The sequence below is a fragment of the Schistocerca piceifrons genome, unplaced genomic scaffold, assembly GCF_021461385.2.
Source record: "Schistocerca piceifrons isolate TAMUIC-IGC-003096 unplaced genomic scaffold, iqSchPice1.1 HiC_scaffold_2340, whole genome shotgun sequence".
Lineage (NCBI taxonomy): Eukaryota > Metazoa > Arthropoda > Insecta > Orthoptera > Acrididae > Schistocerca > Schistocerca piceifrons.
Window position 1 is genome coordinate 1,164,233 of NW_025728274.1, and position 72,089 is coordinate 1,236,321.

The following is a 72,089-nucleotide window of genomic DNA, read 5'->3' on the forward strand; positions in this document are numbered from 1 at the left end:
ACTGCCGAATTATCACGGAAGTGGTGTCGCTATGATATACTATTGGTTCTATGACATTTCCTTCTAAATCGAATAACGTTTCTATGGAAACGACAAGAGTTTCTTTTGGGAGGAGAGTATCTCCGTTCCGATTCACTATTCCTTCTTTACTGCATCCCTTGCTCCCTCACATTGACGAATTAACACTGAAATTGAGTCGCTATGGAATACTATGTGTTCTATAACTTCTCCTTCTAAATCGAGGAACGTTTCTACGGAAACGACAATATTTTCTTTTGGGAGGCGAGTATCCCCTTCCGATGCACTATTCCATCTTTACTGCATCCCTCGCCCCTCACACTGACGAATTAACACGAAAGTGGTGTCGCTATGAAATACTATTGGTTCTATGACATTTCCTTCTAAATCGAGTAACGTTTCTATGGAAACGACAAGAGTTTCTTTTGGGAGGAGAGTATCTCCGTTCCGATTCACTATTCCTTCGTTACTGCATCCCTCGCTCCCTCCCATTGACGAATTAATACTGAAATTTAGTCGCTATGGAATACTATGTGTTCTATAACTTCTCCTTCTAAATCGAGGAACGTTTCTAAGGAAACGACAATATTTTCTTTATGGAGGCGAGTATACCCTTTCCGATGCACTATTCCATCTTTACTGCATCCCTCGCCCCTCACACTGACGAATTAACACGAAAGTGGTGTCGCTATGAAACACTATTGGTTCTATGACATCTCCTTCTAAATCGAGTAACGTTTCTATGGAAACGACAAGAGTTTCTTTTGGGAGGAGAGTATCTCCATTCCGATTCACTATTCCTTCTTTACTGCATCCCTCGGTCCCTCCTATTGACGAATTAACCCTGATATTGAGTCGCTATGGAATACTATGTGTTCTATAACTTCTCCTTCTAAATCGAGGAACGTTTCTACGGAAACGACAATATTTTCTTTTGGGAGGCGAGTATCCCCTTTCCGATGCACTATTCCATCTTTACTGCATCCCTCGCCCCTCACACTGCCGAATTACCACGGAAGTGGTGTCGCTATGAAATACTATTGGTTCTATGACATTTCCTTCTAAATCGAATAACGTTTCTATGGAAACGACAAGAGTTTCTTTTGGGAGGAGAGTATCTCCGTTCCGATTCACTATTCCTTCTTTACTGCATCCCTCGCTCCCTCACATTGACGAATTAACACTGAAATTGAGTCGCTATGGAATACTATGTGTTCTATAACTTCTCCTTCTAAATCGAGGAACGTTTCTACGGAAACGACAATATTTTCTTTTGGGAGGTGAGTATCCCCTTTCCGATGCACTATTCCATCTTTACTGCATCCCTCGCCCCTCACACTGACTAATTAACACGGAAGTGGTGTCGCTATGAAATACTATTGGTTCTATGACATCTCCTTCTAAATCGAGTAACGTTTCTATGGAAACGACAAGAGTTTCTTTTGGGAGGAGAGTATCTCCGTTCCGATTCACTATTCCTTCTTTACTGCATCCCTCGCTCCCTCACATTGACGAATTAACACTGAAATTGAGTCGCTATGGAATACTATGTGTTCTATAACTTCTCCTTCTAAATCGAGGAACGTTTCTACGGAAAAGACAATATTTTCTTTTGGGAGGCGAGTATCCCCTTTCCGATGCACTATTCCATCTTTACTGCATCCCTCGCCCCTCACACTGACGAATTAACGCGGAAGTGGTGTCGCTATGAAATACTGTTGGTTCTATGACATCTCCTTCTAAATCGAGTAACGTTTCTATGGAAACGACAAGAGTTTCTTTTGGGAGGAGAGTATCTCCGTTCCGATTCACTATTCCTTCTTTACTGCATCCCTCGCTCCCTCACATTGACGAATTAACACTGAAATTGAGTCGCTATGGAATACTATGTGTTCTATAACTTCTCCTTCTAAATCGAGGAACGTTTCTACGGAAACGACAATATTTTCTTTTGGGAGGCGAGTATCCCCTTTCCGATGCACTATTCCATCTTTACTGCATCCCTCGCCCCTCACACTGACGAATTGACGCGGAAGTGGTGTCGCTATGAAATACTGTTGGTTCTATGACATGTCTTTCTAAATCGAGTAACCTTTCTATGGAAACAACAAGAGTTTTTTTTGGGAGGAGAGTATCTCCGTTCCGATTCACAATTCCTTCTTTACTGCATCCCTCGCTCCCTCACATTTACGAATTAACACTGAAATTGAGTCGCTATGGAATACTATGTGTTCTATAACTTCTCCTTCTAAATCGAGGAACGTTTCTACGGAAACGACAATATTTTCTTTTGGGAGGCGAGTATCCCCTTTCCGATGCACTATTCCATCTTTACTGCATCCCTCGCCCCTCACACTGACGAATTAACACGGAAGTGGTGTCGCTATGAAATACTATTGGTTCTATGACATGTCCTTCTAAATCGAGTAACGTTTCTATGGAAACGACAAGAGTTTCTTTTGGGAGGAGAGTATCTCCGTTCCGATTCAATATTCCTTCTTTACTGCATCCCTCGCTCCCTCACATTGACGAATTAACAGTGAAATTGAGTCGCTATGGAATATTATGTGTTCTATAACTTCTCCTTCTAAATCGAGGAACGTTTCTACGGAAACGACAATATTTTCTTTTGGGCGGCGAGTATCCCCTTTCCGATGCACTATTCCATCTTTACTGCATCCCTCGCCCCTCACACTGACGAATTAACACGGAAGTGGTGTCGCTATGAAATACTATTGGTTCTGTGACATCTCCTTCTAAATCGAGTAACGGTTCTATGGAAACGACAAGAGTTTCTTTTGGGAGGAGAGTATCTCCGTTCCGATTCACTATTCCTTCTTTACTGCATCCCTCGCTCCCTCACATTGACGAATTAACACTGAAATTGAGTCGCTATGGAATACTATGTGTTCTATAACTTCTCCTTCTAAATCAAAGAACGTTTCTACGGAAACGACAATATTTTCTTTTGGGAGGCGGGTATCCCCTTTCCGATGCACTATTCCATCTTTACTGCATCCCTCGCCCCTCACACTGACGAATTAACACGGAAGTTTTGTCGCTATGAAATACTATTGGTTCTATGACATCTCCTTCTAAATCGAGTAACGTTTCTATGGAAACCACTAGAGTTTCTTTTGGGAGGAGAGTATCTCCGTTCCGATTCTTTATTCCTTCTTTACTGCATCCCTCGCTCCCTCCCATTGACGAATTAACACTGAAACTGAGTCGCTATAGAATACTATGTGTTCTATAACTTCTCCTTCTAAATCGAGGAACGTTTCTACGGAAACGACAATATTTTCTTTTGGGAGGCGAGTATCCCCTTTCCGATGCACTATTCCATCTTTACTGCATCCCTCGCCCCTCACACTGACGAATTAACACGGAAGTGGTGTCGCTATGAAATACTATTGGTTCTATGACATCTCCTTCTAAATCGAGTAACGTTTCTATGGAAACGACAAGAGTTTCTTTTGGGGGGCGAGTATCTCCGTTCCGATTCACTATTCCTTATTTACTGCTTCCCTCGCTCCCTCCCATTGACGAATTAACACTGAAATTGAGTCGCTATGGAATACTATGTGTTCTATAACTTCTCCTTCTAAATCGAGGAACGTTTCTAGGGAAACGACAATATTTTCTTTTGGGAGGCGAGTTCCCCTTTCCGATGCACTATTCCATCTTTTCTGCATCCCTCGCCCCTCACACTGACGAATTAACACGGAAGTGGTGTCGCTATGAAATAGTATTGGTTCTATGACATCACCTTCTAAATCGAGTAACGTTTCTATGGAAAGGACAAGAGTTTCTTTTGGGAGAAGAGTATCTCCGTTCCGATTCACTATTCCTTCTTTACTGCATCCCTCGCTCCCTCTCATTGACGAATTAACACTGAAATTGAGTCGCTATGGAATACTATGTGTTCTATAACTTCTCCTTCTAAATCGAGGAACGTTTCTACGGAAACGACAATATTTTCTTTTGGGAGGCGAGTATCCCCTTTCCGATGCACTATTCCATCTTTACTGCATCCCTCGCCCCTCACACTGACGAATTAACACGGAAGTGGTGTCGCTATGAAATACTATTGGTTCTATGACATCTCCTTCTAAATCGAGTAACGTTTCTATGGAAACGACAAGAGTTTCTTTTGGGAGGAGAGTATCTCCGTTCCGATTCACTATTCCTTCTTTACTGCATCCCTCGCTCCCTCCCATTGACGAATTAACACTGAAATTTAGTCGCTATGGAATACTATGTGTTCTATAACTTCTCCTTCTAAATCGAGGAACGTTTCTGCGGAAACGACAATATTTTCTTTTGGGAGGCGAGTATCCCCTTTCCGATGCACTATTCCATCTTTACTGCATCCCTCGCCCCTCACACTGACGAATTAACACGGAAGTGGTGTCGCTATGAAATACTATTGGTTCTATGACATGTCCTTCTAAATCGAGTAACGTTTCTATGGAAACGACAAGAGTTTCTTTTGGGAGGAGAGTATCTCCGTTCCGATTCACTATTCCTTCTTTACTGCATCCCTCGCTCCCTCCCATTGACGAATTAACACTGAAATTGAGTCGCTATGGAATACTATGTGTTCCATAATTTCTCCTTCTAAATCGAGGAACGTTTCTACGGAAACGACAATAATTTCTTTTGGGAGGCGAGTATCCCCTTTCCGATGCACTATTCCATCTTTACTGCATCCCTCACCCCTCACACTGACGAATTAACACGGAAGTGGTGTCAATATGAAATACTATTGGTTCTATGACATCTCCTTCTAAATCGAGTAACGTTTCTATGGAAACGACAGTATTTTCTTTTGGGAGGCGAGTATCTCTTTTCAGATGCCCTATTCCTTCTTTACTGCATCCCTCGCTCCCTCCCATTGACGAATTAACACTGAAATTGAGTCGCTATGGAATACTATGTGTTCTATAACTTCTCCTTCTAAATCGAGGAACGTTTCTACGGAAACGACAATATTTTCTTTTGGGATGCGATTATCCCCTTTCCGATGCACCATTCCATCTTTACTGCATCCCTCGCCCCTCACACTGACGAATTAACACGGAAGTGGTGTCAATATGAAATACTATTGGTTCTATGACATCTCCTTCTAAATCGAGTAACATTTCTATGGAAACGACAAGAGTTTCTTTTGGGAGGAGAGTATCTCCGTTCCGATTCACTATTCCTTCTTTACTGCATCCCTCGCTCCCTTGACATTGACGAATTAACACTGAAATTGAGTCGCTATGGAATACTATGTGTTCTATAACTTCTCCTTCTAAATCGAGGAACGTTTCTACGGAAACGACAATATTTTCTTTTGGGAGGCGAGTTCCCCTTTCCGATGCACTATTCCATCTTTACTGCATCCCTCGCCCCTCACACTTACGAATTAACATGGAGGTGGTGTCGCTATGAAATGCTATTGGTTGTATGACATCTCCTTCTAAATCGAGTAACGTTTCTATGGAAACGACAAGAGTTTCTTTTGGGAGGAGAGTATCTCCGTTCCGATTCACTATTCCTTCTTTACTGCATCCCTCGCTCCCTCACATTGACGAATTAACACTGAAATTGAGTCGCTATGGAATACTATGTGTTCTATAACTTCTCCTCCTAAATCGAGGAACGTTTCTACGGAAACGACAATAATTTCTTTTGGGAGGCGGGTATCCCACTTCCGATGCACTATTCCATCTTTTCTGCATCCCTCGCCCCTCACACTGACGAATTAACACGGAAGTGGTGTCGCTATGAAATACTATTGGTTCTATGACATCACCTTCTAAATCGAGTAACGTTTCTATGGAAAGGACAAGAGTTTCTTTTGGGAGGAGAGTATCTCCGTTCCGATTCACTATTCCTTCTTTACTGCATCCCTCGCTCCCTCTCATTGACGAATTAACACTGAAATTGAGTCGCTATGGAATACTATGTGTTCTATAACTTCTCCTTCTAAATCGAGGAACGTTTCTACGGAAACGACAATATTTTCTTTTGGGAGGCGAGTATCCCCTTTCCGATGCACTGTTCCATCTTTACTGCATCCCTCGCCCCTCACACTGACGAATTAACACGGAAGTGGTGTCGCTATGAAATGCTATTGGTTCTATGACATCTCCTTCTAAATCGAGTAACGTTTCTATGGAAACGACAAGAGTTTCTTTTGGGAGGAGAGTATCTCCGTTCCGATTCACTATTCCTTCTTTACTGCATCCCTCGCTCCCTCCCATTGACGAATTAACACTGAAATTTAGTCGCTATGGAATACTATGTGTTCTATAACTTCTCCTTCTAAATCGAGGAACGTTTCTAGGGAAACGACAATATTTTCTTTTGGGAGGCGAGTATCCCCTTTCCGATGCACTATTCCATCTTTACTGCATCCCTCGCCCCTCACACTGACGAATTAACACGGAAGTGGTGTCGCTATGAAATACTATTGGTTCTATGACATCTCCTTCTAAATCGAGTAACGTTTCTATGGAAACGACAAGAGTTTCTTTTGGGGGGAGAGTATCTCCGTTCCGATTCACTATTCCTTATTTACTGCTTCCCTCGCTCCCTCCCATTGACGAATTAACACTGAAATTGAGTCGCTATGGAATACTATGTGTTCTATAACTTCTCCTTCTAAATCGAGGAACGTTTCTAGGGAAACGACAATATTTTCTTTTGGGAGGCGAGTTCCCCTTTCCGATGCACTATTCCATCTTTTCTGCATCCCTCGCCCCTCACACTGACGAATTAACACGGAAGTGGTGTCGCTATGAAATACTATTGGTTCTATGACATCACCTTCTAAATCGAGTAACGTTTCTATGGAAAGGACAAGAGTTTCTTTTGGGAGAATAGTATCTCCGTTCCGATTCACTATTCCTTCTTTACTGCATCCCTCGCTCCCTCTCATTGACGAATTAACACTGAAATTGAGTCGCTATGGAATACTATGTGTTCTATAACTTCTCCTTCTAAATCGAGGAACGTTTCTACGGAAACGACAATATTTTCTTTTGGGAGGCGAGTATCCCCTTTCCGATGCACTATTCCATCTTTACTGCATCCCTCGCCCCTCACACTGACGAATTAACACGGAAGTGGTGTCGCTATGAAATACTATTGGTTCTATGACATCTCCTTCTAAATCGAGTAACGTTTCTATGGAAACGACAAGAGTTTCTTTTGGGAGGAGAGTATCTCCGTTCCGATTCACTATTCCTTCTTTACTGCATCCCTCGCTCCCTCCCATTGACGAATTAACACTGAAATTTAGTCGCTATGGAATACTATGTGTTCTATAACTTCTCCTTCTAAATCGAGGAACGTTTCTACGGAAACGACAATATTTTCTTTTGGGAGGCGAGTATCCCCTTTCCGATGCACTATTCGATCTTTACTGCATCCCTCGCCCCTCACACTGACGAATTAACACGGAAGTGGTGTCGCTATGAAATACTATTGGTTCTATGACATGTCCTTCTAAATCGAGTAACGTTTCTATGGAAACGACAAGAGTTTCTTTTGGGAGGAGAGTATCTCCGTTCCGATTCACTATTCCTTCTTTACTGCATCCCTCGCTCCCTCCCATTGACGAATTAACACTGAAATTGAGTCGCTATGGAATACTATGTGTTCCATAATTTCTCCTTCTAAATCGAGGAACGTTTCTACGGAAACGACAATAATTTCTTTTGGGAGGCGAGTATCCCCTTTCCGATGCACTATTCCATCTTTACTGCATCCCTCACCCCTCACACTGACGAATTAACACGGAAGTGGTGCCAATATGAAATACTATTGGTTCTATGACATCTCCTTCTAAATCGAGTAACGTTTCTATGGAAAGGACAAGAGTTTCTTTTGGGAGAATAGTATCTCCGTTCCGATTCACTATTCCTTCTTTACTGCATCCCTCGCTCCCTCCCATTGACGAATTAACACTGAAATTGAGTCGCTATGGAATACTATGTGTTCTATAACTTCTCCTTCTAAATCGAGGAACGTTTCTACGGAAACGACAATATTTTCTTTTGGGAGGCGATTATCCCCTTTCCGATGCACTATTCCATCTTTACTGCATCCCTCGCCCCTCACACTGACGAATTAACACGGAAGTGGTGTCAATATGAAATACTATTGGTTCTATGACATCTCCTTCTAAATCGAGTAACGTTTCTATGGAAACGACAAGAGTTTCTTTTGGGAGGAGAGTAACACCGTTCCGATTCACTATTCCTTCTTTACTGCATCCCTCGCTCCCTCACATTGACGAATTAACACTGAAATTGAGTCGCTATGGAATACTATGTGTTCTATAACTTCTCCTTCTAAATCGAGGAACGTTTCTACGGAAACGACAATATTTTCTTTTGGGAGGCGATTATCCCCTTTCCGATGCACTATTCCATCTTTACTGCATCCCTCGCCCCTCACACTGACGAATTAACACGGAAGTGGTGTCAATATGAAATACTATTGGTTCTATGACATCTCCTTCTAAATCGAGTAACGTTTCTATGGAAACGACAAGAGTTTCTTTTGGGAGGAGAGTAACACCGTTCCGATTCACTATTCCTTCTTTACTGCATCCCTCGCTCCCTCACATTGACGAATTAACACTGAAATTGAGTCGCTATGGAATACTATGTGTTCTATAACTTCTCCTTCTAAATCGAGGAACGTTTCTACGGAAACGACAATATTTTCTTTTGGGAGGCGAGTATTCCCTTTCCGATGCACTATTCCATCTTTACTGCATCCCTCGCCCCTCACACTGACGAATTAACACGGAAGTGGTGTCGCTATGAAGTACTATTGGTTCTATGACATCTCCTTCTAAATCGAGTAACGTTTCTATGGAAACGACAAGAGTTTCTTTTGGGAGGAGAGTATCTCCGTTCCGATTCACTATTCCTTCTTTACTGCATCCCTCGCTCCCTCACATTGACGAATTAACACTGAAATTGAGTCGCTATGGAATACTATGTGTTCCATAACTTCTCCTTCTAAATCAAGGAACGTTTCTACGGAAACGACAATATTTTCTTTTGGGAGGCGGGTATCCCCTTTCCGAGGCACTAATCCATCTTTACTGCATCCCTCGCCCCTCACACTGACGAATTAACACGGAAGTGGTGTCGCTATGAAATACTATTGGTTCTATGACATCTCCTTCTAAATCGAGTAACGTTTCTATGGAAACGACAAGAGTTTCTTTTGGGAGGAGAGTATCTCCGTTCCGATTCTTTATTCCTTCTTTACTGCATACCTCGCTCTCTCCCATTGACCAATTAACACTGAAATTGAGTCGCTATGGAATACGATGTGTTCTATAACTTCTCCTTCTAAATCGAGGAACGTTTCTACGGAACAGACAATATTTTCTTTTGGGAGGCGAGTATCCCGTTTCCGATGCACTATTCCATCTTTACTGCATCCCTCGCCCCTCACACTGACGAATTAACACTGAAGTGGTGTCAATATGAAATACTATTGGTTCTATGACATCTCCTTCTAAATCGAGTAACGTTTCTATGGAAACGACAGTATTTTCTTTTGGGAGGCGAGTATTTCTTTTCAGATGCCCTATTCCTTCTTTACTGCATCCCTCGCTCCCTCCCATTGACGAATTAACACTGAAATTGAGTCGCTATGGAATACTATGTGTTCTATAACTTCTCCTTCTAAATCGAGGAACGTTTCTACGGAAACGACAATATTTTCTTTTGGGATGCGATTATCCCCTTTCCGATGCACCATTCCATCTTTACTGCATCCCTCGCCCCTCACACTGACGAATTAACACGGAAGTGGTGTCAATATGAAATACTATTGGTTCTATGACATCTCCTTCTAAATCGAGTAACGTTTCTATGGAAACGACAAGAGTTTCTTTTGGGAGGAGAGTATCTCCGTTCCGATTCACTATTCCTTCTTTACTGCATCCCTCGCTCCCTTGACATTGACGAATTAACACTGAAATTGAGTCGCTATGGAATACTATGTGTTCTATAACTTCTCCTTCTAAATCGAGGAACGTTTCTACGGAAACGACAATATTTTCTTTTGGGAGGCGAGTATCCCCTTTCCGACGCACTATTCCATCTTTACTGCATCCCTCGCCCCTCACACTGACGAATTAACACGGAAGTGGTGTCGCTATGAAATACTATTGGTTCTATGACATCTCCTTCTAAATCGAGTAACGTTTCTATGGAAACGACAAGAGTTTCTTTTGGGGGGAGAGTATCTCCGTTCCGATTCACTATTCCTTATTTACTGCTTCCCTCGCTCCCTCCCATTGACGAATTAACACTGAAATTGAGTCGCTATGGAATACTATGTGTTCTATAACTTCTCCTTCTAAATCGAGGAACGTTTCTAGGGAAACGACAATATTTTCTTTTGGGAGGCGAGTTCCCCTTTCCGATGCACTATTCCGTCTTTACTGCATCCCTCGCCCCTCACACTTACGAATTAACATGGAGGTGGTGTCGCTATGAAATGCTATTGGTTGTATGACATCTCCTTCTAAATCGAGTAACGTTTCTATGGAAACGACAAGAGTTTCTTTTGGGAGGAGAGTATCTCCGTTCCGATTCACTATTCCTTCTTTACTGCATCCCTCGCTCCCTCACATTGACGAATTAACACTGAAATTGAGTCGCTATGGAATACTATGTGTTCTATAACTTCTTCTCCTAAATCGAGGAACGTTTCTACGGAAACGACAATAATTTCTTTTGGGAGGCGGGTATCCCACTTCCGATGCACTATTCCATCTTTTCTGCATCCCTCGCCCCTCACACTGACGAATTAACACGGAAGTGGTGTCGCTATGAAATACTATTGGTTCTATGACATCACCTTCTAAATCGAGTAACGTTTCTATGGAAACGACAAGAGTTTCTTTTGGGAGGAGAGTATCTCCGTTCCGATTCACTATTCCTTCTTTACTGCATCCCTCGCTCCCTCTCATTGACGAATTAACACTGAAATTGAGTCGCTATGGAATACTATGTGTTCTACAACTTCTCCTTCTAAATCGAGGAACGTTTCTACGGAAACGACAATATTTTCTTTTGGGAGGCGAGTATCCCCTTTCCGATGCACTATTCCATCTTTACTGCATCCCTCGCCCCTCACACTGACGAATTAACACGGAAGTGGTGTCGCTATGAAATGCTATTGGTTCTATGACATCTCCTTCTAAATCGAGTAACGTTTCTATGGAAACGACAAGAGTTTCTTTTGGGAGGAGAGTATCTCCGTTCCGATTCACTATTCCTTCTTTACTGCATCCCTCGCTCCCTCCCATTGACGAATTAACACTGAAATTTAGTCGCTATGGAATACTATGTGTTCTATAACTTCTCCTTCTAAATCGAGGAACGTTTCTACGGAAACGACAATATTTTCTTTTGGGAGGCGAGTATCCCCTTTCCGATGCACTATTCCATCTTTACTGCATCCCTCGCCCCTCACACTGACGAATTAACACGGAAGTGGTGTCGCTATGAAATACTATTGGTTCTATGACATGTCCTTCTAAATCGAGTAACGTTTCTATGGAAACGACAAGAGTTTCTTTTGGGAGGAGAGTATCTCCGTTCCGATTCACTATTCCTTCTTTACTGCATCCCTCGCTCCCTCCCATTGACGAATTAACACTGAAATTGAGTCGCTATGGAATACTATGTGTTCCATAACTTCTCCTTCTAAATCGAGGAACGTTTCTACGGAAACGACAATAATTTCTTTTGGGAGGCGAGTATCCCCTTTCCGATGCACTATTCCATCTTTACTGCATCCCTCACCCCTCACACTGACGAATTAACACGGAAGTGGTGTCAATATGAAATACTATTGGTTCTATGACATCTCCTTCTAAATCGAGTAACGTTTCTATGGAAACGACAGTATTTTCTTTTGGGAGGCGAGTATCTCTTTTCAGATGCCCTATTCCTTCTTTACTGCATCCCTCGCTCCCTCCCATTGACGAATTAACACTGAAACTGAGTCGCTATGGAATACTATGTGTTCTATAACTTCTCCTTCTAAATCGAGGAACGTTTCTACGGATACGACAATATTTTCTTTTGGGAGGCGATTATCCCCTTTCCGATGCACTATTCCATCTTTACTGCATCCCTCGCCCCTCACACTGACGAATTAACACGGAAGTGGTGTCAATATGAAATACTATTGGTTCTATGACATCTCCTTCTAAATCGAGTAACGTTTCTATGGAAACGACAAGAGTTTCTTTTGGGAGGAGAGTAACACTGTTCCGATTCACTATTCCTTCTTTACTGCATCCCTCGCTCCCTCACATTGACGAATTAACACTGAAATTGAGTCGCTATGGAATACTATGTGTTCTATAACTTCTCCTTCTAAATCGAGGAACGTTTCTACGGATACGACAATATTTTCTTTTGGGAGGCGAGTATCCCCTTTCCGATGCACTATTCCATCTTTACTGCATCCCTCGCCCCTCACACTGACGAATTAACACGGAAGTGGTGTCGCTATGAAGTACTATTGGTTCTATGACATCTCCTTCTAAATCGAGTAACGTTTCTATGGAAACGACAAGAGTTTCTTTTGGGAGGAGAGTATCTCCGTTCCGATTCACTATTCCTTCTTTACTGCATCCCTCGCTCCCTCACATTGACGAATTAACACTGAAATTGAGTAGCTATGGAATACTATGTGTTCCATAACTTCTCCTTCTAAATCAAGGAACGTTTCTACGGAAACGACAATATTTTCTTTTGGGAGGCGGGTATCCCCTTTCCGATGCACTATTCCATCTTTACTGCATCCCTCGCCCCTCACACTGACGAATTAACACGGAAGTGGTGTCGCTATGAAATACTATTGGTTCTATAACATCTCCTTCTAAATCGAGTAACGTTTCTATGGAAACGACAAGAGTTTCTTTTGGGAGGAGAGTATCTCCGTTCCGATTCTTTATTCATTCTTTACTGCATCCCTCGCTCCCTCCCATTGACGAATTAACACTGAAATTGAGTCACTATGGAATACGATGTGTTCTATAACTTCTCCTTCTAAATCGAGGAACGTTTCTACGGAACAGACAATATTTTCTTTTGGGAGGCGAGTATCCCGTTTCCGATGCACTATTCCATCTTTACTGCATCCCTCGCCCCTCACACTGACGAATTAACACTGAAGTGGTGTCAATATGAAATACTATTGGTTCTATGACATCTCCTTCTAAATCGAGTAACGTTTCTATGGAAACGACAGTATTTTCTTTTGGGAGGCGAGTATCTCTTTTCAGATGCCCTATTCCTTCTTTACTGCATCCCTCGCTCCCTCCCATTGACGAATTAACACTGAAATTGAGTCGCTATGGAATACTATGTGTTCTATAACTTCTCCTTCTAAATCGAGGAACGTTTCTACGGAAACGACAATATTTTCTTTTGGGATGCGATTATCCCCTTTCCGATGCACCATTCCATCTTTACTGCATCCCTCGCCCCTCACACTGACGAATTAACACGGAAGTGGTGTCAATATGAAATACTATTGGTTCTATGACATCTCCTTCTAAATCGAGTAACGTTTCTATGGAAACGACAAGAGTTTCTTTTGGGAGGAGAGTATCTCCGTTCCGATTCACTATTCCTTCTTTACTGCATCCCTCGCTCCCTCACATTGACGAATTAACACTGAAATTGAGTCGCTATGGAATACTATGTGTTCAATAACTTCTCCTTCTAAATCGAGGAACGTTTCTACGGAAACGACAATATTTTCTTTTGGGAGGCGAGTATCCCCTTTCCGATGCACTATTCCATCTTTACTGCATCCCTCGCCCCTCACACTGACGAATTAACACGGAAGTGGTGTCGCTATGAAGTACTATTGGTTCTATGACATCTCCTTCTAAATCGAGTAACGTTTCTATGGAAACGACAAGAGTTTCTTTTGGGAGGAGAGTATCTCCGTTCCGATTCACTATTCCTTCTTTACTGCATCCTTCGCTCCCTCACATTGACGAATTAACACTGAAATTGAGTCGCTATGGAATACTATGTGTTCCATAACTTCTCCTTCTAAATCAAGGAACGTTTCTACGGAAACGACAATATTTTCTTTTGGGAGGCGGGTATCCCCTTTCCGATGCACTATTCCATTTTTACTGCATCCCTCGCCCTTCACACTGACGAATTAACACGGAAGTGGTGTCACTATGAAATACTATTGGTTCTATGACATCTCCTTCTAAATCGAGTAACGTTTCTATGGAAACGACAAGAGTTTCTTTTGGGAGGAGAGTATCTCCGTTCCGATTCTTTATTCCTTCTTTACTGTATCCCTCGCTCCCTCCCATTGACGAATTAACACTGAAATTGAGTCGCTATGGAATACGATGTGTTCTATAACTTCTCCTTCTAAATCGAGGAACGTTTCTACGGAACAGACAATATTTTCTTTTGGGAGGCGAGTATCCCGTTTCCGATGCACTATTCCATCTTTACTGCATCCCTCGCCCCTCACACTGACGAATTAACACGGAAGTGGTGTCGCTATGAAATACTATTGGTTCTATGACATCTCCTTCTAAATCGAGCAACGTTTCTATGGAAACGACAAGAGTTTCTTTTGGGAGGAGGGTATTACCGTTCCGATTCACTATTCCTTATTTACTGCTTCCCTCGCTCCCTCCCATTGACGAATTAACACTGAAATTGAGTCGCTATGGAATACTATGTGCTCTATAACTTCTCCTTCTAAATCGAGGAACGTTTCTACGGAAACGACAATATTTTCTTTTGGGAGGCGAGTTCCCCATTCCGATGCACTATTCCATCTTTACTGCATCCCTCGCCCCTCACACTTACGAATTAACACGGAAGTGGTGTCGCTATGAAATACTATTGGTTCTATGACATCTCCTTCTAAATCGAGTAACGTTTCTATGGAAACGACAAGAGTTATTTTTGGGAGGAGAGTATCTCCGTTCCGATTCACTATTCCCTCTTTACTGCATCCCTCGCTCCCTCACATTGACGAATTAACACTGAAATTGAGTCGCTATGGAATACTATGTGTTCTATAACTTCTCCTTCTAAATCGAGGAACGTTTCTACGGAAACGACAATAATTTCTTTTGGGAGGCGAGTATCCCACTTCCGATGCACTGTTCCATCTTTTCTGCATCCCTCGCCCCTCACACTTACGAATTAACATGGAAGTGGTGTCGCTATGAAATACTATTGGTTGTATGACATCTCCTTCTAAATCGAGTAACGTTTCTATGGAAACGACAAGAGTTTCTTTTGGGAGGAGAGTATCTCCGTTCCGATTCACTATTCCTTCTTTACTGCATCCCTCGCTCCCTCACATTGACGAATTAACACTGAAATTGAGTCGCTATGGAATACTATGTGTTCTATAACTTCTCCTTCTAAATCGAGGAACGTTTCTACGGAAACGACAATATTTTCTTTTGGGAGCCGAGTATCCCCTTTCCGATGCACTATTCCATCTTTACTGCATCCCTCGCCCCTCACACTGACGAATAACAACGAAAGTAGTTTCTCTTGGGAGGAGAGTATCTCCGTTCCGATTCACTATTCCTTCTTTACTGCATCCCTCGCTCCCTCCCATTGACGAATTAATACTGAAATTGAGTCGCTATGGAATACTATGTGTTCTATAACTTCTCCTTCTAAATCGAGGAACGTTTCTAAGGAAATGACAATATTTTCTTTTGGGAGGCGAGTATACCCTTTCCGATGCACTATTCCATCTTTACTGCATCCCTCGCCCCTCACACTGACGAATTAACACGAAAGTGGTGTCGCTATGAAATACTATTGGTTCTATGACATCTCCTTCTAAATCGAGTAACGTTTCTATGGACACGACAAGAGTTTCTTTTGGGAGGAGAATATCTCCGTTCCGTTTCACTATTCCTTCTTTACTGCATCCCTCGGTCCCTCCCATTGACGAATTAACACTGAAATTGAGTCGCTATGGAATACTATGTGTTCTATAACTTCTCCTTCTAAATCGAGGAACGTTTCTACGGAAAGGACAATATTTTCTTTTGGGAGGCGAGTATCCCCTTTCCGATGCACTATTCCATCTTTACTGCATCCCTCGCCCCTCACACTGCCGAATTACCACGGAAGTGGTGTCGCTATGAAATACTATTGGTTCTATGACATTTCCTTCTAAATCGAATAACGTTTCTATGGAAACGACAAGAGTTTCATTTGGGAGGAGAGTATCTCCGTTCCGATTCACTATTCCTTCTTTACTGCATCCCTCGCTCCCTCCCATTGACGAATTAACACTGAAATTGAGTCGCTATGGAATACTATGTGTTCTATAACTTCTCCTTCTAAATCGAGGAACGTTTCTACGGAAACGACAATATTTTCTTTTGGGAGGCGAGTATCCCCTTTCCGATGCACTATTCCATCTTTACTGCATCCCTCGCCCCTCACACTGACGAATTAACACGGAAGTGGTGTCGCTATGAAGTACTATTGGTTCTATGACATCTCCTTCTAAATCGAGTAACGTTTCTATGGAAACGACAAGAGTTTCTTTTGGGAGGAGAGTATCTCCGTTCCGATTCACTATTCCTTCTTTACTGCATCCCTCGCTCCCTCCCATTGACGAATTAATACTGAAATTGAGTCGCTATGGAATACTATGTGTTCTATAACTTCTCCTTCTAAATCAAGGAACGTTTCTAAGGAAACGACAATATTTTCTTTATGGAGGCGAGTATACCCTTTCCGATGCACTATTTCATCTTTACTGCATCCCTCGCCCCTCACACTGACGAATTAACACGAAAGTGGTGTCGCTATGAAATACTATTGGTTCTATGACATCTCCTTCTAAATCGAGTAACGTTTCTATGGAAACGACAAGAGTTTCTTTTGGGAGGAGAGTATCTCCATTCCGATTCACTATTCCTTCTTTACTGCATCCCTCGGTCCCTCCTATTGACGAATTAACACTGAAATTGAGTCGCTATGGAATACTATGTGTTCTATAACTTCTCCTTCTAAATCGAGGAACGTTTCTACGGAAACGACAATATTTTCTTTTGGGAGGCGAGTATCCCCTTTCCGATGCACTATTCCATCTTTACTGCATCCCTCGCCCCTCACACTGCCGAATTACCACGGAAGTGGTGTCGCTATGAAATACTATTGGTTCTATGACATTTCCTTCTAAATCGAATAACGTTTCTATGGAAACGACAAGAGTTTCTTTTGGGAGGAGAGTATCTCCGTTCCGATTCACTATTCCTTCTTTACTGCATCCCTCGGTCCCTCCCATTGACGAATTAACACTGAAATTGAGTCGCTATGGAATACTATGTGTTCTATAACTTCTCCTTCTAAATCGAGGAACGTTTCTACGGAAACGACAATATTTTCTTTTGGGAGGCGAGTATCCCCTTTCCGATGCACTATTCCATCTTTACTGCATCCCTCGCCCCTCACACTGCCGAATTACCACGGAAGTGGTGTCGCTATGAAATACTATTGGTTCTATGACATTTCCTTCTAAATCGAATAACGTTTCTATGGAAACGACAAGAGTTTCTTTTGGGAGGAGAGTATCTCCGTTCCGATTCACTATTCCTTCTTTACTGCATCCCTCGCTCCCTCACATTGACGAATTAACACTGAAATTGAGTCGCTATGGAATACTATGTGTTCTATAACTTCTCCTTCTAAATCGAGGAACGTTTCTACGGAAACGAAAATATTTTCTTTTGGGAGGCGAGTATCCCCTTTCCGATGCACTATTCCATCTTTACTGCATCCCTCGCCCCTCACACTGCCGAATTACCACGGAAGTGGTGTCGCTATGAAATACTATTGGTTCTATGACATTTCCTTCTAAATCGAATAACGTTTCTATGGAAACGACAAGAGTTTCTTTTGGGAGGAGAGTATCTCCGTTCCGATTCACTATTCCTTCTTTACTGCATCCCTCGCTCCCTCCCATTGACGAATTAACACTGAAATTGAGTCGCTATGGAATACTATGTGTTCTATAACTTCTCCTTCTAAATCGAGGAACGTTTCTACGGAAACGACAATATTTTCTTTTGGGAGGCGAGTATCCCCTTTCCGATGCACTATTCCAACTTTACTGCATCCCTCGCCCCTCACACTGCCGAATTACCAACGAAGTGGTGTCGCTATGAAATACTATTGGTTCTATGACATTTCCTTCTAAATCGAATAACGTTTCTATGGAAACGACAAGAGTTTCTTTTGGGAGGAGAGTATCTCCGTTCCGATTCACTATTCCTTCTTTACTGCATCCCTCGCTCCCTCACATTGACGAATTAACACTGAAATTGAGTCGCTATGGAATACTATGTGTTCTATAACTTCTCCTTCTAAATCGAGGAACGTTTGTACGGAAACGACAATATTTTCTTTTGGGAGGCGAGTATCCCCTTTCCGATGCACTATTCCATCTTTACTGCATCCCTCGCCCCTCACACTGACTAATTAACACGGAAGTGGTGTCGCTATGAAATACTATTGGTTCTATGACATCTCCTTTTAAATCGAGTAACGTTTCTATGGAAACGACAAGAGTTTCTTTTGGGAGGAGAGTATCTCCGTTCCGATTCACTATTCCTTCTTTACTGCATCCCTCGCTCCCTCACATTGACGAATTAACACTGAAATTGAGTCGCTATGGAATACTATGTGTTCTATAACTTCTCCTTCTAAATCGAGGAACGTTTCTACGGAAACGACAATATTTTCTTTTGGGAGGCGAGTATCCCCTTTCCGATGCACTATTCCATCTTTACTGCATCCCTCGCCCCTCACACTGACGAATTAACGCGGAAGTGGTGTCGCTATGAAATACTGTTGGTTCTATGACATGTCCTTCTAAATCGAGTAACGTTTCTATGGAAACGACAAGAGTTTCTTTTGGGAGGAGAGTATCTCCGTTCCGATTAACTATTCCTTCTTTACTGCATCACTCGCTCCCTCACATTGACGAATTAACACTGAAATTGAGTCGCTATGGAATACTATGTGTTCTATAACTTCTCCTTCTAAATCAAGGAACGTTTCTACGGAAACGACAATATTTTCTTTTGGGAGGCGGGTATCCCCTTTCCGATGCACTATTCCATCTTTACTGCATCCCTCGCCCCTCACACTGACGAATTAACACGGAAGTGGTGTCGCTATGAAATACTATTGGTTCTATGACATCTCCTTCTAAATCGAGTAACGTTTCTATGGAAACGACAAGAGTTTCTTTTGGGAGGAGAGTATCTCCGTTCCGATTCTTTATTCCTTCTTTACTGCATCCCTCGCTCCCTCCCATTGACGAATTAACACTGAAATTGAGTCGCTATGGAATACTATGTGTTCTATAACTTCTCCTTCTAAATCGAGGAACGTTTCTACGGAAACGACAATATTTTCTTTTGGGAGGCGAGTATCCCCTTTCCGATGCACTATTCCATCTTTACTGCATCCCTCGCCCCTCACACTGACGAATTAACACGGAAGTGGTGTCGCTATGAAATACTATTGGTTCTATGACATCTCCTTCTAAATCGAGTAACGTTTCTATGGAAACGACAAGAGTTTCTTTTGGGGGGAGAGTATCTCCGTTCCGATTCACTATTCCTTATTTACTGCTTCCCTCGCTCCCTCCTATTGACGAATTAACACTGAAATTGAGTCGCTATGGAATACTATGTGTTCTATGACTTCTCCTCCTAAATCGAGGAAGGTTTCTACGGAAACGACAATAATTTCTTTTGGGAGGCGAGTATCCCACTTCCGATGCACTATTCCATCTTTTCTGCATCCCTCGCCCCTCACACTGACGAATTAACACGGAAGTGGTGTCGCTATGAAATACTATTGGTTCTATGACATCACCTTCTAAATCGAGTAACGTTTCTATGGAAAGGACAAGAGCTTCTTTTGGGAGGAGAGTATCTCCGTTCCGATTCTCTATTCCTTCTTTACTGCATCCCTCGCTCCCTCTCATTGACGAATTAACACTGAAATTGAGTCGCTATGGAATACTATGTGTTCTTTAACTTCTCCTTCTAAATCGAGGAAGGTTTCTACGGAAACGACAATATTTTCGTTTGGGAGGCGAGTATACCCTTTCCGATGCACTATTCCATCTTTACTGCATCCCTCGCCCCTCACACTGACGAATTAACACGGAAGTGGTGTCGCTATGAAATACTATTGGTTCTATGACATGTCCTTCTAAATCGAGTAACGTTTCTATGGAAACGACAAGAATTTCTTTTGGGAGGAGAGTATCTCCGTTCCGATGCACTATTCCTTCTTTACTGCATCACTCGCTCCCTCCCATTGACGAATTAACACTGAAATTGAGTCGCTATGGAATACTATGTGTTCCATAACTTCTCCTTCTAAATCGAGGAACGTTTCTACGGAAACGATAATAATTTCTTTTGGGAGGCGAGTATCCCCTTTCCGATGCACTATTCCATCTTTACTGCATCCCTCGCCCCTCACACTGACAAATTAACATGGAAGTGGTGTCGCTATGATATACTATTGGTGCTATGACATCTCCTTCTAAATCGAGTAACTTTTCTATGGAAACGACAAGAGTTTCATTTGGGAGGAGAGTATCTCCGTTCCGATTCACTATTCCTTTTTTACTGCATCCCTCGCTCCCTCCCATTGACGAATTAACACTGAAATTGAGTCGCTATGGAATACTATGTGCTCTATAACTTCTCCTTCTAAATCGAGGAACGTTTCTACGGAAACGACAATATTTTCTTTTGGGAGGCGAGTATGCCCTTTCCGATTCACTATTCCATCTTTACTGCATCCCTCGCCCCTCACACTGACGAATTAACACGGAAGTGGTGTCAATATGAAATACTATTGGTTCTATGACATCTCCTTCTAAATCGAGTAACGTTACTATGGAAACGACAAGAGTTTCTTTTGGGAGGAGAGTATCTCCGTTCCGATTCACTATTTCTTCTTTACTGCATCCCTCGCTCCCTCCCATTGACGAATTAACACTGAAATTGAGTTGCTATGGAATACTATGTGTTCTATAACTTCTCCTTCTAAATCGAGGAACGTTTCTACGGAAACGACAATATTTTCTTTTGGGAGGCGAGTATCCCCTTTCCGATGCACTATTCCATCTTTACTGCATCCCTCGCCCCTCACACTGACGAATTAACACGGAAGTGGTGTCGCTATGAAATACTATTGGTTCTATGACATCTCCTTCTAAATCGAGTAATTTTTCTTTGGAAACGACAAGAGTTTCTTTTGGGAGGGGAGTATCTCCGTTCCGATTCACTATTCCTTCTTTACTGCATCCCTCGCTCCCTCACACTGACGAATTAACACGGAAGTGGTGTCGCTATAAAATACTATTGGTTCTATGACATCTCCTTCTAAATCGAGTAACGTTTCTATGGAAACGACAAGAGTTTCTTTTGGGAGGAGAGTATCTCCTTTCCGATTCACTATTCCTTCTTTACTGCATCCCTCGCTCCCTCCCATTGACGAATTAACACTGAAATTGAGTCGCTATGGAATACTATGAGTTCTATAACTTCTCCTTCTAAATCGAGGAACGTTTCTACGGAAACGACAATATTTTCTTTTGGGAGGCGAGTATCCCCTTTCCGATGCACTATTCCATCTTTACTGCATCCCTCGCCCCTCACACTGACGAATTAACACGGAAGTGGTGTCGCTATGAAATACTATAGGTTCTATGACATCTCCTTCTAAATCGAGTAACGTTTCTTTGGAAACGACAAGAGTTTCTTTTGGGAGGGGAGTATCTCCGTTCCGATTCACTATTCATTCTTTACTGCATCCCTAGCTCCCTCACACTGACGAATTAACACGGAAGTGGTGTCAATATGAAATACTATTGGTTCTATAACAACTCCTTCTAAATCGAGGAACGTTTCTACGGAAACGACAATATTTTGTTTTGGGAGGCGAGTATCCCCTTTCCGATGCACTATTCCATCTTTACTGCATCCCTCGCCCCTCACACTGACGAATTAACACGGAAGTGGTGTCAATATGAAATACTATTGGTTCTATGACATCTCCTTCTAAATCGAGTAACGTTTCTATGGAAACGACAAGAGTTTTTTTTTTGGAGGAGAGTATCTCCGTTCCGATTCACTATTCCTTCTTCACTGCATCCCTCGCTCCCTCACATTGACGAATCAACACTGAAATTGAGTCGCTATGGAATACTATGTGTTCTATAACTTCTACTTCTAAATCGAGGAACGTTTCTACGGAAACGACAATATTTTCTTTTGGGAGGCGAGTATCCCCTTTCCGATGCACTATTCCATCTTTACTGCATCCCTCGCCCCTCACACTGACGAATTAACACGGAAGTGGTGTCGCTATGAAGTACTATTGGTTCTATGACATCTCCTTCTAAATCGAGTAACGTTTCTATGGAAACGACAAGAGTTTCTTTTGGGAGGAGAGTATCTCCGTTCCGATTCACTATTCCTTCTTTACTGCATCCCTCGCTCCCTCACATTGACGAATTAACACTGAAATTGAGTCGCTATGGAATACTATGTGTTCATTAACTTCTCCTTCTAAATCAAGGAACGTTTCTACGGAAACGACAATATTTTCTTTTGGGAGGCGGGTATCCCCTTTCCGATGCACTATTCCATCTTTACTGCATCCCTCGCCCCTCACACTGATGAATTAACACGGAAGTGGTGTCGCTATGAAATACTATTAGTTCTATGACATGTCCTTCTAAATCGAGTAACGTTTCTATGGAAACGACAAGAGTTTCTTTTGGGAGGAGAGTATCTCCGTTCCGATTCACTATTCCTTCTTTACTGCATCCCTCGCTCCCTCCCATTGACGAATTAACACTGAAATTGAGTCGCTATGGAATACTATGTGTTCCATAACTTCTCCTTCTAAATCGAGGAACGTTTCTACGGAAACGACAATAATTTCTTTTGGGAGGCGAGTATCCCCTTTCCGATGCACTATTCCATCTTTACTGCATCCCTCGCCCCTCACACTGACGAATTAACACGGAAGTGGTGTCGCTATTATATACTATTGGTTCTATGACATCTCCTTCTAAATCGAGTAACTTTTCTATGGAAACGACAAGAGTTTCATTTGGGAGGAGAGTATCTCCGTTCCAATACACTATTCCTTTTTTACTGCATCCCTCGCTCCCTCCCATTGACGAATTAACACTGAAATTGAGTCGCTATGGAATACTATGTGTTCTATAACTTCTCCTTCTAAATCGAGGAACGTTTCTACGGAAACGACAATATTTTCTTTTGGGAGGCGAGTATCCCCTTTCCGATGCACTATTCCATCTTTACTGCATCCCTCGCCCCTCACACTGACGAATTAACACGGAAGTGGTGTCAATATGAAATACTATTGGTTCTATGACATCTCCTTCTAAATCGAGTAACGTTTCTATGGAAACGACAAGAGTTTCTTTTGGGAGGAGAGTATCTCCGTTCCGATTCACTATTTCTTCTTTACTGCATCCCTCGCTCCCTCCCATTGACGAATTAACATTGAAATTGAGTCGCTATGGAATACTATGTGTTCTATAACTTCTCCTTCTAAATCGAGGAACGTTTCTAAGGAAACGACAATATTTTCTTTTGGGAGGCGAGTATCCCATTTCCGATGCACTATTCCATCTTTACTGCATCCCTCGCCCCTCACACTGACGAATTAACACGGAAGTGGTGTCAATATGAAATACTATTGGTTCTATGACATCTCCTTCTAAATCGAGTAATTTTTCTTTGGAAACGACAAGAGTTTCTTTTGGGAGGGGAGTATCTCCGTTCCGATTCACTATTCCTTCTTTACTGCATCCCTCGCTCCCTCACACTGACGAATTAACACGGAAGTGGTGTCGCTATAAAATACTATTGGTTCTATGACATCTCCTTCTAAATCGAGTAACGTTTCTATGGAAACGACAAGAGTTTCTTTTGGGAGGAGAGTATCTCCGTTCCGATTCACTATTCCTTCTTTACTGCATCCCTCGCTCATTCCCATTGACGAATTAACACTGAAATTGAGTCGCTATGGAATACTATGTGTTCTATAACTTCTCCTTCTAAATCGGGGAACGTTTCTACGGAAACGACAATATTTTCTTTTGGGAGGCGAGTATCCCCTTTCCGATGCACTATTCCATCTTTACTGCATCCCTCGCCCCTCACACTGACGAATTAACACGGAAGTGGTGTCGCTATGAAATACTATTGGTTCTATGACATCTGCTTCTAAATCGAGTAACGTTTCTTTGGAAACGACAAGAGTTTCTTTTGGGAGGGGAGTATCTCCGTTCCGATTCACTATTCCTTCTTTACTGCATCCCTAGCTCCCTCACACTGACGAATTACACGGAAGTGGTGTCGCTATGAAATACTATTGGTTCTATGACATCTCCTTCTAAATCGAGTAACGTTTCTATGGAAACGACAAGAGTTTCTTTTGGGTGGAGAGTATCTCCGTACCGATTCACTATTCCTTCTTTACTGCATCCCTCGCTTCCTCCCATTGACGAATTAACACTGAAATAGTGTCGCTATGGAATACTATGTGTTTTATAACTTCTCCTTCTAAATCGAGGAACGTTTCTACGGAAACGACAATATTTTCTTTTGGGAGGCGAGTATCCCCTTTCCGATGCACTATTCCATCTTTACTGCATCCCTCGCCCCTCACACTGACGAATTAACACGGAAGTGGTGTCAATATGAAATACTATTGGTTCTATGACATCTCCTTCTAAATCGAGTAACGTTTCTATGGAAACGACAGTATTTTCTTTTGGGAGGCGAGTATCTCTTTTCAGATGCCCTATTCCTTCTTTACTGCATCCCTCGCTCCCTCCCATTGACGAATTAACACTGAAATTGAGTCGCTATGGAATACTATGTGTTCTATAACTTCTCCTTCTAAATCGAGGAACGTTTCTACGGAAACGACAATATTTTCTTTTGGGATGCGAGTATCCTCTTTCCGATGCACTATTCCATCTTTACTGCATCTCTCGCCCCTCACACTGACGAATTAACGCGGAAGTGGTGTCGCTATGAAATACTGTTGGTTCTATGACATGTCCTTCTAAATCGAGTAACGTTTCTATGGAAACGACAAGAGTTTCTTTTGGGAGGAGAGTATCTCCGTTCCGATTCACTATTCCTTCTTTACTGCATCCCTCGCTCCCTCACATTGACGAATTAACACTGAAATTGAGTCGCTATGGAATACTATGTGTTCTATAACTTCTCCTTCTAAATCGAGGAACGTTTCTACGGAAACGAAAATATTTTCTTTTGGGAGGCGAGTATCCCCTTTCCGATGCACTATTCCATCTTTACTGCATCCCTCGCCCCTCACACTGCCGAATTACCACGGAAGTGGTGTCGCTATGAAATACTATTGGTTCTATGACATTTCCTTCTAAATCGAATAACGTTTCTATGGAAACGACAAGAGTTTCTTTTGGGAGGAGAATATCTCCGTTCCGATTCACTATTCCTTCTTTACTGCATCCCTCGCTCCCTCACATTGACGAATTAACACTGAAATTGAGTCGCTATGGAATACTATGTGTTCTATAACTTCTCCTTCTAAATCGAGGAACGTTTCTACGGAAACGAAAATATTTTCTTTTGGGAGGCGAGTATCCCCTTTCCGATGCACTATTCCATCTTTACTGCATCCCTCGCCCCTCACACTGCCGAATTACCACGGAAGTGGTGTCGCTATGAAATACTATTGGTTCTATGACATTTCCTTCTAAATCGAATAACGTTTCTATGGAAACGACAAGAGTTTCTTTTGGGAGGAGAGTATCTCCGTTCCGATTCACTATTCCTTCTTTACTGCATCCCTCGCTCCCTCCCATTGACGAATTAACACTGAAATTGAGTCGCTATGGAATACTATGTGTTCTATAACTTCTCCTTCTAAATCGAGGAACGTTTCTACGGAAACGACAATATTTTCTTTTGGGAGGCGAGTATCCCCTTTCCGATGCACTATTCCATCTTTACTGCATCCCTCGCCCCTCACACTGCCGAATTACCACGGAAGTGGTGTCGCTATGAAATACTATTGGTTCTATGACATTTCCTTCTAAATCGAATAACGTTTCTATGGAAACGACAAGAGTTTCTTTTGGGAGGAGAGTATCTCCGTTCCGATTCACTATTCCTTCTTTACTGCATCCCTCGCTCCCTCACATTGACGAATTAACACTGAAATTGAGTCGCTATGGAATACTATGTGTTCTATAACTTCTCCTTCTAAATCGAGGAACGTTTCTACGGAAACGACAATATTTTCTTTTGGGAGGCGAGTATCCCCTTTCCGATGCACTATTCCATCTTTACTGCATCCCTCGCCCCTCACACTGACTAATTAACACGGAAGTGGTGTCGCTATGAAATACTATTGGTTCTATGACATCTCCTTCTAAATCGAGTAACGTTTCTATGGAAACGACAAGAGTTTCTTTTGGGAGGAGAGTATCTCCGTTCCGATTCACTATTCCTTCTTTACTGCATCCCTCGCTCCCTCACATTGACGAATTAACACTGAAATTGAGTCGCTATGGAATACTATGTGTTCTATAACTTCTCCTTCTAAATCGAGGAACGTTTCTACGGAAACGACAATATTTTCTTTTTTGAGGCGAGTATCCCCTTTCCGATGCACTATTCCATCTTTACTGCATCCCTCGCCCCTCACACTGACGAATTAACGCGGAAGTGGTGTCGCTATGAAATACTGTTGGTTCTATGACATGTCCTTCTAAATCGAGGAACGTTTCTATGGAAACGACAAGAGTTTCTTTTGGGAGGAGAGTATCTCCGTTCCGATTCACTATTCCTTCTTTACTGCATCACTCGCTCCCTCACATTGACGAATTAACACTGAAATTGAGTCGCTATGGAATACTATGTGTTCTATAACTTCTCCTTCTAAATCAAGGAACGTTTCTACGGAAACGACAATATTTTCTTTTGGGAGGCGGGTATCCCCTTTCCGATGCACTATTCCATCTTTACTGGATCCCTCGCCCCTCACACTGACGAATTAACACGGAAGTGGTGTCGCTATGAAATACTGTTGGTTCTATGACATCTCCTTCTAAATCGAGTAACGTTTCTATGGAAACGACAAGAGTTTCTTTTGGGAGGAGAGTATCTCCGTTCCGATTCACTATTCCTTCTTTAGTGCATCCCTCGCTCCCTCCCATTGACGAATTAACACTGAAATTGAGTCGCTATGGAATACTATGTGTTCTTTAACTTCTCCTTCTAAATCGAGGAAGGTTTCTACGGAAACGACAATATTTTCGTTTGGGAGGCGAGTATACCCTTTCCGATGCACTATTCCATCTTTACTGCATCCCTCGCCCCTCACACTGACGAATTAACACGGAAGTGGTGTCGCTATGAAATACTATTGGTTCTATGACATGTCCTTCTAAATCGAGTAACGTTTCTATGGAAACGACAAGAATTTCTTTTGGGAGGAGAGTATCTCCGTTCCGATTCACTATTCCTTCTTTACTGCATCACTCGCTCCCTCCCATTGACGAATTAACACTGAAATTGAGTCGCTATGGAATACTATGTGTTTCATAACTTCTCCTTCTAAATCGAGGAACGTTTCTACGGAAACGATAATAATTTCTTTTGGGAGGCGAGTATCCCCTTTCCGATGCACTATTCCATCTTTACTGCATCCCTCGCCCCTCACACTGACAAATTAACATGGAAGTGGTGTCGCTATGATATACTATTGGTGCTATGACATCTCCTTCTAAATCGAGTAACTTTTCTATGGAAACGACAAGAGTTTCATTTGGGAGGAGAGTATCTCCGTTCCGATTCACTATTCCTTTTTTACTGCATCCCTCGCTCCCTCCCATTGACGAATTAACACTGAAATTGAGTCGCTATGGAATACTATGTGCTCTATAACTTCTCCTTCTAAATCGAGGAACGTTTCTACGGAAACGACAATATTTTCTTTTGGGAGGCGAGTATGCCCTTTCCGATTCACTATTCCATCTTTACTGCATCCCTCGCCCCTCACACTGACGAATTAACACGGAAGTGGTGTCAATATGAAATACTATTGGTTCTATGACATCTCCTTCTAAATCGAGTAACGTTACTATGGAAACGACAAGAGTTTCTTTTGGGAGGAGAGTATCTCCGTTCCGATTCACTATTTCTTCTTTACTGCATCCCTCGCTCCCTCCCATTGACGAATTAACACTGAAATTGAGTTGCTATGGAATACTATGTGTTCTATAACTTCTCCTTCTAAATCGAGGAACGTTTCTACGGAAACGACAATATTTTCTTTTGGGAGGCGAGTATCCCCTTTCCGATGCACTATTCCATCTTTACTGCATCCCTCGCCCCTCACACTGACGAATTAACACGGAAGTGGTGTCGCTATGAAATACTATTGGTTCTATGACATCTCCTTCTAAATCGAGTAATTTTTCTTTGGAAACGACAAGAGTTTCTTTTGGGAGGGGAGTATCTCCGTTCCGATTCACTATTCCTTCTTTACTGCATCCCTCGCTCCCTCACACTGACGAATTAACACGGAAGTGGTGTCGCTATAAAATACTATTGGTTCTATGACATCTCCTTCTAAATCGAGTAACGTTTCTATGGAAACGACAAGAGTTTCTTTTGGGAGGAGAGTATCTCCTTTCCGATTCACTATTCCTTCTTTACTGCATCCCTCGCTCCCTCCCATTGACGAATTAACACTGAAATTGAGTCGCTATGGAATACTATGAGTTCTATAACTTCTCCTTCTAAATCGAGGAACGTTTCTACGGAAACGACAATATTTTCTTTTGGGAGGCGAGTATCCCCTTTCCGATGCACTATTCCATCTTTACTGCATCCCTCGCCCCTCACACTGACGAATTAACACGGAAGTGGTGTCGCTATGAAATACTATAGGTTCTATGACATCTCCTTCTAAATCGAGTAACGTTTCTTTGGAAACGACAAGAGTTTCTTTTGGGAGGGGAGTATCTCCGTTCCGATTCACTATTCCTTCTTTACTGCATCCCTAGCTCCCTCTCACTGACGAATTAACACGGAAGTGGTGTCAATATGAAATACTATTGGTTCTATAACAACTCCTTCTAAATCGAGGAACGTTTCTACGGAAACGACAATATTTTGTTTTGGGAGGCGAGTATCCCCTTTCCGATGCACTATTCCATCTTTACTGCATCCCTCGCCCCTCACACTGACAAATTAACACGGAAGTGGTGTCAATATGAAATACTATTGTTTCTATGACATCTCCTTCTAAATCGAGTAACGTTTCTATGGAAACGACAAGAGTTTTTTTTTTGGAGGAGAGTATCTCCGTTCCGATTCACTATTCCTTCTTCACTGCATCCCTCGCTCCCTCACATTGACGAATCAACACTGAAATTGAGTCGCTATGGAATACTATGTGTTCTATAACTTCTCCTTCTAAATCGAGGAACGTTTCTACGGAAACGACAATATTTTCTTTTGGGAGGCGAGTATCCCCTTTCCGATGCACTATTCCATCTTTACTGCATCCCTCGCCCCTCACACTGACGAATTAACACGGAAGTGGTGTCGCTATGAAGTACTATTGGTTCTATGACATCTCCTTCTAAATCGAGTAACGTTTCTATGGAAACGACAAGAGTTTCTTTTGGGAGGAGAGTATCTCCGTTCCGATTCACTATTCCTTCTTTACTGCATCCCTCGCTCCCTCACATTGACGAATTAACACTGAAATTGAGTCGCTATGGAATACTATGTGTTCATTAACTTCTCCTTCTAAATCAAGGAACGTTTCTACGGAAACGACAATATTTTCTTTTGGGAGGCGGGTATCCCCTTTCCGATGCACTATTCCATCTTTACTGCATCCCTCGCCCCTCACACTGATGAATTAACACGGAAGTGGTGTCGCTATGAAATACTATTGGTTCTATGACATGTCCTTCTAAATCGAGTAACGTTTCTATGGAAACGACAAGAGTTTCTTTTGGGAGGAGAGTATCTCCGTTCCGATTCACTATTCCTTCTTTACTGCATCCCTCGCTCCCTCCCATTGACGAATTAACACTGAAATTGAGTCGCTATGGAATACTATGTGTTCCATAACTTCTCCTTCTAAATCGAGGAACGTTTCTACGGAAACGACAATAATTTCTTTTGGGAGGCGAGTATCCCCTTTCCGATGCACTATTCCATCTTTACTGCATCCCTCGCCCCTCACACTGACGAATTAACACGGAAGTGGTGTCGCTATTATATACTATTGGTTCTATGACATCTCCTTCTAAATCGAGTAACTTTTCTATGGAAACGACAAGAGTTTCATTTGGGAGGAGAGTATCTCCGTTCCAATACACTATTCCTTTTTTACTGCATCCCTCGCTCCCTCCCATTGACGAATTAACACTGAAATTGAGTCGCTATGGAATACTATGTGTTCTATAACTTCTCCTTCTAAATCGAGGAACGTTTCTACGGAAACGACAATATTTTCTTTTGGGAGGCGAGTATCCCCTTTCCGATGCACTATTCCATCTTTACTGCATCCCTCGCCCCTCACACTGACGAATTAACACGGAAGTGGTGTCAATATGAAATACTATTGGTTCTATGACATCTCCTTCTAAATCGAGTAACGTTTCTATGGAAACGACAAGAGTTTCTTTTGGGAGGAGAGTATCTCCGTTCCGATTCACTATTTCTTCTTTACTGCATCCCTCGCTCCCTCCCATTGACGAATTAACATTGAAATTGAGTCGCTATGGAATACTATGTGTTCTATAACTTCTCCTTCTAAATCGAGGAACGTTTCTAAGGAAACGACAATATTTTCTTTTGGGAGGCGAGTATCCCATTTCCGATGCACTATTCCATCTTTACTGCATCCCTCGCCCCTCACACTGACGAATTAACACGGAAGTGGTGTCAATATGAAATACTATTGGTTCTATGACATCTCCTTCTAAATCGAGTAATTTTTCTTTGGAAACGACAAGAGTTTCTTTTGGGAGGGGAGTATCTTCGTTCCGATTCACTATTCCTTCTTTACTGCATCCCTCGCTCCCTCACACTGACGAATTAACACGGAAGTGGTGTCGCTATAAAATACTATTGGTTCTATGACATCTCCTTCTAAATCGAGTAACGTTTCTATGGAAACGACAAGAGTTTCTTTTGGGAGGAGAGTATCTCCGTTCCGATTCACTATTCCTTCTTTACTGCATCCCTCGCTCATTCCCATTGACGAATTAACACTGAAATTGAGTCGCTATGGAATACTATGTGTTCTATAACTTCTCCTTCTAAATCGAGGAACGTTTCTACGGAAACGACAATATTTTCTTTTGGGAGGCGAGTATCCCCTTTCCGATGCACTATTCCATCTTTACTGCATCCCTCGCCCCTCACACTGACGAATTAACGCGGAAGTGGTGTCGCTATGAAATACTGTTGGTTCTATGACATGTCCTTCTAAATCGAGTAACGTTTCTATGGAAACGACAAGAGTTTCTTTTGGGAGGAGAGTATCTCCGTTCCGATTCACTATTCCTTCTTTACTGCATCACTCGCTCCCTCACATTGACGAATTAACACTGAAATTGAGTCGCTATGGAATACTATGTGTTCTATAACTTCTCCTTCTAAATCAAGGAACGTTTCTACGGAAACGACAATATTTTCTTTTGGGAGGCGGGTATCCCCTTTCCGATGCACTATTCCATCTTTACTGGATCCCTCGCCCCTCACACTGACGAATTAACACGGAAGTGGTGTCGCTATGAAATACTATTGGTTCTATGACATCTCCTTCTAAATCGAGTAACGTTTCTATGGAAACGACAAGAGTTTCTTTTGGGAGGAGAGTATCTCCGTTCCGATTCTTTATTCCTTCTTTACTGCATCCCTCGCTCCCTCCCATTGACGAATTAACACTGAAATTGAGTCGCTATGGAATACTATGTGTTCCATAACTTCTCCTTCTAAATCGAGGAACGTTTCTACGGAAACGACAATATTTTCTTTTGGGAGGCGAGTATCCCCTTTCCGATGCACTATTCCATCTTTACTGCATCCCTCGCCCCTCACACTGACGAATTAACACGGAAGTGGTGTCGCTATGAAATACTATTGGTTCTATGACATCTCCTTCTAAATCGAGTAACGTTTCTATGGAAACGACAAGAGTTTCTTTTGGGGGAAGAGTATCTCCGTTCCGATTCACTATTCCTTATTTACTGCTTCCCTCGCTCCCTCCCATTGACGAATTAACACTGAAATTGAGTCGCTATGGAATACTATGTGTTCTATAACTTCTCCTTCTAAATCGAGGAACGTTTCTACGGAAACGACAATATTTTCTTTTGGGAGGCGAGTTCCCCTTTCCGATGCATTATTCCTTCTTTACTGCATCCCTCGCCCCTCACACTTACGAATTAACATGGCAGTGGTGTCGCTATGAAATACTATTGGTTGTATGACATCTCCTTCTAAATCGAGTAACGTTTCTATGGAAACGACAAGAGTTTCTTTTGGGAGGAGAGTATCTCCGTTCCGATTCACTATTCCTTCTTTACTGCTTCCCTCGCTCCCTCACATTGACGAATTAACACTGAAATTGAGTCGCTATGGAATACTATGTGTTCTATGACTTCTCCTCCTAAATCGAGGAACGTTTCTACGGAAACGACAATAATTTCTTTTGGGAGGCGAGTATCCCACTTCCGATGCACTATTCCATCTTTTCTGCATCCCTCGCCCCTCACACTGACGAATTAACACGGAAGTGGTGTCGCTATGAAATACTATTGGTTCTATGACATCACCTTCTAAATCGAGTAACGTTTCTATGGAAAGGACAAGAGCTTATTTTGGGAGGAGAGTATCTCCGTTCCGATTCTCTATTCCTTCTTTACTGCATCCCTCGCTCCCTCTCATTGACGAATTAACACTGAAATTGAGTCGCTATGGAATACTATGTGTTCTATAACTTCTCCTTCTAAATCGAGGAACGTTTCTACGGAAACGACAATATTTTCTTTTGGGAGGCGAGTATTCCCTTTCCGATGCACTATTCCATCTTTACTGCATCTCTCGCCCCTCACACTGACGAATTAACACGGAAGTGGTGTCGCTATGAAATAATATTGGTTCTATGACATCTCCTTCTAAATCGAGTAACGTTTCTATGGAAACGACAAGAGTTTCTTTTGGGAGGAGAGTATCTCCGTTCCGATTCACTATTCCTTCTTTAGTGCATCCCTCGCTCCCTCCCATTGACGAATTAACACTGAAATTGAGTCGCTATGGAATACTATGTGCTCTATAACTTCTCCTTCTAAATCGAGGAACGTTTCTACGGAAACGACAATATTTTCTTTTGGGAGGCGAGTATGCCCTTTCCGATGCACTATTCCATCTTTACTGCATCCCTCGCCCCTCACACTGACGAATTGACACGGAAGTGGTGTCAATATGAAATACTATTGGTTCTATGACATCTCCTTCTAAATCGAGTAACGTTACTATGGAAACGACAAGAGTTTCTTTTTGGAGGAGAGTATCTCCGTTCCGATTCACTATTTCTTCTTTACTGCATCCCTCGCTCCCTCCCATTGACGAATTAACACTGAAATTGAGTTGCTATGGAATACTATGTGTTCTATAACTTCTCCTTCTAAATCGAGGAACGTTTCTACGGAAACGACAATATTTTCTTTTGGGAGGCGAGTATCCCCTTTCCGATGCACTATTCCATCTTTACTGCATCCCTCGCCCCTCACACTGACGAATTAACACGGAAGTGGTGTCGCTATGAAATACTATAGGTTCTATGACATCTCCTTCTAAATCGAGTAACGTTTCTTTGGAAACGAAAAGAGTTTCTTTTGGGAGGGGAGTATCTCCGTTCCGATTCACTATTCCTTCTTTACTGCATCCCTAGCTCCCTCACACTGACGAATTAACACGGAAGTGGTGTCAATATGAAATACTATTGGTTCTATAATAACTCCTTCTAAATCGAGGAACGTTTCTACGGAAACGACAATATTTTGTTTTGGGAGGCGAGTATCCCCTTTCCGATGCACTATTCCATCTTTACTGCATCCCTCGCCCCTCACACTGACGAATTAACACGGAAGTGGTGTCAATATGAAATACTATTGGTTCTATGACATCTCCTTCTAAATCGAGTAACGTTTCTATGGAAACGACAGTATTTTCTTTTGGGAGGCGAGTATCTCTTTTCAGTTGCCCTATTCCTTCTTTACTGCATCCCTCGCTCCCTCCCATTGACGAATTAACACTGAAATTGAGTCGCTATGGAATACTATGTGTTCATTAACTTCTCCTTCTAAATCGAGGAACATTTCTACGGAAACTACAATATTTTCTTTTGGGATGCGAGTATCCCCTTTCCGATGCACTATTCCATCTTTACTGCATCCCTCGCCCCTCACACTGACGAATTAACACGGAAGTGGTGTCAATATGAAATACTATTGGTTCTATAACAACTCCTTCTAAATCGAGTAACGTTTCTGTGGAAACGACAAGAGTTTCTTTTGGGAGGAGAGTATCTCCGTTCCGATTCACTATTCCTTCTTCACTGCATCCCTCGCTCCCTCACATTGACGAATCAACACTGAAATTGAGTCGCTATGGAATACTATGTGTTCTATAACTTCTCCTTCTAAATCGAGGAACGTTTCAACGGAAACGACAATATTTTCTTTTGGGAGGCGAGTATCCCCTTTCCGATGCACTATTCCATCTTTACTGCATCCCTCGCCCCTCACACTGACGAATTAACACGGAAGTGGTGTCGCTATGAAGTACTATTGGTTCTATGACATCTCCTTCTAAATCGAGTAACGTTTCTGTGGAAACGACAAGAGTTTCTTTTGGGAGGAGAGTATCTCCGTTCCGATTCACTATTCCTTCTGTACTGCATCCCTCGCTCCCTCACATTGACGAATTAACACTGAAATTGAGTCGCTATGGAATACTATGTGTTCATTAACTTCTCCTTCTAAATCAAGGAACGTTTCTACGGAAACGACAATATTTTCTTTTGGGAGGCGAGTATCCCCTTTCCGATGCACTATTCCATCTTTACTGCATCCCTCGCCCCTCACACTGACGAATTAACACGGAAGTGGTGTCGCTATGATATACTATTGGTTCTATGACATCTCCTTCTAAATCGAGTAACTTTTCTATGGAAACGACAAGAGTTTCATTTGGGAGGAGAGTATCTCCGTTCCAATACACTATTCCTTTTTTACTGCATCCCTCGCTCCCTCCCATTGACGAATTAACACTGAAATTGAGTCGCTATGGAATACTATGTGTTCTATAACTTCTCCTTCTAAATCGAGGAACGTTTCTACGGAAACGACAATATTTTCTTTTGGGAGGCGAGTATCCCCTTTCCGATGCACTATTCCATCTTTACTGCATCCCTCGCCCCTCACACTGACGAATTAACACGGAAGTGGTGTCAATATGAAATACTATTGGTTCTATGACATCTCCTTCTAAATCGAGTAACGTTTCTATGGAAACGACAAGAGTTTCTTTTAGGAGGAGAGTATCTCCGTTCCGATTCACTATTTCTTCTTTACTGCATCCCTCGCTCCCTCCCATTGACGAATTAACATTGAAATTGAGTCGCTATGGAATACTATGTGTTCTATAACTTCTCCTTCTAAATCGAGGAACGTTTCTACGGAAACGACAATATTTTCTTTTGGGAGGCGAGTATCCCATTTCCGATGCACTAATCCATCTTTACTGCATCCCTCGCCCCTCACACTGACGAATTAACACGGAAGTGGTGTCAATATGAAATACTATTGGTTCTATGACATCTCCTTCTAAATCGAGTAATTTTTCTTTGGAAACGACAAGAGTTTCTTTTGGGAGGGGAGTATCTCCGTTCCGATTCACTATTCCTTCTTTACTGCATCCCTCGCTCCCTCACACTGACGAATTAACACGGAAGTGGTGTCGCTATAAAATACTATTGGTTCTATGACATCTCCTTCTAAATCGAGTAACGTTTCTATGGAAACGACAAGAGTTTCTTTTGGGAGGAGAGTATCTCCGTTCCGATTCACTATTCCTTCTTTACTGCATCCCTCGCTCATTCCCATTGACGAATTAACACTGAAATTGAGTCGCTATGGAATACTATGTGTTCTATAACTTCTCCTTCTAAATCGAGGAACGTTTCTACGGAAACGACAATATTTTCTTTTGGGAGGCGAGTATCCCCTTTCCGATGCACTATTCCATCTTTACTGCATCCCTCGCCCCTCACACTGACGAATTAACACGGAAGTGGTGTCAATATGAAATACTATTGGTTCTATGACATCTCCTTCTAAATCGAGTAACGTTTCTATGGAAACGACAGTATTTTCTTTTGGGAGGCGAGTATCTCTTTTCAGATGCCCTATTCCTTCTTTACTGCATCCCTCGCTCCCTCCCATTGACGAATTAACACTGAAATTGAGTCGCTATGGAATACTATGTGTTCTATAACTTCTCCTTCTAAATCGAGGAACGTTTCTACGGAAACGACAATATTTTCTTTTGGGATGCGAGTATCCTCTTTCCGATGCACTATTCCATCTTTACTGCATCCCTCGCCCCTCACACTGACGAATTAACACGGAAGTGGTGTCAATATGAAATACTATTGGTTCTATGACATCCCCTTCTAAATCGAGTAACGTTTCTATGGAAACGACAAGAGTTTCTTTTGGGAGGAGAGTATCTCAGTTCCGATTCACTATTCCTTCTTTACTGCATCCCTCGCTCCCTCACATTGACGAATTAACACTGAAATTGAGTCGCTATGGAATACTATGTGTTCTATAACTTCTCCTTCTAAATCGAGGAACGTTTCTACGGAAACGACAATATTTTCTTTTGGGAGGCGAGTATCCCCTTTCCGATGCACTATTCCATCTTTACTGCATCCCTCGCCCCTCACACTGACGAATTAACACGGAAGTGGTGTCGCTATGAAATACTATTGGTTCTATGACATCTCCTTCTAAATCGAGTAACGTTTTTATGGAAACGACAAGAGTTTCTTTTGGGAGGAGAGTATCTCCGTTCCGATTCACTATTTCTTCTTTACTACATCCCTCGCTCCCTCCCATTGACGAATTAACATTGAAATTGAGTCGCTATGGAATACTATGTGTTCTATAACTTCTCCTTCTAAATCGAGGAACGTTTCTACGGAAACGACAATATTTTCTTTTGGGAGGCGAGTATCCCATTTCCGATGCACTATTCCATCTTCACTGCATCCCTCGCCCCTCACACTGACGAATTAACACGGAAGTGGTGTCAATATGAAATACTATTGGTTCTATGACATCTCCTTCTAAATAGAGTAATTTTTCTTTGGATACGACAATATTTTCTTTTGGGAGGGGAGTATCTCCGTTCCGATTCACTATTCCTTCTTTACTGCATCCCTCGCTCCCTCACACTGACGAATTAACACGGAAGTGGTGTCGCTATAAAATACTATTGGTTCTATGACATCTCCTTCTAAATCGAGTAACGTTTCTATGGAAACGACAAGAGTTTCTTTTGGGAGGAGAGTATCTCCGTTCCGATTCACTATTCCTTCTTTACTGCATCCCTCGCTCATTCCCATTGACGAATTAACACTGAAATTGAGTCGCTATGGAATACTATGTGTTCTATAACTTCTCCTTCTAAATCGAGGAACGTTTCTACGGAAACGACAATATTTTCTTTTGGGAGGCGAGTATCACCTTTCCGATGCACTATTCCATCTTTACTGCATCCCTCGCCCCTCACACTGACGAATTAACACGGAAGTGGTGTCGCTATGATATACTATTGGTTCTATGACATCTGCTTCTAAATCGAGTAACGTTTCTTTGGAAACGACAAGAGTTTCTTTTGGGAGGGGAGTATCTCCGTTCCGATTCACTATTCCTTCTTTACTGCATCCCTAGCTCCCTCACACTGACGAATTAACACGGAAGTGGTGTCGCTATGAAATACTATTGGTTCTATGACATCTCCTTCTAAATCGAGTAACGTATCTATGGAAACGACAAGAGTTTCTTTTGGGTGGAGAGTATCTCCGTTCCGATTCACTATTCCTTCTTTACTGCATCCCTCGCTTCCTCCCATTGACGAATTAACACTGAAATTGAGTCGCTATGGAATACTATGTGTTCTATAACTTCTCCTTCTAAATCGAGGAACGTTTCTACGGAAACGACAATATTTTCTTTTGGGAGGCGAGTATCCCCTTTCCGATGCACTATTCCATCTTTACTGCATCCCTCGCCCCTCACACTGACGAATTAACACGGAAGTGGTGTCAATATGAAATAGTATTGGTTCTATGACATCTCCTTCTAAATCGAGTAACGTTTCTATGGAAACGACAGTATTTTCTTTTGGGAGGCGAGTATCTCTTTTCAGATGCCCTATTCCTTCTTTACTGCATCCCTCGCTCCCTCCCATTGACGAATTAACACTGAAATTGAGTCGCTATGGAATACTATGTGTTCTATAACTTCTCCTTCTAAATCGAGGAACGTTTCTACGGAAACGACAATATTTTCTTTTGGGATGCGAGTATCCTCTTTCCGATGCACTATTCCATCTTTACTGCATCCCTCGCCCCTCACACTGCGAATTAACACGGAAGTGGTGTCAATATGAAATACTATTGGTTCTATGACATCTCCTTCTAAATCGAGTAACGTTTCTATGGAAACGACAAGAGTTTCTTTTGGGAGGAGAGTATCTCAGTTCCGATTCACTATTCCTTCTTTACTGCATCCCTCGCTCCCTCCCATTGACGAATTAACACTGAAATTGAGTCGCTATGGAATACTATGTGTTCTATAACTTCTCCTTCTAAATCGAGGAACGTTTCTACGGAAACGACAATATTTTCTTTTGGGAGGCGAGTATCCCCTTTTCGATGCACTATTCCATCTTTACTGCATCCCTCGCCCCTCACACTGACGAATTAACACGGAAGTGGTGTCGCTATGAAATACTATTGGTTCTATGACATCTCCTTCTAAATCGAGTAACGTTTCTATGGAAACGACAAGAGTTTCTTTTGGGAGGAGAGTATTTCCGTTCCGATTCACTATTCCTTATTTACTGCTTCCCTCGCTCCCTCCCATTGACGAATTAACACTGAAATTGAGTCGCTATGGAATACTATGTGTTCTATAACTTCTCCTCCTAAATCAAGGAACGTTTCTACGGAAACGACAGTAATTTCTTTTGGGAGGCGAGTATCCCACTTCCGATGCACTATTCCATCTTTTCTGCATCCCTCGCCCCTCACACTTACGAATTAACATGGAAGTGGTGTCGCTATGAAATACTATTGGTTGTATGACATCTCCATCTAAATCGAGTAACGTTTCTATGGAAAGGACAAGAGTTTCTTTTGGGAGGAGAGTATCTCCGTTCCGATTCACTATTCCTTCTTTACTGCATCCCTCGCTCCCTCTCATTGACGAATTAACACTGAAATTGAGTCGCTATGGAATACTATGTGTTCTATAACTTCTCCTTCTAAATCGAGGAACGTTTCTACGGAAACGACAATATTTTCTTTTGGGAGGCGAGTATCCCCTTTCCGATGCACTATTCCATCTTTACTGCATCCCTCGCCCCTCACACTGATGAATTAACACGGAAGTGGTGTCGCTATGAAATACTTTTGGTTCTATGACATCTCCTTCTAAATCGAGTAACGTTTCTATGGAAACGACAAGAGCTTCTTTTGGGAGGAGAGTATCTCCGTTCCGATTCACTATTCCTTCTTTACTGCATCCCTCGCTCCCTCCCATTGACGAATTAACACTGAATTGAGTCGCTATGGAATACTATGTGTTCTATAACTTCTTCTTCTAAATCGAGGAACGTTTCTACGGAAACGACAATATTTTCTTTTGGGAGGCGAGTATCCCCTTTCCGAAGCCCTATTCCATCTTTACTGCATCCCTCGCCCCTCACACTGACGAATTAACACGGAAGTGGTGTCGCTATGAAATACTATTGGTTCTATGACATGTCCTTCTAAATCGAGGAACGTTTCTATGGAAACGACAATATTTTCTTTTGGGATGCGAGTATCCTCTTTCCGATGCACTATTCCATCTTTACTGCATCCCTCGCAACTCACACTGACGAATTAACACAGAAGTGGTGTCGCTATGAAATACTATTGGTTCTATGACATGTCCTTCTAAATCGAGTAACGTTTCTATGGAAACGACAAGAGTTTCTTTTGGGAGGAGAGTATCTCCGTTCCGATTCACTATTCCTTCTTTACTGCATCCCTCGCTCCCTCCCATTGACGAATTAACACTGAAATTGAGTCGCTATGGAATACTATGTGTTCCATAACTTCTCCTTCTAAATCGAGGAACGTTTCTACGGAAACGACAATAATTTCTTTTGGGAGGCGAGTATCCCCTTTCCGAAGCACTATTCCATCTCTACTGCATCGCTCGCCCCTCACACTGACGAATTAACACGGAAATGGTGTCGCTATGGTATACTATTGGTTCTATGACATCTCCTTCTAAATCGAGTAACTTTTCTATGGAAACGACAAGAGTTTCATTTGGGAGGAGAGTATCTCCGTTCCGATTCACTATTCCTTTTTTATTGCATCCCTCGCTCCCTCCCATTGACGAATTAACACTGAAATTGAGTCGCTATGGAATACTATGTGTTCTATTAACTTCTCCTTCTAAATCGAGGAACGTTTCTACGGAAACGACAATATTTTCTTTTGGGAGGCGAGCATCCCCTTTCCGATGCACTATTCCATCTTTACTGCATCCCTCGCCCCTCACACTGACGAATTAACACGGAAGTGGTGTCAATATGAAATACTATTGGTTCTATGACATCTCCTTCTAAATCGAGTAACGTTTCTATGGAAACGCCAAGAGTTTCTTTTGGGAGGAGAGTATCTCCGTTCCGATTCACTATTTCTTCTTTACTGCATCCCTCGCTCCCTCCCATTGACGAATTAACACTGAAATTGAGTCGCTATGGAATACTATGTGTTCTATAACTTCTCCTTCTAAATCGAGGAACGTTTCTACGGAAACGACAATATTTTCTTTTGGGAGGCGAGTATCCCCTTTCCGATGCACTATTCCATCTTTACTGCATCCCTCGCCCCTCACACTGACGAATTAACACGGAAGTGGTGTCAATATGAAATACTATTGGTTCTATGACATCTCCTTCTAAATCGAGTAATTTTTCTTTGGAAACGACAAGAGTTTCTTTTGGGAGGGGAGTATCTCCGTTCCGATTCACTATTCCTTCTTTACTGCATCCCTCGCTCCCTCACACTGACGAATTAACACGGAAGTGGTGTCGCTATAAAATACTATTGGTTCTATGACATCTCCATCTAAATCTAGTAACGTTTCTATGGAAACGACAAGAGTTTCTTTTGGGAGGAGAGTATCTCCGTTCCGATTCACTATTCCTTCTTTACTGCATCCCTCGCTCATTCCCATTGACGAATTAACACTGAAATTGAGTCGCTATGGAATACTATGTGTTCTATAACTTCTCCTTCTAAATCGAGGAACGTTTCTACGGAAACGACAATATTTTCTTTTGGGAGGCGAGTTTCCCCTTTCCGATGCACTATTCCATCTTTACTGCATCCCTCGCCCCTCACACTGACGAATTAACACGGAAGTGGTGTCGCTATGAAATACTATTGGTTCTATGACATCTCCTTCTAAATCGAGTAACGTTTCTTTGGAAACGACTTGAGTTTCTTTTGGTAGGGGAGTATCTCCGTTCCGATTCACTATTCCTTCTTTACTGCATCCCTAGCTCCCTCACACTGACGAATTAACACGGAAGTGGTGTCGCTATGAAATACTATTGGTTCTATGACATCTCCTTCTAAATCGAGTAACGTTTCTATGGAAACGACAAGAGTTTCTTTTGGGTGGAGAGTATCTCCGTTCCGATTCACTATTCCTTCTTTACTGCATCCCTCGCTTCCTCCCATTGTCGAATTAACACTGAAATTGAGTCGCTATGGAATACTATGTGTTCTATAACTTCTCCTTCTAAATCGAGGAACGTTTCTACGGAAACGACAATATTTTCTTTTGGGAGGCGAGTATCCCCTTTCCGATGCACTATTCAATCTTTACTGCATCCCTCGCCCCTCACACTGACGAATTAACACGGAAGTGGTGTCAATATGAAATACTATTGGTTCTATGACATCTCCTTCTAAATCGAGTAACGTTTCTATGGAAACGACAGTATTTTCTTTTGGGAGGCGAGTATCTCTTTTCAGATGCCCTATTCCTTCTTTACTGCATCCCTCGCTCCCTCCCATTGACGAATTAACACTGAAATTGAGTCGCTATGGAATACTATGTGTTCTATAACTTCTCCTTCTAAATCGAGGAACGTTTCTACGGAAACGACAATATTTTCTTTTGGGATGCGAGTACCCTCTTTCCGATGCACTATTCCATCTTTACTGCATCCCTCGCCCCTCACACTGACGAATTAACACGGAAGTGGTGTCAATATGAAATACTATTGGTTCTATGACATCTCCTTCTAAATCGCTTAACGTTTCTATGGAAACGACAAGAGTTTCTTTTGGGAGGAGAGTATCTCAGTTCCGATTCACTATTCATTCTTTACTGCATCCCTCGCTCCCTCACATTGACGAATTAACACTGAAATTGAGTCGCTATGGAATACTATGTGTTCTATAACTTCTCCTTCTAAATCGAGGAACGTTTCTACGGAAACGACAATATTTTCTTTTGGGAGGCGAGTATCCCCTTTCCGATGCATTATTCCATCTTTACTGCATCCCTCGCCCCTCACACTGACGAATTAACACGGAAGTGGTGTCGCTATGAAGTACTATTGGTTCTATGACATCTCCTTCTAAATCGAGTAACGTTTCTATGGAAACGACAAGAGTTTCTTTTGGGAGGAGAGTATCTCCGTTCCGATTCACTATTCCTTCTTTACTGCATCCCTCGCTCCCTCACATTGACGAATTAACACTGAAATTGAGTCGCTATGGAATACTATGTGTTCCATAACTTCTCCTTCTAAATCAAGGAACGTTTCTACGGAAACGACAATATTTTCTTTTGGGAGGCGGGTATCCCCTTTCCGATGCACTATTCCATCTTTACTGAATCCCTCGCCCCTCACACTGACGAATTAACACGGAAGTGGTGTCGCTATGAAATACTATTGGTTCTATGACATCTCCTTCTAAATCGAGTAACGTTTCTATGGAAACGACAAGAGTTTCTTTTGGGAGGAGAGTATCTCCGTTCCGATTCTTTATTCCTTCTTTACTGCATCCCTCGCTCCCTCCCATTGACGAATTAACACTGAAATTGAGTCGCTATGGAATACTATGTGTTCTATAACTTCTCCTTCTAAATCGAGGAACGTTTCTACGGAAACGACAATATTTTCTTTTGGGAGGCGAGTATCCCCTTTCCGATGCACTATTCCATCTTTACTGCATCCCTCGCCCCTCACACTGACGAATTAACACGGAAGTGGTGTCGCTATGAAATACTATTGGTTCTATGACATCTCCTTCTAAATCGAGTAACGTTTCTATGGAAACGACAAGAGTTTCTTTTGGGAGGAGAGTATCTCCGTTCCGATTCACTATTCCTTATTTACTGCTTCCCTCGCTCCCTCCCATTGACGAATTAACACTGAAATTGAGTCGCTATGGAATACTATGTGTTCTATAACTTCTCCTTCTAAATCGAGGAACGTTTCTACGGAAACGACAATATTTTCTTTTGGGAGGCGAGTTCCCCATTCCGATGCACTATTCCATCTTTACTGCATCAATCGCCCCTCACACTTACGAATTAACACGGAAGTGGTGTCGCTATGAAATACTATTGGTTCTATGACGTCTCCTTCTAAATCGAGTAACGTTTCTATGGAAACGACAAGAGTTTCTTTTGGGAGGAGAGTATCTCCGTTCCGATTCACTATTCCTTCTTTACTGCATCCCTCGCTCCCTCACATTGACGAATTAACACTGAAATTTAGTCGCTATGGAATACTATGTGTTCTATAACTTCTCCTCCTAAATCGAGGAACGTTTCTACGGAAACGACAATAATATCTTTTGGGAGGCGAGTATCCCACTTCCGATGCACTATTCCATCTTTTCTGCATCCCTCGCCCCTCACACTGACGAATTCACACGGAAGTGGTGTCGCTATGAAATACTATTGGTCCTATGACATCTCCTTCTAAATCGAGTAACGTTTCTATGGAAACGACAAGAGTTTCTTTTGGGAGGAGAGTATCTCCGTTCCGATTCACTATTCCTTCTTTACTGCATCCCTCGCTCCCTCCCATTGACGAATTAACACTGAAATTGAGTCACTATGGAATACTATGTGTTCTATAACTTCTCCTTCTAAATCGAGGAACGTTTCTACGGAAACGACAATATTTTCTTTTGGGAGGCGAGTATCCCCTTTCCGATGCACTATTCCATCTTTACTGCATCCCTCGCCCCTCACACTGATGAATTAACACGGAAGTGGTGTCGCTATGAAATACTTTTGGTTCTATGACATCTCCTTCTAAATCGAGTAACGTTTCTATGGAAACGACAAGAGCTTCTTTTGGGAGGAGAGTATCTCCGTTCCGATTCACTATTCCTTCTTTACTGCATCCCTCGCTCCCTCCCATTGACGAATTAACACTGAATTGAGTCGCTATGGAATACTATGTGTTCTATAACTTCTTCTTCTAAATCGAGGAACGTTTCTACGGAAACGACAATATTTTCTTTTGGGAGGCGAGTATCCCCTTTCCGATGCCCTATTCCATCTTTACTGCATCCCTCGCCCCTCACACTGACGAATTAACACGGAAGTGGTGTCGCTATGAAATACTATTGGTTCTATGACATGTCCTTCTAAATCGAGGAACGTTTCTATGGAAACGACAATATTTTCTTTTGGGATGCGAGTATCCTCTTTCCGATGCACTATTCCATCTTTACTGCATCCCTCGCAACTCACACTGACGAATTAACACAGAAGTGGTGTCGCTATGAAATACTATTGGTTCTATGACATGTCCTTCTAAATCGAGTAACGTTTCTATGGAAACGACAAGAGTTTCTTTTGGGAGGAGAGTATCTCCGTTCCGATTCACTATTCCTTCTTTACTGCATCCCTCGCTCCCTCCCATTGACGAATTAACACTGAAATTGAGTCGCTATGGAATACTATGTGTTCCATAACTTCTCCTTCTAAATCGAGGAACGTTTCTACGGAAACGACAATAATTTCTTTTGGGAGGCGAGTATCCCCTTTCCGAAGCACTATTCCATCTTTACTGCATCGCTCGCCCCTCACACTGACGAATTAACACGGAAATGGTGTCGCTATGGTATACTATTGGTTCTATGACATCTCCTTCTAAATCGAGTAACTTTTCTATGGAAACGACACGAGTTTCATTTGGGAGGAGAGTATCTCCGTTCCGATTCACTATTCCTTTTTTATTGCATCCCTCGCTCCCTCCCATTGACGAATTAACACTGAAATTGAGTCGCTATGTAATACTATGTGTTCTATTAACTTCTCCTTCTAAATCGAGGAACGTTTCTACGGAAACGACAATATTTTCTTTTGGGAGGCGAGCATCCCCTTTCCGATGCACTATTCCACCTTTACTGCATCCCTCGCCCCTCACACTGACGAATTAACACGGAAGTGGTGTCAATATGAAATACTATTGGTTCTATGACATCTCCATCTAAATCTAGTAACGTTTCTATGGAAACGACAAGAGTTTCTTTTGGGAGGAGAGTATCTCCGTTCCGATTCACTATTCCTTCTTTACTGCATCCCTCGCTCATTCCCATTGACGAATTAACACTGAAATTGAGTCGCTATGGAATACTATGTGTTCTATAACTTCTCCTTCTAAATCGAGGAACGTTTCTACGGAAACGACAATATTTTCTTTTGGAAGGCGAGTTTCCCCTTTCCGATGCACTATTCCATCTTTACTGCATCCCTCGCCCCTCACACTGACGAATTAACACGGAAGTGGTGTCGCTATGAAATACTATTGGTTCTATGACATCTCCTTCTAAATCGAGTAACGTTTCTTTGGAAACGACTTGAGTTTCTTTTGGTAGGGGAGTATCTCCGTTCCGATTCACTATTCCTTCTTTACTGCATCCCTAGCTCCCTCACACTGACGAATTAACACGGAAGTGGTGTCGCTATGAAATACTATTGGTTCTATGACATCTCCTTCTAAATCGAGTAACGTTTCTATGGAAACGACAAGAGTTTCTTTTGGGTGGAGAGTATCTCCGTTCCGATTCACTATTCCTTCTTTACTGCATCCCTCGCTTCCTCCCATTGTCGAATTAACACTGAAATTGAGTCGCTATGGAATACTATGTGTTCTATAACTTCTCCTTCTAAATCGAGGAACGTTTCTACGGAAACGACAATATTTTCTTTTGGGAGGCGAGTATCCCCTTTCCGATGCACTATTCAATCTTTACTGCATCCCTCGCCCCTCACACTGACGAATTAACACGGAAGTGGTGTCAATATGAAATACTATTGGTTCTATGACATCTCCTTCTAAATCGAGTAACGTTTCTATGGAAACGACAGTATTTTCTTTTGGGAGGCGAGTATCTCTTTTCAGATGCCCTATTCCTTCTTTACTGCATCCCTCGCTCCCTCCCATTGACGAATTAACACTGAAATTGAGTCGCTATGGAATACTATGTGTTCTATAACTTCTCCTTCTAAATCGAGGAACGTTTCTACGGAAACGACAATATTTTCTTTTGGGATGCGAGTACCCTCTTTCCGATGCACTATTCCATCTTTACTGCATCCCTCGCCCCTCACACTGACGAATTAACACGGAAGTGGTGTCAATATGAAATACTATTGCTTCTATGACATCTCCTTCTAAATCGAGTAACGTTTCTATGGAAACGACAAGAGTTTCTTTTGGGAGGAGAGTATCTCAGTTCCGATTCACTATTCCTTCTTTACTGCATCCCTCGCTCCCTCACATTGACGAATTAACACTGAAATTGAGTCGCTATGGAATACTATGTGTTCTATAACTTCTCCTTCTAAATCGAGGAACGTTTCTACGGAAACGACAATATTTTCTTTTGGGAGGCGAGTATCCCCTTTCCGATGCACTATTCCATCTTTACTGCATCCCTCGCCCCTCACACTGACGAATTAACACGGAAGTGGTGTCGCTATGAAGTACTATTGGTTCTATGACATCTCCTTCTAAATCGAGTAACGTTTCTATGGAAACGACAAGAGTTTCTTTTGGGAGGAGAGTATCTCCGTTCCGATTCACTATTCCTTCTTTACTGCATCCCTCGCTCCCTCACATTGACGAATTAACACTGAAATTGAGTCGCTATGGAATACTATGTGTTCCATAACTTCTCCTTCTAAATCAAGGAACGTTTCTACGGAAACGACAATATTTTCTTTTGGGAGGCGGGTATCCCCTTTCCGATGCACTATTCCATCTTTACTGAATCCCTCGCCCCTCACACTGACGAATTAACATGGAAGTGGTGTCGCTATGAAATACTATTGGTTCTATGACATCTCCTTCTAAATCGAGTAACGTTTCTATGGAAACGACAAGAGTTTCTTTTGGGAGGAGAGTATCTCCGTTCCGATTCTTTATTCCTTCTTTACTGCATCCCTCGCTCCCTCCCATTGACGAATTAACACTGAAATTGAGTCGCTATGGAATACTATGTGTTCTATAACTTCTCCTTCTAAATCGAGGAACGTTTCTACGGAAACGACAATATTTTCTTTTGGGAGGCGAGTATCCCCTTTCCGATGCACTATTCCATCTTTACTGCATCCCTCGCCCCTCACACTGACGAATTAACACGGAAGTGGTGTCGCTATGAAATACTATTGGTTCTATGACATCTCCTTCTAAATCGAGTAACGTTTCTATGGAAACGACAAGAGTTTCTTTTGGGAGGAGAGTATCTCCGTTCCGATTCACTATTCCTTATTTACTGCTTCCCTCGCTCCCTCCCATTGACGAATTAACACTGAAATTGAGTCGCTATGGAATACTATGTGTTCTATAACTTCTCCTTCTAAATCGAGGAACGTTTCTACGGAAACGACAATATTTTCTTTTGGGAGGCGAGTTCCCCATTCCGATGCACTATTCCATCTTTACTGCATCAATCGCCCCTCACACTTACGAATTAACACGGAAGTGGTGTCGCTATGAAATACTATTGGTCCTATGACAACTCCTTCTAAATCGAGTAACGTTTCTATGGAAACGACAAGAGTTTCTTTTGGGAGGAGAGTATCTCCGTTCCGATTCACTATTCCTTCTTTACTGCATCCCTCGCTCCCTCCCATTGACGAATTAACACTGAAATTGAGTCACTATGGAATACTATGTGTTCTATAACTTCTCCTTCTAAATCGAGGAACGTTTCTACGGAAACGACAATATTTCATTTTGGGAGGCGAGTATCCCCTTTCCGATGCACTATTCCATCTTTACTGCATCCCTCGCCCTTCACACTGACCAATTAACACGGAAGTGGTGTCGCTATGAAATAATATTGGTTCTATGACATCTCCATCTAAATCGAGTAACGTTTCTATGGAAACGAAAAGAGTTTCTTTTGGGAGGAGAGTATCTCCGTTCCGATTCACTATTCCTTCTTTACTGCATCCCTCGCTCCCTCATATTGACGAATTAACACTGAAATTGAGTCGCTATGGAATACTATGTGTTCTATAACTTGTCCTTCTAAATCGAGGAACGTTTCTACGGAAACGACAATATTTTCTTTTGGAAGGCGAGTATCCCCTTTCCGATGCACTATTCCATCTTTACTGCATCCCTCGCCCCTCACACTAACGAATTAACACGGAAGTGGTGTCGCTATGAAATACTATTGGTTCTATGACATCTCCTTCTAAATCGAGTAACGTTTCTATGGAAACGACAAGAGTTTCTTTTTGGAGGAGAGTATCTCCGTTCCGATTCACTATTCCTTCTTTGCTGCATCCCTCGCTCCCTCACATTGACGAATTAACACTGAAATTGAGTTGCTATGGAATACTATGTGTTCTATAACTTCTCCTTCTAAATCAAGGAACGTTTCTACGGAAACGACAATATTTTCTTTTGGGAGGCGAGTATCACCTTTCCGATGCACTATTCCATCTTTACTGCATCCCTCGCCCCTCACACTGACGAATTAACACGGAAGTGGTGTCGCTATGATATACTATTGGTTCTATGACATCTGCTTCTAAATCGAGTAACGTTTCTTTGGAAACGACAAGAGTTTCTTTTGGGAGGGGAGTATCTCCGTTCCGATTCACTATTCCTTCTTTACTGCATCCCTAGCTCCCTCACACTGACGAATTAACACGGAAGTGGTGTCGCTATGAAATACTATTGGTTCTATGACATCTCCTTCTAAATCGAGTAACGTATCTATGGAAACGACAAGAGTTTCTTTTGGGTGGAGAGTATCTCCGTTCCGATTCACTATTCCTTCTTTACTGCATCCCTCGCTTCCTCCCATTGACGAATTAACACTGAAATTGAGTCGCTATGGAATACTATGTGTTCTATAATTTCTCCTACTAAATCGAGGAACGTTTCTACGGAAACGACAATATTTTCTTTTGGGAGGCGAGTATCCCCTTTCCGATGCACTATTCCATCTTTACTGCATCCCTCGCCCCTCACACTGACGAATTAACACGGAAGTGGTGTCAATATGAAATAGTATTGGTTCTATGACATCTCCTTCTAAATCGAGTAACGTTTCTATGGAAACGACAGTATTTTCTTTTGGGAGGCGAGTATCTCTTTTCAGATGCCCTATTCCTTCTTTACTGCATCCCTCGCTCCCTCCCATTGACGAATTAACACTGAAATTGAGTCGCTATGGAATACTATGTGTTCTATAACTTCTCCTTCTAAATCGAGGAACGTTTCTACGGAAACGACAATATTTTCTTTTGGGATACGAGAATCCTCTTTCCGATGCACTATTCCATCTTTACTGCATCCCTCGCCCCTCACACTGCGAATTAACACGGAAGTGGTGTCAATATGAAATACTATTGGTTCTATGACATCTCCTTCTAAATCGAGTAACGTTTCTATGGAAACGACAAGAGTTTCTTTTGGGAGGAGAGTATCTCAGTTCCGATTCACTATTCCTTCTTTACTGCATCCCTCGCTCCCTCCCATTGACGAATTAACACTGAAATTGAGTCGCTATGGAATACTATGTGTTCTATAACTTCTCCTTCTAAATCGAGGAACGTTTCTACGGAAACGACAATATTTTCTTTTGGGAGGCGAGTATCCCCTTTTCGATGCACTATTCCATCTTTACTGCATCCCTCGCCCCTCACACTGACGAATTAACACGGAAGTGGTGTCGCTATGAAATACTATTGGTTCTATGACATCTCCTTCTAAATCGAGTAACGTTTCTATGGAAACGACAAGAGTTTCTTTTGGGAGGAGAGTATTTCCGTTCCGATTCACTATTCCTTATTTACTGCTTCCCTCGCTCCCTCCCATTGACGAATTAACACTGAAATTGAGTCGCTATGGAATACTATGTGTTCTATAACTTCTCCTTCTAAATCGAGGAACGTTTCTACGGAAACGACAATATTTTCTTTTGGGAGGCGAGTTCCCCATTCCGATGCACTATTCCATCTTTACTGCATCCCTCGCCCTCACACTTACGAATTAACACCGAAGTGGTGTCGCTATGAAATACTATTGGTTCTATGACATCTCCTTCTAAATCGAGTAACGTTTCTATGGAAACGACAAGAGTTTCTTTTGGGAGGAGAGTATCTCCGTTCCGATTCACTATTCCTTCTTTACTGCATCCCTCGCTCCCTCAAATTGACGAATTAACACTGAAATTGAGTCGCTATGGAATACTATGTGTTCTATAACTTCTCCTCCTAAATCGAGGAACGTTTCTACGGAAACGACAATAATTTCTTTTGGGAGGCGAGTATCCCACTTCCGATGCACTATTCCATCTTTTCTGCATCCCTCGCCCCTCACACTTACGAATTAACATGGAAGTGGTGTCGCTATGAAATACTATTGGTTGTATGACATCTCCTTCTAAATCGAGTAACGTTTCTATGGAAACGACAAGAGTTTCTTTTGGGAGGAGAGTATCTCCGTTCCGATTCACTATTCCTTCTTTACTGCATCCCTCGCTCCCTCTCATTGACGAATTAACACTGAAATTGAGTCGCTATGGAATACTATGTGTTCTATAACTTCTCCTTCTAAATCGAGGAACGTTTCTACGGAAACGACAATATTTTCTTTTGGGAGGCGAGTATCCCCTTTCCGATGCACTATTCCATGTTTACTGCATCCCTCGCCCCTCACACTGATGAATTAACACGGAAGTGGTGTCGCTATGAAATACTTTTGGTTCTATGACATCTCCTTCTAAATCGAGTAACGTTTCTATGGAAACGACAAGAGCTTCTTTTGGGAGGAGAGTATCTCCGTTCCGATTCACTATTCCTTCTTTACTGCATCCCTCGCTCCCTCCCATTGACGAATTAACACTGAATTGAGTCGCTATGGAATACTATGTGTTCTATAACTTCTTCTTCTAAATCGAGGAACGTTTCTACGGAAACGACAATATTTTCTTTTGGGAGGCGAGTATCCCCTTTCCGATGCCCTATTCCATCTTTACTGCGTCCCTCGCCCCTCACACTGACGAATTAACACGGAAGTGGTGTCGCTATGAAATACTATTGGTTCTATGACATGTCCTTCTAAATCGAGGAACGTTTCTATGGAAACGACAATATTTTCTTTTGGGATGCGAGTATCCTCTTTCCGATGAACTATTCCATCTTTACTGCATCCCTCGCAACTCACACTGACGAATTAACACAGAAGTGGTGTCGCTATGAAATACTATTGGTTCTATGACATGTCCTTCTAAATCGAGTAACGTTTCTATGGAAACGACAAGAGTTTCTTTTGGGAGGAGAGTATCTCCGTTCCGATTCACTATTCCTTCTTTACTGCATCCCTCGCTCCCTCCCACTGACGAATTAACACTGAAATTGAGTCGCTATGGAATACTATGTGTTCCATAACTTCTCCTTCTAAATCGAGGAACGTTTCTACGGAAACGACAATAATTTCTTTTGGGAGGCGAGTATCCCCTTTCCGAAGCACTATTCCATCTTTACTGCATCCCTCGCCCCTCACACTGACGAATTAACACGGAAATGGTGTCGCTATGGTATACTATTGGTTCTATGACATCTCCTTCTAAATCGAGTAACTTTTCTATGGAAACGACAAGAGTTTCATTTGGGAGGAGAGTATCTCCGTTCCGATTCACTATTCCTTTTTTATTGCATCCCTCGCTCCCTCCCATTGACGAATTAACACTGAAATTGAGTCGCTATGGAATACTATGTGTTCTATTAACTTCTCCTTCTAAATCGAGGAACGTTTCTACGGAAACGACAATATTTTCTTTTGGGAGGCGAGCATCCCCTTTCCGATGCACTATTCCATCTTTACTGCATCCCTCGCCCCTCACACTGACGAATTAACACGGAAGTGGTGTCAATATGAAATACTATTGGTTCTGTGACATCTCCTTCTAAATCGAGTAACGTTTCTATGGAAACGCCAAGAGTTTCTTTTGGGAGGAGAGTATCTCCGTTCCGCTTCACTATTTCTTCTTTACTGCATCCCTCGCTCCCTCCCATTGACGAATTAACACTGAAATTGAGTCGCTATGGAATACTATGTGTTCTATAACTTCTCCTTCTAAATCGAGGAACGTTTCTACGGAAACGACAATATTATCTTTTGGGAGGCGAGTATCCCCTTTCCGATGCACTATTCCATCTTTACTGCATCCCTCGCCCCTCACACTGACGAATTAACACGGAAGTGGTGTCAATATGAAATACTATTGGTTCTATGACATCTCCTTCTAAATCGAGTAATTTTTCTTTGGAAACGACAAGAGTTTCTTTTGGGAGGGGAGTATCTCCGTTCCGATTCACTATTCCTTCTTTACTGCATCCCTCGCTCCCTCACACTGACGAATTAACACGGAAGTGGTGTCGCTATAAAATACTATTGGTTCTATGACATCTCCATCTAAATCTAGTAACGTTTCTATGGAAACGACAAGAGTTTCTTTTGGGAGGAGAGTATCTCCGTTCCGATTCACTATTCCTTCTTTACTGCATCCCTCGCTCATTCCCATTGACGAATTAACACTGAAATTGAGTCGCTATGGAATACTATGTGTTCTATAACTTCTCCTTCTAAATCGAGGAACGTTTCTACGGAAACGACAATATTTTCTTTTGGGAGGCGAGTTTCCCCTTTCCGATGCACTATTCCATCTTTACTGCATCCCTCGCCCCTCACACTGACGAATTAACACGGAAGTGGTGTCGCTATGAAATACTATTGGTTCTATGACATCTCCTTCTAAATCGAGTAACGTTTCTTTGGAAACGACTTGAGTTTCTTTTGGTAGGGGAGTATCTCCGTTCCGATTCACTATTCCTTCTTTACTGCATCCCTAGCTCCCTCACACTGACGAATTAACACGGAAGTGGTGTCGCTATGAAATACTATTGGTTCTATGACATCTCCTTCTAAATCGAGTAACGTTTCTATGGAAACGACAAGAGTTTCTTTTGGGTGGAGAGTATCTCCGTTCCGATTCACTATTCCTTCTTTACTGCATCCCTCGCTTCCTCCCATTGTCGAATTAACACTGAAATTGAGTCGCTATGGAATACTATGTGTTCTATAACTTCTCCTTCTAAATCGAGGAACGTTTCTACGGAAACGACAATATTTTCTTTTGGGAGGCGAGTATCCCCTTTCCGATGCACTATTCAATCTTTACTGCATCCCTCGCCCTTCACACTGACGAATTAACACGGAAGTGGTGTCAATATGAAATACTATTGGTTCTATGACATCTCCTTCTAAATCGAGTAACGTTTCTATGGAAACGACAGTATTTTCTTTTGGGAGGCGAGTATCTCTTTTCAGATGCCCTATTCCTTCTATACTGCATCCCTCGCTCCCTCCCATTGACGAATTAACACTGAAATTGAGTCGCTATGGAATACTATGTGTTCTATAACTTCTCCTTCTAAATCGAGGAACGTTTCTACGGAAACGACAATATTTTCTTTTGGGATGCGAGTACCCTCTTTCCGATGCACTATTCCATCTTTACTGCATCCCTCGCCCCTCACACTGACGAATTAACACGGAAGTGGTGTCAATATGAAATACTATTGGTTCTATGACATCTCCTTCTAAATCGAGTAACGTTTCTATGGAAACGACAAGAGTTTCTTTTGGGAGGAGAGTATGTCAGTTCCGATTCACTATTCCTTCTTTACTGCATCCCTCGCTCCCTCACATTGACGAATTAACACTGAAATTGAGTCGCTATGGAATACTATGTGTTCTATAACTTCTCCTTCTAAATCGAGGAACGTTTCTACGGAAACGACAATATTTTCTTTTGGGAGGCGAGTATCCCCTTTCCGATGCACTATTCCATCTTTACTGCATCCCTCGCCCCTCACACTGACGAATTAACACGGAAGTGGTGTCGCTATGAAGTACTATTGGTTCTATGACATCTCCTTCTAAATCGAGTAACATTTCTATGGAAACGACAAGAGTTTCTTTTGGGAGGAGAGTATCTCCGTTCCGATTCTTTATTCCTTCTTTACTGCATCCCTCGCTCCCTCCCATTGACGAATTAACACTGAAATTGAGTCGCTATGGAATACTATGTGTTCTATAACTTCTCCTTCTAAATCGAGGAACGTTTCTACGGAAACGACAATATTTTCTTTTGGGAGGCGAGTATCCCCTTTCCGATGCACTATTCCATCTTTACTGCATCCCTCGCCCCTCACACTGACGAATTAACACGGAAGTGGTGTCGCTATGAAATGCTATTGGTTCTATGACATCTCCTTCTAAATCGAGTAACGTTTCTATGGAAACGACAAGAGTTTCTTTTGGGAGGAGAGTATCTCCGTTCCGATTCACTATTCCTTATTTACTGCTTCCCTCGCTCCCTCCCGTTGACGAATTAACACTGAAATTGAGTCGCTATGGAATACTATGTGTTCTATAACTTCTCCTTCTAAATCGAGGAACGTTTCTACGGAAACGACAATATTTTCTTTTGGGAGGCGAGTTCCCCATTCCGATGCACTATTCCATCTTTTCTGCATCCCTCGCCCCTCACACTTACGAATTAACACGGAAGTGGTGTCGCTATGAAATACTATTGGTTCTATGACGTCTCCTTCTAAATCGAGTAACGTTTCTATGGAAACGACAAGAGTTTCTTTTGGGAGGAGAGTATCTCCGTTCCGATTCACTATTCCTTCTTTACTGCATCCCTCGCCCCCTCACATTGACGAATTAACACTGAAATTGAGTCGCTATGGAATACTATGTGTTCTATAACTTCTCCTCCTAAATCGAGGAACGTTTCTACGGAAACGACAATAATATCTTTTGGGAGGCGAGTATCCCACTTCCGATGCACTATTCCATCTTTTCTGCATCCCTCGCCCCTCACACTGACGAATTAACACGGAAGTGGTGTCGCTATGAAATACTATTGGTCCTATGACATCTCCTTCTAAATCGAGTAACGTTTCTATGGAAACGACAAGAGTTTCTTTTGGGAGGAGAGTATCTCCGTTCCGATTCACTATTCCTTCTTTACTGCATCCCTCGCTCCCTCCCATTGACGAATTAACACTGAAATTGAGTCACTATGGAATACTATGTGTTCTATAACTTCTCCTTCTAAATCGAGGAACGTTTCTACGGAAACGACAATATTTCATTTTGGGAGGCGAGTATCCCCTTTCCGATGCACTATTCCATCTTTACTGCATCCCTCGCCCCTCACACTGACCAATTAACACGGAAGTGGTGTCGCTATGAAATACTATTGGTTCTATGACATCTCCTTCTAAATCGAGTAACGTTTCTATGGAAACGAAAAGAGTTTCTTTTGGGAGGAGAGTATCTCCGTTCCGATTCACTATTCCTTCTTTACTGCATCCCTCGCTCCCTCATATTGACGAATTAACACTGAAATTGAGTCGCTATGGAATACTATGTGTTCTATAACTTCTCCTTCTAAATCGAGGAACGTTTCTACGGAAACGACAATATTTTCTTTTGGAAGGCGAGTATCCCCTTTCCGATGCACTATTCCATCTTTACTGCATCCCTCGCCCCTCACACTAACGAATTAACACGGAAGTGGTGTCGCTATGAAATACTATTGGTTCTATGACATCTCCTTCTAAATCGAGTAACGTTTCTATGGAAACGACAAGAGTTTCTTTTTGGAGGAGAGTATCTCCGTTCCGATTCACTATTCCTTCTTTGCTGCATCCCTCGCTCCCTCACATTGACGAATTAACACTGAAATTGAGTTGCTATGGAATACTATGTGTTCTATAACTTCTCCTTCTAAATCAAGGAACGTTTCTACGGAAACGACAATATTTTCTTTTGGGAGGCGGGTATCCCCTTTTCGATGCACTATTCCATCTTTACTGCATCCCTCGCCCCTCACACTGACGAATTAACACGGAAGTGGTGTCGCTATGAAATACTATTGGTTCTATGACATCTCCTTCTAAATCGAGTATCGTTTCTATTAAAACGACAAGAGTTTCTTTTGGGAGGAGAGTATCTCCGTTCCGATTTTTTATTCCTTCTTTACTGCATCCCTCGCTCCCTCCCATTGTCGAATTAACACTGAAATTGAGTCGCTATGGAATACTATGTGTTCTATAACTTCTCCTATAAATCGAGGAACGTTTCTACGGAAACGACAATATTTTCTTTTGGGAGGCGAGTATCCCCTTTCCGATGCACTATTCCATCTTTACTGCATCCCTCGCCCCTCACACTGACGAATTAACACGGAAGTGATGTCGCTATGAAATACTATTGGTTCTATGACATCTCCTTCTAAATCGAGTAACGTTTCTATGGAAACGACAAGAGTTTCTTTTGGGAGGAGAGTATCTCCGTTCCGATTCACTATTCCTTATTTACTGCTTCCCTCGCTCCCTCCCATTGACGAATTAACACTGAAATTGAGTCGCTATGGAATACTATGTGTTCTATAACTTCTCCTTCTAAATCGAGGAACGTTTCTACGGAAACGACAATATTTTCTTTTGGGAGGCGAGTTCCACTTTCCGATGCACTATTCCATCTTTACTGCATCCCTCGCCCCTCACACTTACGAATTAAAACGGAAGTGGTGTCGCTATGAAATACTATTGGTTCTATGACGTCTCCTTCTAAATCGAGTAACGTTTCTATGGAAACGACAAGAGTTTCTTTTGGGAGGAGAGTATCTCCGTTCCGATTCACTATTCCTTCCTTACTGCATCCCTCGCTCCCTCACATTGACGAATTAACACTGAAATTGAGTCGCTATGGATTACTATGTGTTCTATAACTCTCCTCCTAAATCGAGGAACGTTTCTACGGAAACGACAATAATTTCTTTTGGGAGGCGAGTATCCCACTTCCGATGCACTATTCCATCTTTTCTGCATCCCTCGCCACTCACACTGACGAATTAACACGGAAGTGGTGTCGCTATGAAATACTATTGGTCCTATGACATCACCTTCTAAATCGAGTAACGTTTCTATGGAAACGACAAGAGTTTCTTTTGGGAGGAGAGTATCTCCGTTCCGATTCACTATTCCTTCTTTACTGCATCCCTCGCTCCCTCCCATTGACGAATTAACACTGAAATTGAGTCGCTATGGAATACTATGTGTTCTATAACTTCTCCTTCTAAATCGAGGAACGTTTCTACGGAAACGACAATATTTTCTTTTGGGAGGCGAGTATCCCCTTTCCGATGCACTATTCCATCTTTACTGCATCCCTCGCCCCTCACACTGACGAATTAACACGGAAGTGGTGTCGCTATGAAATGCTATTGGTTCTATGACATCTCCTTCTAAATCGAGTAACGTTTCTATGGAAACGACCAGAGTTTCTTTTGGGAGGAGAGTATCTCCGTCCCGATTCACTATTCCTTCTTTACTGCATCCCTCGCTCCCTCACATTGACGAATTAACACTGAAATTGAGTCGCTATGGAATACTATGTGTTCTATAACTTCTCCTTCTAAATCAAGGAACGTTTCTACGGAAACGACAATATTTTCTTTTGGGAGGCGGGTATCCCCTTTCCGATGCACTATTCCATCTTTACTGCATCCCTCGCCCCTCACACTGACGAATTAACACGGAAGTGGTGTCGCTATGAAATACTATTGGTTCTATGACATCTCCTTCTAAATCAAGTAACGTTTCTATTAAAACGACAAGAGTTTCTTTTGGGAGGAGAGTATCTCCGTTCCGATTCTTTATTCCTTCTTTACTGCATCCCTCGCTCCCTCCCATTGACGAATTAACACTGAAATTGAGTCGCTATGGAATACTATGTGTTCTATAACTTCTCCTTCTAAATCGAGGAACGATTCTACGGAAACGACAATATTTTCTTTTGGGAGGCGAGTATCCCCTTTCCGATGCACTATTCCATCTTTACTGCATCATTCGCCCCTCACACTGACGAATTAACACGGAAGTGGTGTCGCTATGAAATACTATTGGTTCTATGACATCTCCTTCTAAATCGAGTAACGTTTCTATGGAAACGACAAGAGTTTCTTTTGGGAGGAGAGTATCTCCGTTCCGATTCACTATTCCTTATTTACTGCTTCCCTCGCTCCCTCCCATTGACGAATTAACACTGAAATTGAGTCGCTATGGATTACTATGTGTTCTATAACTTCTCCTTCTAAATCGAGGAACGTTTCTACGGAAACGACAATATTTTCTTTTGGGAGGCGAGTTCCACTTTCCGATGCACTATTCCATCTTTACTGCATCCCTCGCCCCTCACACTTACGAATTAACACGGAAGTGGTGTCGCTATGAAATACTATTGGTTCTATGACATCTCCTTCTAAATCGAGTAACGTTTCTATGGAAACGACAAGAGTTTCTTTTGGGAGGAGAGTATCTCCGTTCCGATTCACTATTCCTTCTTTACTGCATCCCTCGCTCCCTCACATTGACGAATTAACACTGAAATTGAGTCGCTATGGAATACTATGTGTTCTATAACTTCTCCTCCTAAATCGAGGAACGTTTCTACGGAAACGACAATAATTTCTTTTGGGAGGCGAGTATCCCCTTTCCGATGCACTATTCCATCTTTACTGCATCCCTCGCCACTCACACTGACGAATTAACACGGAAGTGGTGTCGCTATGAAATACTATTGGTCCTATAACATCACCTTCTCAATCGAGTAACGTTTCTATGGAAACGACAAGAGTTTCTTTTGGGAGGAGAGTATCTCCGTTCCGATTCACTATTCCTTCTTTACTGCATCCCTCGCTCCCTCCCTTTGACGAATTAACACTGAAATTGAGTCGCTATGGAATACTATGTGTTCTATAACTTCTCCTTCTAAATCGAGGAACGTTTCTACGGAAAGGACAATATTTTCTTTTGGGAGGCGAGTATCCCCTTTCCGATGCACTATTCCATCTTTGCTGCATCCCTCGCCCCTCACACTGACGAATTAACACGGAAGTGGTGTCGCTATGAAATGCTATTGGGTCTATGACATCTCCATCTAAATCGAGTAACGTTTCTATGGAAACGACAAGAGTTTCTTTTGGGAGGAGAGTATCTCCGTTCCGATTCACTATTCCTTCTTTACTGCATCCCTCGCTCCCTCACATTGACGAATTAACACTGAAATTGAGTCGCTATGGAATACTATGTGTTCTATAACTTCTCCATCTAAATCAAGGAACGTTTCTACGGAAACGACAATATTTTCTTTTGGGAGGCGGGTATCCCCTTTCCGATGCACTATTCCATCTTTACTGCAACCCTCGCCCCTCACACTGACGAATTAACACGGAAGTGGTGTCGCTATGAAATACTATTGGTTCTATGACATCTCCTTCTAAATCGAGTAACGTTTCTATGGAAACGACAAGAGTTTCTTTTGGGAGGAGAGTATCTCCGTTCCGATTCACTATTCCTTCTTTACTGCATCCCTCGCTCCCTCACATTGACGAATTAACACTGAAATTGAGTCGCTATGGAATACTATGTGTTCTATAACTTCTCCTCCTAAATCGAGGAACGTTTCTACGGAAACGACAATAATTTCTTTTGGGAGGCGAGTATCCCCTTTCCGATGCACTATTCCATCTTTACTGCATCCCTCGCCCCTCACACTGACGAATTAACACGGAAGTGGTGTCGCTATGAAATACTATTGGTTCAATGACATCTCCTTCTAAATCGAGTAACGTTCCTATGGAAACGACAAGAGTTTCTTTTGGGAGGAGAGTATCTCCGTTCCGATTCACTATTCCTTCTTTACTGCATCCCTCGCTCCCTCCCATTGACGAATTAACACTGAAATTGAGTCGCTATGGAATACTATGTGTTCTATAACCTCTCCTTCTAAATCGAGGAACGTTTCTACGGAAACGACAATATTTTCTTTTGGGAGGCGAGTATCCCCTTTCCGATGCACTATTCCATCTTTACTGCATCTCTCGCCCGTCACACTGACGAATTAACACGGAAGTGGTGTCAATATGAAATACTATTGGTTCTATGACATCTCCTTCTAAATCGAGTAACGTTTCTATGGAAACGACAAGAGTTTCTTTTGGGAGGAGAGTATCTCCGTTCCGATTCACTATTCCTTCTTTACTGCATCCCTCGCTCCCTCCCAAGGACGAATTAACACTGAAATTGAGTCGCTATGGAATACTATGTGTTCTATAACCAATCCTTCTATATCGAGGAACGTTTCTACGGAAACGACAATATTTTCTTTTGGGAGGCGAGTATCCCCTTTCCGATGCACTATTCCATCTTTACTGCATCCCTCGCCCCTCACACTTACGAATTAACACGGAAGTGGTGTCGCTATGAAATACTATTGGTTCTATGACATCTCCTTCTAAATCGAGTAACGTTTCTATGGAAACGACAAGAGTTTCTTTTGGGAGGAGAGTATCTTGTAGTGGGACGAAATTAAGCGTCACCCATCCACCAAAGTCAGCCCAGTTTGCAGGTGACTATAAGTTTAATTTAGTTTTTGTTTATGTGTTTTCTTATTATTTGTAATAAATGTGAATTATCTAAAAGTTTTGTATTTTTTTTATGTGTTTCATGTACGGAGAGATCGGCGCAACGAACGGGGACAGCATCTTCGTTGCCGCGACCAGAGAGGAAATTGCTGGCCGCTATACGTCGCGGGTCGACAGCCAAGGAGCAACAGAAGATCCTGGAACCGAGTTGTTGCGTCGTGTTTCTAAAAAATTAAAAATGAATTTTTATACTCTTTTTGTACAACAATGACATCAAATAGATCTTAGTCTTATTGAAATGTTAGTCACTGTCTGTCAACGCTCAAGTTCACATCTGTATGTGTAGGAAGCTAATAAAATAATGTATGCTACTAAAGTTGAAACACGTCTCTTGAAGATTTATTTATGAAGAGTTATGTGAACGGATTAATAATATATCTGACAAGATTATTGATTCAGACAGCGTTGGCCGAAACTTTGAATCTAAAAAGTTTATTTAATGTGTGATTCTGATATCGATTAGATCAAGATAACGTGTGTCGATATAATTTTCTGAGGAGAAACAAACGAAATTTAAATTCGAAAAAGTTACGAAAACCAATTGGCCCAAGTGATGTAATTCTTTGCACACGACTCAACTGATGTTTTACAGTTTCGTTCAAGAACCATTCTATGAAAATTTAAAAAGAATATAAATAATTTTTTGAAGTGAGTGTAACTGACGTGGGTGACGAAGTCTGCACATGGTCATACATATAACACCCTAAAACCTAACTAATACGTCGTTACACCGCACCGTGGCGACCGTGACAGGACTTGTGTGCAACTAAGGCACACAGGTACGAAACAAAACATCAAGAGTCCTTCGGAAGTCAACGCGAGTTTCGTGGAGCCTTCACCAGCCAGCGGCGACTTCGCGGGTGTGGGCATCTGACGGAGCGCAGCCAAGCAGTACGGTCACGCAGTGGTTCCACGAGAAGGCGCATCTGTTGGGCAGCAGCTGAACGCTGCAAACCCCGACAACCTTTTTTCTCCCTAAACTAATAGGCCCAGTACGTCAGCTGCGGGGCGTTCCTCCGGCTGGTATTAGAGGTGTTGCTGAGGGCTTCGCCTGTCTACGGCGGTGCCGGGCGTGGTTGCAGCCAGCGACGTTTTCGGTGTTCGACTCAGCGTCCTGCCGGTTGCGGAAGCGGGGTCGCAGCATCTCAGCGGCTGCATCGACGGCTGTTACATCTGCAGCCCATAGCAGCACACTGATCATCGAGAACTACAAATTACAATATTAGTGTCCGGTGAGTTTGTTTCAAGTTGGAAGTGGAGTGTTGTATATAGGAAGTGTGCTTTTATAGGATTGTTGATTTCAAGTCTGCGTGTGTAAATAGTTAATATTTTGCAATAATGTCGGGAAGTGAAATGTCAGACGAAGAGCAATCTATGTCCGATAGGAGCATGAGATCCCTTTTTAGGGCGATCGCTAAATTAAAACAGTCTAACGAAGAATCTATGGCTAGATTAAAACAGTCTAACGAGGAATCTACTGCTAGATTAACAGAGGAACTAAAACAGGAATTAAAACAGTCTAACGAAGAATCTACTGCTAGATTAAAACAGTCTAACGAAGAATCTATGGCTAGATTAAAACAGTCTAACGAGGAATCTACTGCTAGATTGAAACAGGAACTAAAACAGGAATTAAAACAGTCTAACGAGGAATCTACTGCTAGACTTAAAGGGGAGCTAACAAAATCAACAGACAGGTTGCAGGAATATCTTAATGAAACCAGTCGAGAATTAAGTGATAAAATAGAGTCTTCTAAAGTTGAAATGCAGGAAAAACCAGTAGGACTTAGTAATAAGATTGCTGATAATTGTAAAAGGTTAGAAGAACATATCCAGGAATCGCGCGAGGAGAAAGCTCGCATGCGACACGATATTACTGACTTATCCGAGAGACTAGGCAGTGTCAATATCTTAGTTGTAAATGAAATACAGAAAAATAACGATATGTTACGAGATGAATTTTCTATGCAAACAGAAACTGTTCGCAGAGAATTATTGGAATCTATTAAAGAGGTCTCTACCAAACCTGGAGAGATTTCTTCAATAGATAATGTAGAATTAGAGACATTAACTCATCAAGTAGAAAAGGACCATACCGAAATCGAAAACATGAAATTTTTAATTACTGAAATATGCAGTAATCTTGAGACTGCCAAAGATAATAATATTGACGAAGGTACAGAGCGTTCACATCGTGAACACAGTGAAGAATCGATATTAGCTAGTCGCGTGTCCAATACAGAAATGCGGATACAGGAAATTACTAAACGGTTATCGGAATTAGATAATAACGAGAACATTTCAGGTAGCAGAGGTAATAACATAATCAGAGACAACAGTCGCATCGAATTTGCTAGCTCGGACGACAACAATATGAATAAAGCAATCACGGCAAGCCAATCCGATGCAACTCCATCTCTGCAATTTAAACAAAATCCGACTATTTCTCTCGCAGAATGTCTGGATGACATAACAACAAATTCAAATGTAGCAAGTCGATTTCCTGTATTCAAACCAGGAGGCGAACTGCACCCTATAATCTTTATAAAAGCTTTTGAAACATCATTATCTCCTAAATGGAGTAATGAAAAACGCATTCAATTTGTAATAGGACATTTAGAAGCAGAAGCTGCGGAATGGGCAGTACTGCATAGAAATGAATTCAGGGATTGGGATGATTTTGTTAAGCAGTTTAAACAAAATTATTGGTCAAGGGGAAAACAACAACACTTAACTTTAGAGTTGTTAGCCCCTCCTCCATATTCTAAACGGTGGAGAGGTTATAGGAATTATTTTGAATGGAATTTAAACCGTGCTAAATTAATTGAAAGTCATCTAATGCGAGTCCTAATTAGTGGATTACCGTATTACATAAAGGAAAGAAAAATGTTATTCTACGAATTATACAAAACCTTAATAATGGGGACGAAACAGTTAACACCCGGGGTGTGTGGTTATATTTTAACGACTTGTTGTATTGGAAAGCACAGAGGGAACACCAGAGATGGAAAATCTGCATTCCGAAAACTGTTGTGGACGAGTTAATTACTTATATTCACGAAGGTTACGGGCATTTTGGAATTCATAAATGTATTAAACATCTAATGAAGTATTATTATTTCAAAAATATGTCACGTATTGTGAGAAGTATTATTAGGGCTTGTGAAACCTGTCAAAAGGTTAAAGTTAATAACAAATCCAAGCGTTATAAATTATATGCTGTAATTCCTCGAGGTTTGTGGGATCTACTATCATTAGATTTTTTCGGCCCTCTGCCTCGGAGTTCAGGAGGATTAACATATGTGTTTGTTGTAATGGAATGTTGGTCCAAACATGTGAAACTATATACTTTGAAACGAGCGAATACAGCCAGGCCGTAGACAGGCGAAGCCCTCAGCAACACCTCTAATACCAGCCGGAGGAACACCCCGCAGCTGACGTACTGGGCCTATTAGTTTAGTGAGAAAAAAGGTTGTCGGGTTTTGCAGCGTTCAGCTGCTGCCCAACAGACGCGCCTTCTCGTGGAACAACTGCGTGACCGTACTGCTTGGCTGCACTCCGTCAGATGCCCACACCCACGAAGTCGCCGCTGGCTGGTGAAGGCTCCACGAAAACTCGCGTTAACTTCCGAAGGACTCTTGATGTTTTGTTTCGTACCTGTGTGCCTTAGTTGCACACAAGTCCTGTTTCTAAGGTCGCCACGGTGCGGTGTAACGACTTATTATTAGGGCTGCCTCACCCGAAATTACTTTGTTAACTGGGGAATTCCTAAACGACTTATGTCTGACAACGGTAGTGCCTTTATTAGTCAAAGATTTCAAGATATGATAAGACAATATGGAATCAAACATATCTTAATTTCGAAATATCACCCTCAAAGTAATTTAGTAGAAAGAGTCATGAAAGAATTAGGACGATTATGTAGAACTTATTGTGCACATAAACATACTCGGTGGGCCAAACTAATGCCTGAATTCGAAAAGATATTAAATGAATTGCCTCACCTAACGACGGGATTATCACCTATAGAAATTTTAGGCAAACGAATTATAGGTGAGCCTTTACTAGCTGCTTTACCTTGGCCACCAGTAAATGAGATCCAACAATGTATCCCAGACGAAAAAGTTTGCGAACAGATTGTAAAAAATGCCGAACGGAGAATTAAAAGTTATAATCAACAGGCTATAGAACCCTCATTTCAGGTAGGAGATCTTGTGTTAGTACGATCTCATCCTAAAAGTTCTAAGATCGATAAGGAATGTAGAAAATTCTTCTTTATCTTTGAAGGTCCATATGTTGTACATAAGATTGTACATCCCAAAGCATTACTTCTTATGGAGCCTTCATCAGGTGTAATTAAAGGATTATATAGTGTTGATCAGATGAAACCCTTCATTCCGAAATAAGTTAATATTTAGTAGATATTACACACGGAAGAGCGTTCATAGTTTATTCATGTGAAGTTTTCGTGAGAGTTACGTGTTATTTTAAATAAATGACAGAAAGCTTAAACATGTGTTCTACAATAATCTACTGGTACTTCAAAAAGAGAAAGATAACCAAAAGGGGGATTTATATGGAGGAAACTTTGCTCTTAGGTCAAAAGGAATTTTGCATATTTTAAATTTACTCGGATAGTAGGAACCAAAGGGGATGGTTAATAGTTTTAGGGACCATGGGCGTCCAGAGCTATATGGCTTACGAGAACATAGCAGAGTGCCTTTAATAGAGGTTTGCAATAGTGTTAATATAGAACACACCAAACGGGGCTCTCTCGCTTGTTTCTCCTAAATAAATCGCCATTACCCAACAAGGTGTCCGAAGGTAAAGAAAGCCGTGCCGAGATTCTAAAGAGAGTTTTGCTTGATTTCTTCTTGACCTCAGGCATAAATAAGGCATTAGGGAAGAGAATGACGTAAAGTAAATAGTACTCTTAGTTATTGTGAGGAACTTATTAGTAATATACATTCTTGAAAAGAATAACTCTAGTAAATAAATGAAACTGAAACTAATCTATCACAATTTGAACGCTCTGTCCTAATGTACAACGTTAAAGAACGTACTAAATTAGTATTTATTAGCAACTATTAACTGAAGAGGAGCAATCTCCCTATATTCGGTTACGAATTACCATAAGAGCACAATTAAGAGTAAATGACAAATAGTCACAACGATATCGTATTAAAAGGATTAAATCTATCTAATAGCAAAGACTCTAGGTTACGTAAAATGTGAGGAAAATGTATTAACAGTTAAATATTGTATATTGAACAGTTTTAATTCCGGTTAAAACCTGACAAACTGAGCTTGTGGGTGGGGTATGTAGTGGGACGAAATTAAGCGTCACCCATCCACCAAAGTCAGCCCAGTTTGCAGGTGACTATAAGTTTAATTTAGTTTTTGTTTATGTGTTTTCTTATTATTTGTAATAAATGTGAATTATCTAAAAGTTTTGTATTTTTTTATGTGTTTCATGTACGGAGAGATCGGCGCAACGAACGGGGACAGCATCTTCGTTGCCGCGACCAGAGAGGAAATTGCTGGCCGCTATACGTCGCGGGTCGACAGCCAAGGAGCAACAGAAGATCCTGGAACCGAGTTGTTGCGTCGTGTTTCTAAAAAATTAAAAATGAATTTTTATACTCTTTTTGTACAACAATGACATCAAATAGATCTTAGTCTTATTGAAATGTTAGTCACTGTCTGTCAACGCTCAAGTTCACATCTGTATGTGTAGGAAGCTAATAAAATAATGTATGCTACTAAAGTTGAAACACGTCTCTTGAAGATTTATTTATGAAGAGTTATGTGAACGGATTAATAATATATCTGACAAGATTATTGATTCAGACAGCGTTGGCCGAAACTTTGAATCTAAAAAGTTTATTTAATGTGTGATTCTGATATCGATTAGATCAAGATAACGTGTGTCGATATAATTTTCTGAGGAGAAACAAACGAAATTTAAATTCGAAAAAGTTACGAAAACCAATTGGCCCAAGTGATGTAATTCTTTGCACACGACTCAACTGATGTTTTACAGTTTCGTTCAAGAACCATTCTATGAAAATTTAAAAAGAATATAAATAATTTTTTGAAGTGAGTGTAACTGACGTGGGTGACGAAGTCTGCACATGGTCATACATATAACACCCTAAAACCTAACTAATACGTCGTTACACCGCAATCTCCGTTCCGATTCACTATTCCTTCTTTACTGCATCCCTCGCTCCCACCCATTGACGAATTAACACTGAAATTGAGTCGCTATGGAATACTATGTGTTCTATAACCTCTCCTTCTAAATCGAGGAACGTTTCTACGGAAACGACAATATTTTCTTTTGGGAGGCGAGTATCCCCTTTCCGATGCACTATTCCATCTTTATTGCATCCCTCGCCCCCTCACACTGACGAATTAACACGGAAGTGGTGTCGCTATGAAATACTATTGGTTCTATGACATCTCCTTCTAAATCGGGTAACGTTTCTATGGAAACGACAAGAGTTTCTTTTGGGAGGAGAGTATCTCCGTTCCGATTCACTATTCCTTCTTTACTGCATCCCTCGCTCCCTCCCATTGACGAATTAACACTGAAATTGAGTCGCTATGGAATACTATGTGTTCTATAACCTCTCCTTCTAAATCGAGGAACGTTTCTACGGAAACGACAATATTTTCTTTTGGGAGGCGAGTATCCCCTTTCCGATGCACTATTCCATCTTTACTGCATCCCTCGCCCCTCACACTGACGAATTAACACGGAAGTGGTTTGCTATGAAATACTATTGGTTCAATGACATCTCCTTCTAAATCGAGTAACGTTTCTATGGAAACGACAAGAGTTTCTTTTGGGAGGAGAGTATCTCCGTTCCGATTCACTATTCCTTCTTTACTGCATCCCTCGCTCCCTCCCATTGACGAATTAACACTGAAATTGAGTCGCTATGGAATACTATGTGTTCTATAACCTCTCCTTCTAAATCGAGGAACGTTTCTACGGAAACGACAATATTTTCTTTTGGGAGGCGAGTATCCCCTTTCCGATGCACTATTCCATCTTTACTGCATCTCTCGCCCCTCACACTGACGAATTAACACGGAAGTGGTGTCAATATGAAATACTATTGGTTCTATGACATCTCCTTCTAAATCGAGTAACGTTTCTATGGAAACGACAAGAGTTTCTTTAGGGGAGGAGAGTATCTCCGTTCCGATTCACTATTCCTTCTTTACTGCATCCCTCGCTCCCTCCCATTGACGAATTAACACTGAAATTGAGTCGCTATGGAATACTATGTGTTCTATAACCTCTCCTTCTATATCGAGGAACGTTTCTACGGAAACGACAATATTTTCTTTTGGGAGGCGAGTATCCCCTTTCCGATGCACTATTCCATCTTTACTGCATCCCTCGCCCCTCACACTGACGAATTAACACGGAAGTGGTGTCGCTATGAAATGCTATTGGTTCTAGGACATCTCCTTCTAAATCGAGTAACGTTTCTATGGAAACGACAAGAGTCTCTTTTGGGAGGAGAGTATCTCCGTTCCGATTCACTATTCCTTCTTTACTGCATCCCTCGCTCCCTCCCATTGACGAATTAACACTGAAATTGAGTCGCTATGGAATGCTATGTGTTCTATAACCTCTCCTTCTAAATCGAGGAACGTTTCTACAGAAACGACAATATTTTCTTTTGGGAGGCGAGTATCCCCTTTCCGATGCACTATTCCATCTTTACTGCATCCCTCGCCCCTCACACTGACGAATTAACACGGAAGTGGTTTCGCTATGAAATACTATTGGTTCAATGACGTCTCCTTCTAAATCGAGTAACGTTTCAATGGAAACGACAAGAGTTTCTTTTGGGAGGAGAGTATCTCCGTTCCGATTCACTATTCCTTCTTTACTGCATCCCTCGCTCCCTCCCATTGACGAAATAACACTGAAATTGAGTCGCTATGGAATACCATGTGTTCTATAACCTCTCCTTCTAAATCGAGGAACGTTTCTACGGAAACGACAATATTTTCTTTTGGGAGGCGAGTATCCCCTTTCCGATGCACTATTCCATCTTTACTGCATCTCTCGCCCCTCACACTGACGAATTAACACGGAAGTGGTGTCAATATGAAATACTATTGGTTCTATGACATCTCCTTCTAAATCGGGTAACGTTTCTATGGAAACGACAAGAGTTTCTTTTGGGAGGAGAGTATCTCCGTTCCGATTCACTATTCCTTCTTTACTGCATCCCTCGCTCATTCCCATTGACGAATTAACACTGAAATTGGGTCGCTATGGAATACTATGTGTTCTATAACCTCTCCTTCTATATCGAGGAACGTTTCTACGGAAACGACAATATTTTCTTTTGGGAGGCGAGTATCCCCTTTCCGATGCACTATTCCATCTTTACTGCATCTCTCGCCCCTCACACTGACGAATTAACACGGAAGTGGTGTCAATATGAAATACTATTGGTTCTATGACATCTCCTTCTAAATCGAGTAACGTTTCTATGGAAACGACAAGAGTTTCTTTAGGGGAGGAGAGTATCTCCGTTCCGATTCACTATTCCTTCTTTACTGCATCCCTCGCTCCCTCCCACTGACGAATTAACACTGAAATTGAGTCGCTATGGAATACTATGTGTTCTATAACCTCTCCTTCTATATCGAGGAACGTTTCTACGGAAACGACAATATTTTCTTTTGGAAGGCGAATATCCCCTTTCCGATGCACTATTCCATCTTTACTGCATCCCTCGCCCCTCACACTGACGAATTAACACGGAAGTGGTGTCGCTCTGAAATACTATTGGTTCTATGACATCTCCTTCTAAATCGAGTAACGTTTCTATGGAAACGACAAGAGTCTCTTTTGGGAGGAGAGTATCTCCGTTCCGATTCACTATTCCTTCTTTACTGCATCCCTCGCTCCCTCTCATTGACGAATTAACACTGAAATTGAGTCGCTATGGAATACTATGTGTTCTATAACCTCTCCTTCTAAATCGAGGAACGTTTCTACAGAAACGACAATATTTTCTTTTGGGAGGCGAGTATCCCCTTTCCGATGCACTATTCCATCTTTACTGCATCCCTCGCCCCTCACACTGACGAATTAACACGGAAGTGGTTTCGCTATGAAATACTATTGGTTCAATGACATCTCCTTCTAAATCGAGTAACGTTTCTATGGAAACGACAAGAGTTTCTTTTGGGAGGAGAGTATCTCCGTTCCGATTCACTATTCCTTCTTTACTGCATCCCTCGCTCCCTCCCATTGGCGAAATAACACTGAAATTGAGTCGCTATGGAATACTATGTGTTCTATAACCTCTCCTTCTATATCGAGGAACGTTTCTACGGAAAAGAAAATATTTTCTTTTGGGAGGCGAGTATCCCCTTTCCGATGCACTATTCCATCTTTACTGAATCTCTCGCCCCTCACACTGACTAATTAACACGGAAGTGGTGTCAATATGAAATACTATTGGTTCTATGACATCTCCATCTAAATCGAGTAACGTTTCTATGGAAACGACAAGAGTTTCTTTTGGGAGGCGAGTATCTCCGTTCCGATTCACTATTCCTTCTTTACTGCATCCCTCGCTCCCTCCCATTGACGAATTAACACTGAAATTGAGTCGCTATGGAATACTATGTGTTCTATAACTTCTCCTTCTAAATCGAGGAACGTTTCTACGGAAAGGACAATATTTTCTTTTGGGAGGCGAGTATCCCCTTTCCGATGCACTATTCCATCTTTACTGCATCCCTCGCCCCTCACACTGACGAATTAACACGGAAGTGGTGTCAATATGAAATACTATTGGTTCTATGACCTCCCCTTCTAAATCGAGTAACGTTTCTATGGAAACGACAAGAGTTTCTTTTGGGAGGAGAGTGTCTCCGTTCCGATTCTATATTCCTTCTTTACTGCATCCCTCGCCCCTCGCACTGACGAATTAACACTGAAATTGAGTCGCTATGGAATACTATGTGTTCTATAACTTCTCCTTCTAAATCGAGCAAAGTTTCTACGGAAACGACAATAATTTCTTTTGGGAGGCGAGTATCCCCTTTCCGATGCACTATTCCATCTTTACTGCATCCCTCGCCCCTCACACTGACGAATTAACACGGAAGTGGTGTCGCTATGGAACACTATTGGTTCTATGACAACTCCTTCAAAATCGAGTAACGTTTCTATGGAAACGACAAGAGTTTCTTTTGGGAGGAGAGTATCTCCGTTCCGATTCACTATTCCTTCTTTACTGCATCCCTCGCTCCCTCCCATAGACGAATTAACACTGAAATTGAGTCGCTATGGAATACTATGTGTTCTATAACTTTTCCTTCTAAATCGAGCAAAGTTTCTAC